Genomic DNA, 72,089 nt, shown 5'->3' on the forward strand with positions numbered 1-72,089 from the left:
GCACTGCCTGACAAATTCTGGTGACCAGTCTTGTTCCGCTAGAAGTATATCGTAACCCTTATAAAGTCGCTCCCAAAAGAGTGCTTTCACTTTTCTTGGTATGTCTCCCTCCATCCGAAGTTTTATTTACTATAACCTATGTGGAGAACTAACCCTGGTGTCTGCAGTTTCAACTTGAATGTCTTCATTCAAGTCCACTGTCTCCAGAAGTCCCTTCAGGTTCTGGCGAGCTATTGTTACTTCTGCTGTGCTGTCCAGCATTGTCTGAGCCCATTCTCCGTTCTTGAGTTTTGTCCTCAATTTCCTCGGCATGTCTGATTTTTAGATCTACTACCTTCTTTTTGGTGAATTGAGGTTTTAGTTTGCTATTCTGAACTTGTTGATCGTCTTTGGACTTCACGCATTCTTCCTTGTTGTCTGACCTTCCTCTTCTTTCGGATGTCTGTGATGATATCTGAAAGGTACAAGAGGAACGTGTAACAGTATCTTGATACCTGACAGGTTTTCTCAAATTATCCCTATTCCTGAGGTTATACCTCCTTTCAGAGGGCTCCTTTTGAGGAGACCTACCTTGGGAATGAGAATGCTTCTCTTTTCAAGGTTGTTTGCTATTTTCCCACTTCTTTTTAGAAGAGGTAGGAGTGTTTTTAGAAAAGACCTTTTCAGGACTTTCAGACAGTTGGGGTTTAACTGTATAATTCCATTAATCTTTGAATGTTACTAAGTAATTCATCGTCCAACATTGTTTCAATGTCAGGATCAGGTGTATAGCCGGCTAAAATTGGCCGTGTTGTTCCTGGTCTACGTAGTGGACCGAGCCTGGTAAAGTGATTAAAATGTTTTGGTCGCCTTTAAACCAGAGCTCATGCTATATAATGCCCCGTGTGCTTGTATCCTAGTGAAAGGTAGACTCTCTCAGAAAATATCAATTGCTAGGGGAACACAGCAAGGATGTCCATTATCACCACTGTTGTTTGATATATATAATTAAAGATTCCCTTGCTCTGCTATTTAGAGAAGATGACAGTATTGTCCCTTTCAGAAGTAGGGAACTCGTAAGTAAAATCGTACTGTACACAAGTGAGCTATATAAAACTTTCCCTCGAATGGAGCTATTGATAGAAATGTTTGGTGATCTGTTCAGCTATGCAAAAAATACTTGTAAAACTGAGATCATGGTGTGGAATATGCAGGGGGGCTAGGCAGAAAGCCTACAGGCTCAAACTATGGTCAGGTATTTAGAGAATAAGGTCATTCAGGAGATAGTGATTTCAAAAGTTAACATGAATAGAGTAGTGAATGAGATAAAGGTTCTGCTGTGAAAATGGAAGGATTTACATTTGCCAATTTATGGAAGGGTGCTTTTGGTTCAGATGGCTATTATGCCTACATTGATGTTCCTATTTGATAAAATGGCATTAATATTTACAAAAGAGTCAATATACAAGATACAAGGAAAGTTTGTATAATTCATCTGGGCATCAAGATGTCCTAGGTTAGCTTGGAGAAAGTTAAAGTGGAAATCGGAAAAGGGACTGTTGGCATTTCCCGATGTACTGATACGCTATCCAGTTTAAGAACTACAATTTGCTATTGGCAGATGAGGATGATATCTGGAGTGGGAGGTTATACAGGTCTATGATCTGTAAATTTAGGCAAGCATGTTTCTTACACAAATTTGGGACGTCCACATTTTTTATAATGGTTTATACGCAAGGACTATTGAAACTGAATTATTATACAGAGTTTTGTCCAATGTGGGAGTCACCTTGGACTCCCAGTATTCTATATGATAAATTATTTCTCCCAATTTTGAAACTAGGAATAAAATATTGGGGCCAGTGGAAAGATGGTTCCAAACTCACTACCTGGGAATCTTTAAGAGAAAAGACGTGTGCAAAAATATATCTAGTTTTAAGTACTGCCAGTTAAGCTCATGGTGGGAAGGTCAGCAGTGGCACGAGAAGGACTAATAGAAATATGAAGAAAGAGCACAAGACCCCGCCCCACCCCCTAAAGAAGTCTCTCTGTTGTTTTGGGAGCTGGTAGAAGTCGCTGATCTGAAAAAGATTATTTCAGTTCAATATTGGGGCAGACACTTGAAAGCATTGGAGTGGGAATATATATTGCAAGTATCTTTGAAATTTCCCCACACCACAGTAAATGCATTACAGACAAATCATCTCTATACTTTACATAGAATTACTGGACACCGGAAAAACTGGCACAAATTAGAAGAGAGCATGAAGCAAGATGCTGGAATTGTGGAGGAAACCGGGCTATTGATGTTCAAATGCTGGATAAGTGGCCCAAAACTTCAGGACCTCTAGATGGGGTAGGTGATGTGCTTTCTTTAATTACTACGCATGCGTTGAAACAACAAGGGGACCCAAAGGATGCAGCCATGGACCTTGGGAAAGTACTTTATCAACAACAGTGGTCCATTGCAAAAAGTAATTTTAGAGAGAAACAATAAAATATAGACACAGTCGTAACTATATTTAGTAAATAGACCGGCCCAGCCGGGCGAGGGTCTGTAGTGTATTGATATAAAAAAGTTTCTTGCGTGAGATAATGTTACAATATTACAAGGTGGGGCACAAGCCTGTGACCCACAGAGCACACTTACAAAATGACGTACAAACAGAACATACAGGGCTTTTTAGGCAACAAACAATTGGTTAGCGACACTTCCAATACAATTTTGTCAAAGTGTCACTGCAGAATAAACCATAACACCTTTACAGTCAAATTTCAGTTTTTTTGTAATAGTATAAGGTGTTAAAGGAGTGTCGACGGCGTTTCGATTCGCTATTTTAGATCACGCGAATCATCATCAGGACATGAATTTATGCCTAAGATAAGCCATAATAGCCCAGGAAAGGAAGGGAAAGGAAACGTAATTACTAGGAAGCCCTGGTATCAGACCACCTGTAGGGGAAAGGGAGAAATTATAAGGAATACATATAACATTTAGGATATGTCATGCTAACAGTGTGTTAATTCTGATAATTTGTGAGCATCCTATATGCAGTTAAAATGACTGCGTGGCTTATGGTTGTGTCACTAAGGAGCTGTGCCTAGAGGCATGATTCAAAATTTGACAGGGAACATAGGACTGCTGTGCCCAAAGAAAACATATATCCAGGTAGTGAATTCAGCGTAGGGGTTAACAGATGGGTTGTGCAGTGAAGAATGCTCGTGGTGTGAGGGGAAGTGGGGGGAAGTGTGACTACGTGGGTTGCACGTCGATAAGGTGAATATAAAATTGTAGTTGGTGCAACAGTGCCTGGTGACAGGATTAATAATTAAAAGGATCCCGTGATCGTGGAAGTGGGCCCCCGGCGATAGAAGTGCGTGTGAGAGAACTCCCACATGTGGTGACGGGTGCCTGTATTTACAATTGTAGCCGGGTGAGCAAGGTTTGTGACCCAACAAACAGCGTCGGTATGCATAAGGTATGCAAAGGCTTACCGAAGGACCGGAGATTGTCCACAGCACTAATGTGGCTGAGAGGGCAAGTCAAAACCTATGAAAATTAGACGGGTAGTGCAATTAACAATCAAGACCTCCGGGAATTAACTGGTCATTTACTAGGCTCCCCATGTAAAGTACAATCGGGGGGCATGCAGGACCCGGAGTGGCGCTTACCTCTAAATTAAGGCAAAACGATAAGGAATCTTGTGTACTGCTTCAGACGGTACCTATGGAAAAAGCGGAAGGCAGTTGCCGATTAGTATTGTAGTGCAAGTCGAGGTCCTTAATTACTAAGCATGAATTAGAGGTAAGCGAAAATGTGTATAATATATGATGCAGATAGTCAACTAAATAAAGTAATATCAGACAATATGAAACAACTTGTTTTCTTACCTAATATTTATTGCAAGAAGAGAAATCTATTGGCTGTTATCCGCACCTTCCTTGGTTCAGGAATGACTGTCCACCAAGGATAAAATATCTGCGCTAGAAAGAGAAAGTCAATAAGTGAAAGAGTCAAGTTGCTGGGGGCTGAATTCCAAAAATGGAGAAAATCGTGTCCAATGATTACAGTGGGTTAACATTTTTATTAAGCAACATCCACAGAACTAGTCGCAGATGAATGGTTGCCCAGAATCCTTTTTTTCATCTGACGATGAATAAGTACTAAAAAAAATCTAATTCGGTTATTTAAAATAGTTACAAACATAAATAAGTATAATAATATTCGTTTGAATAAATAACAATAATTTAGTGTTAAGAAAAATCTAAAAATAAAATTGATTTTAAGGTACTAATATTTTAACAACCTTTCTTGAATTTATGAATGTAAGTAACATTATTTTGTACATCATCTGTACATCACTCTTAATAATTATTAATGTGTAATACATTATCTATTTTGTTTTCACTTTAGTTGTGAATATTTTTTTTAATTTAAACATAAAATGTATTTTTCTTCAATTTATTATATTTAAATGAATTAAAGATTGTATTCAAAATTAAGTTAATAGGGTTGTAGCATTCTTTATGAATATATAAATTCCAGTTACATAAAATATTATGATTTATCATAATGTTTAAATTTCCCTACAGTTTACTAAATGGGGATCCCCACCTCGACTACAGAGTCTCCTCATAAGTAAAGTAAAGTGAAAAGTACCAAAAGTGTATTTTACCCACATAGAAATTAGTAAACATATTTTCATGTTAAGTATTAATGTAGTTTATTTTTATATATTTATTTTAGATGTAGAATAAAATACAACATTGCTATAGCACTATTACCTTCATTTTAAATGAAATGTTTAGTAAAGTCAAACTTATTCAATAAAACATATTTTTCTGGAGTTTAAATTACAAAAGAAACTGACATTGAAAGTAACAAATACATTTTTACTATGGATTATTAATTATTAAAAGTTATGTATAAAATTAATTAAAAGTAATTTAATTAAACATAGTATGATACTAATGTAAACATTCGATATATATTGAGAACCATTTTTTAAATAAACAATATGTATGTTTAATTTTCATCTTTTTTTAACATAAAATTATATTTATCCACATTTTTTGAGCTATTTTGAATAATTTATTTTAATTTAAAATGATTTCTTAAAGCAGATTTATTTTGAGCCACTTCCACCATTATTTTCTACAGGAAGGAATTTTGGTACCATTGGTTGGCCATGTGCGGTGCTGAACTTACTCCAGCTCGGGTTGGAGTAATATTCTACTTTTTTATGTCCCTATTTGGCTTTGGCAACTTTTGAAGTGCAGTTTGTGAACAGCAATGGTCTCACACTTTAGTGGGTGGTTACATGCCTCTCCCTAAATCCCTCCCTAATCCTCTTTAAAGCCCTCATGACTCCACCCAAAACCCCTCCCTGTTAGTAGGAAGTATGTCCTTTTTTCCTGCCTCTTCTGCTGGTCCCTCCCACATTGACTACTAATTATGAGTTTGGCGGATGGGATACTCTGTCACAATTGGATATCCTGTCCGCCAAATTACAAGTTCCATAGGATATATAAGAATTGAGATTGGGCAGACGGGATATCATCATGTTTGTGGTGGAGTTACCATGTCTGCCAAACTCTTAATCAGGTGCTAAGTAGTAATCTTACAAGTGTGATGACCTTCCCATAGAAAATACAGGAGAGGTAAAGGTGGAGATTTACACTCGTAGGTTTGTGAATAGCATTTTGTAGTACTTTTGTATTACTACTGAGGTACTACTAAGGGGCCAATTCTGATCTCGCTCGGAAGGGCACCAAACGCGATCTGGCCTTAAAAAGTATGAGCCGTACATGTGTTCTCCGCCCGACTCGTACAGCAAGTACGATGCGAGCAACGTGAAATTCACTGACCGAGTCGTTTCCGGGTCCGATACGCTCCCTACGTCTCGTCCGTAAGTGAACCGTGATGTGCAATGGATGCGATTTACGACCGAGCCAGTACGATGCATGCATCGGACAGCCGGTGGGAGCCGAAGTTTCTGGCTTGCAAAACATCCGGGAAATTGCCTTTGGGGGTCCGCGTCCGACCCCCTGTCACTCTCAGCCTTACAACTCGGACACAGGGGGAGACCCAAGGGTCTCCCCAACACAGGGATGTACGGTACGGATGTTGCCGATGCATACCCACTGTAGGGGGGGCCCTTGTAAAAGACGTACCAATTCAGTCAATGGGAGCCCATGTGTGCGTCATACGATCGGCTCCCATTGACTTCTTTGGGAGTCCGACTGAACCAAGTCTGGCAGGGTGCGACCACATCGTACTCGCTCAGTCGGACTACAGGACTCCGGCTCGGTGGGAAAGCAGTCCGGATCCGGCTCGGTCGGAGAGCTTTCCGACTCAGATCGGAATCTGCCCCTAAGTGTAGTGCAAAACCCAGCATGTGAATAGAGCACCTAATGTGTTTATGACTGTACCATTTATTAATGAATTCCCAATTTTCTTAGATGAAAGACTCCCAGATCTCAGTGAGGAGGGTTTTTAAATTCTAAACAGTTATGAGTAATGTTACTTTCCAGTGGACTTTAAAATCCAGAATGTGTTAGTTTGTCAACTACCCCTTCCATAAAGAGGTCCAAGAATAATATCTAATATCTTGCAAGGATTTTCAACATATTACAAAATACACTATCTACCACTAACCTTTTCCAAAACTCCTTTCTGGAGTATCCACCAAAACTGCCTAAGGTCCTCTTTAGATATTCGCAAGTATCCTATTTCCTTCTGAATTTCCTAGTTCATTTCCTGAGCAGGCCCTTAGGCTTTTACCAATGTTATTGCTCTGAAATGTAACATTTACCATTAAAGTTCTTAAAATTCCTAGTGGGAGAATTGCTTCCTTTCCTCCTCTAAAAATGGTATTCGGAAAGGCCACTTAGGAGTAGTAAAGTTAAGATTTTGTTTCAGTTAAACTTAAGTTTGTCTCAAGTTTAACTTAAGACCAAACCATAAGTTTAACTGAGACAATATCTACTTCTAAATGCCCGTTGTGAATACCAAAAGTCGTAACGTTAGGATTTTGTCTCAGATTACATTTGTGAATCGGGCCCTAAGTATCTTTAACTTGTTCATATTTTGGATAAGGAACTTAAATATATTTCAGCTTAGATGTGTAATGTTTTTCTTTGGGTTTGTGTCACGTTTCTGAAACAGGCCCATTGCAAAATCATTTTGGGTATTTACAAAGCCACACAAATGTCAATTTGTGTGGCTTGGTAAAAGAAAGTAACACAATGCAGCTCATTGCACTGCCTTGTGTTACTTTGCCTCAGGTAGGCAGTCCATGTGTGGTGCATGTGCATTCACCTATAGATTTTGACTCAAACCCATATTTACAAATAACTGTAGACATGGATTTGTGCCAAAATGGTGTGCCTCTCTAGGGTTGGCTTAACGAGGAGAAATAAAGATCTTTATTTCTCCTGGTTATTTTCTCATTGCATGAGTGTTGCATTCTGCAAGTCACTGTTGCTCTCATTTCCTCGAGACTTGATTATTGCAATGCAGTTTACTCAGGCATAAATAAGAACCTTATTCAGCGCTTACAGACTGTCCAAAATGCGGCGGCCAGAATGGTTCTTAATCTCCCCAGATTCTCCTCAGCCTCCTCAGCCAGAAAGAGCCTACAATGGCTTCCTATCCAGTTCAGGATCTCGGTTAAGATCCTGTGTCTCGCCCACGGGGCTCTGTATGGGTCAGGATCTGAGGGCATTAGGTCCCTTTTACAGGCTTACTCTCCCTGTAGAAGTCTCTGATCTTCCAGTAAAAACCTTCTGGCAATCCCTCGATTTCGCAAAGTGAGGTGGGGAGGCGCCTAGGTTGTGGAATACTCTTCCACCTGATTTGTCCGAACAACCCTCTATTACACTTTTTCGCAAAGCACTTAAAACCTGGCTCTTTGTAGAGGCGTTCCTGTAATTCCTGCTCTAGAAAAATTTACCAGCTGTCCTATCTTTCAGGCGCCTTGATGCCCCTGGGCTAAGTTGCGCATTATAAGACCCCCATTCATTCATTCATTCACATGCAAAGAGAAAAAAGCCTCCAAGTGTAGTTTTTGTGCAGTAAGAAACTCCTTCCTGCACAAAAACATTACTGTCCATAACAAAGACACCCTTGCACTATGGTGCAAGGGGACCTGCATTGGCACTAATCAGCCAAAAATGTGCCAGTGCATGAAGGAAGCAGAACTGCACAATTTCCTTGAAGATATGGCACAGTTCTGCGCTCTACAGGTGATGCGACACAACTTAATATGCTTGTTGGTGACTTGTTTTCCAAAAAGTATCAAATCTTCACTTATTGAAGTATTCTTTGAATGGGTGCAAATTGACTACTTTTTGTAAGTCACAAATATTGACAGCACTAGGCTTGGAAAGCTACATCAGTCTCAGGTTTCCAGGCATACTACTGGCAATCAAACACATAAAAGTGATGGAACAAAAACGTGGACATCGTCTAACCACAGGCAATTCCTCTGGGTAGCATTTTAAAGCACTGTTTTTCACCTATTGTCCCTTGTTGTAAATATTCTAAGACAGAAGACCTGATAAAGGATATAGCAGGCAGAGTAAAGGCAGACAGGGTGGCGAAGGACCTTACTGCCTTTACTCCACCCGCCAAATTAAAAGATGTCTGCCAGCCCAGCGGACAACTTTATAAATTGGCAAAATCCTCCATCATGGCTGTTCCTATCAATGCAGGATAAGTTTAACAGACAGCTCTGTCAAATGTGATGGCTGGTTTCAAACTTTTCCAAAGTTTTACATTTTTCAGAAACAAACTCCCAAAGCGTGAGCTTGTTTTTGAAAAAAAAACTACTGACCCCCATACCCATGTTCTCCCATGGTGTGGGGGTAATTTTTCTATTATTACTGTCACTCACTGCCAGGATACACCTGGATGTAAAAGACACTAAAAAACATCTAGCTATTAACTGTAAATAGGGCAGACAGTGGGATTGCTAACTTCTGATGGCATCTACTTCATTGGGCTGTTGAAGGAAGTTCTACAATGAGAAAGTAGATTTTACTCTATCGGCATCAAACTTGCCATCCATCCAACTCTAAATTGGTGAGGAGGACCTTGAGTTTGTCAACATTGCTGTAGTAAAGGGGTAGGCTAAATGACTGAGGCAGGAAACAGATGTGATAAGGTAAAGTAGTTAATCCAAACATCCAATAATAGAGACCAAAGGCTAAGGACTGGCTGCTCAGGCGAAAGACCAGTAGTAACTGACCCTCACCTGGCAACCAGCAGTGGTATAGTTCTACAAAGAATACAGAACCATCAGTGACGCAACAACCATTCTAAGACCCTAATAAAGAAAAAAGCTAAGCACACTTCAATTGCAGCAGAGTACATGTCCACCAAACTCTAAATCAGCCCCAGAGGCCCATCTAATCCAAATAAATACTGACCCTGCTCCATATGGGAAAATCTATCCCAAGCCTTGGTCACCTCACTTATTCACCCTGTGGCCCACTGCTTTTTAATTGGAAATTTTAGATTCACCCCTTCATATCTTACTGACTAAGCTACACTGTTTATTCCTACTATCTTAAAATCTTTTGTGATAATGCTGTTACCCAAGAACCATTCCATGGATTACACTGACCGGTATAACATTCAAACTGTTTCCCTGCTTCCATCTCTAAACAAGCTCATAGACCAGGCAGCAGATTCACAACTTCAACACTTTGCCTGCCACATGATGTTCTAGACTGTTTTAAGCCTGGCTATTGATGGTTATGACTGCATTCCTCTCTGTAATGAACTATCTAAGAATGGAGGTGACTGACAGCGATGTTAGGCACTCTCCACTAGACTTGACTGCTGCTATCATCAAGGAAACAGTTTTTGATTCAATCCTTCCTCAGCAATCATTCCAAAACGATGTAAATTTCCCCTTTTCATTACATACTCAATTTGACAACCAGTAAGTGTCATAGGAGCCAGAAAACCACAAATGTGTCTGCTTTTGCGGGCTAGAAGTGGGCGAGCCACTGAAAACCTTAGCTCTGTTCAAGCCTGATGCCTGGCTCTGGCTCAGCTCAAGGTCCCATTGAAACTTTGAACTCATAGCAAGATATGCTATCTCATAGCTTCTGACTGTCACTTGTTGCGGCCAGTGCTTAATTTGTGCTGGTGCTTTCCGGGGCTTAGCACCGGCACTTATTTCCTAGGGCCGGGTATACACAGATTTCAATTTGTGTGTAAAATATTTAAATTTGGAGCCCGCGGCCGCCTGCCTTTAACTGCCTGGGTGAGGTCCCTATCTCAAGCCTTACAAACAGCAATATTAGTAGCGTTGGTGCTGTATCAATGACAGGATTAACCCAACCCGTCTGTTCCTCTTGACCTTGGAGCTGAGTGGTCAGTTTCCCCTCGAGCCGGACCGATGCAGATTAGAACAGTGTTTTCACTTTTTGCCCGTCATACCGTTCTTCACAGCTGCAGCACCGCGAGTCATTAGAATGGGTTGAGTTATCTCATCTTAGAAAGAGAAAGCAAGCAGCGTGTGTCCCGAAGATCCGAGCAGCAGCAGACCTCTAATTAAATCCAAAAGGCAAAGTAAGTAATTATTTCATTTTAGCATGCGCTAGCGCTAGTAGTACTGTAGCGTGAGTGAAGTGAGCAAGAATGTTGTTTTAATGGCTGAGGTACGTGCCCTGAAAAGTGCACCTCATTTAGCTCAATGTCTTTATATAAATGACCTCTCCATGACCTGTCATACAATCCCGATTGCCGTCATTATATGGTTTGAGTGGACAGGGCGGGAGACTGCATCCCAGCTCTGTTCTTTTTTTTTTTTCTTCTTTTTTTTCAGTAAATTTTTGTTGAAAATTATATTTACATGGGAAGTGACATATACATGGGAAGTAATTTGAGTAACAGACAGATGGAAAAAGAAGACGCGGGGGGGGGGGGCGGGGGGATCACAAGAAAGTAACATAAGTCCATCATCTTCGCATTTAATTTTCTGACTGTGGCTGCTCAGTTCTGGCAGTGTGTTCGTGCTCTCTTATGGGTAGCCTTTCGGTTTTTTCCCCGTACCCCCCTGATTTCTGTTTGATTGTCTCTCGCGCGGTTGTTGATTCCCAACTCCCACAGTGGCTAAGAAAGAGAGAAAGTGGAGAAGCACAGGGTGGGAGGAATAGGCAGAGTGCTGTTCAGATGCCGTATCTTGTTATCATCTGAAGGGAAAGGCGGCGTGCTGTGCACCCAAGGAGAAGTGTATACTGCAGTGATGGGAACCAGATCAAACCCACAGTCACCATCACACCATCCCAACAGGCTGGCAGTCACTGGCATTCCTCCCTACCAACACAACAGCACTCACACATACACCATCGATCTATGATACGAACTACAAACAAACAATAGAGAGTACAATTAATTGCCATGGTGAGATTCACAATGGTCCAGATTCATGAATAAAAAGTTGTTAGTGCCTTCCTGAACTGTGAAAGGTTTGACTTTAGCTTCGTATCCTCCGGTAATGAGCCTCTTATTCAAGGGCCTATAACTGAAAATCGTCGATTGCCCTTGTTCCAGTGCAACTCTGTACTTAGAAATTCCTAGAGCATCTGACTGACATCATGGTCCGCCCTGGAATTTATCAATATTTTATATACATGTAAAAACATTATACTAGCTACAACCACTTTCACATCACAACACAAACATACACCGTTTCAGTATCCTACACTCACTTACAGATGCACAAACACACCATCAATTCATATTATCTCAGCACCACACCCCACCACACAATCTCAGTCACACCCTAACATACACTGAGGCCAGCTCTGACAATTGGTGCCCTTACTGTGTGTATGTAGAAATGTCCACTGCTATAGCTGGTTCGGTATCTTGCATTTATGCAGGAAAAGCTTGCATTGGTGCTGGACACTTTACTATATGTATTTGAAGAAGTGGTCACTGTTGCAGTCTGTGTTTTAACAGCTTTGTTTGTGGCAGAAAAGCCTGCACTGCTGTTGGACCTATAGCTTTGTGTGTGGGTGAAGACATGTGCACTGTTGTATCAGGTGCTGGAACTGCTCTTGTTATGGGGGATAAGCATGTACTGCTGTTCTGCGTGTTTTCTGTGTGTGAGGAAGTGTGCACTATTTTGTCTGTGTATCGGAGAGAAGGTCGCATTGCTGCTGCAGTGTGTGTGTGTGCTATATTTACCCACACTCTGTTGACTAGACCAGCCATGACAGTGTTGTGCATTAAGCTTGGAAAAAAACCTGTCTATACAACAGCCAAATGCATTGTTCATTGCCGGAGCACATACCTTTGCTCACGTAGTCATGTAGCCTCCACGTGTAGTTTTTGTCATTTTTGTGAGCCAACTGCAAGGGGATATTTATGGAAGCATAGAGGAAATTTGCGTCCTTGTTTAGTATCCAAGGTATCCTGTTATGAGTGCCTGCTTCCTGTTAGAGTGTAGGATGATGGGAGTTTGTGGAAGAGCCTTTCTTTGTTGTGCTCTAAAGGAGAATGGGTTTCTTCCATGAAAATCAGCACTGCCTCATCATTCAGCATTGAAACTGGAGCCTCACTGCTCCCCTTTAAGACATTAAGGTGGTGGTCAGCTCTGTGTTTTTTGAAGCATTGTCAGAAATGAATATCGACCCTTAGGACTGCAATAAAAACTCAAGTGGGAGGCTGTATGGCAGACTCATATTTTCTGAAAGTCCATTTAGTTAATTGTTTTCATATATTCATTGGTTAGGGACCCCATCTGAGAAAAAGGCCTGATATTCTGAGTTCAAATGTGGAAAAAGGTAGGGCCGATGTCGATCGAGAACCTTTTTCAGTATTGCCCGGCGCTAACCGCCTCTCATACCACTCGAATCTTTCAAACAAAGAGGCAGGCGCTGGAGACTGGAAGGCAGGAAACAGAAGTTAAATTCCGACGGAGCAGAACACGTCAACTCAGAAAACTGGGTATCTTCTCGAGGTGCTCTAACCGCATCTCTGAGGCCTGGCCTCTTATACACAAGTTTATTGCTTTATTGCATAAAACACATCTTTGTCAACACTTTGATGTATGGAAAGACATCCTCGGAATCCCAGCTTCAAGCCCGTTCCCACACACATGTACAGTAGAAGTCCCCACCCCGGTCACAACAGGTGACGATTGTCGCGAAGCTGGGCATTCCGCCGATTCCCGGAATGCATGTGGTCGCTTGGATCTCATGGGGTGGGGGCTTTGATCAGTTGTGGATCCTTTGATGGGGGAAGCTTCTTACTGTATGGGGGCAATAAACAGCATCCGCAGGGCCAGGTGGCGACCTGGGAATGAGCAGGACAATCGGGCACAGAGGAAAAACAGGGTTTATCAAAGGATACGGGATCATGAAAGGAATGGAGGGAGGTGTTGAGCTGGGAACAGGATGGGGTTCCGAGGCAGAGTTGCGCTGGAGAGGGGTTTATGGCCCAAGCATGTGAGAGCGGGGGCTGTCAGCACGTGGGGTATGCCTACGAGGTTAGGGGAGAGAGAGACGTGCTGGCTATCGGCAGTGGGCAGAGAGGCCATGGCATTCAAAATGGCTGCCACTTACGTGCACGAATGGGCCTAAAAAGGGACAAGATGGCGCCGATAATGTTGATGTCGCAAACTAGATTTTAACAGTCCTCCCTTTTCAACATATCTAGCCAGCTTGTCTAATCGATATCTATCTTCATCAAGTTCCTAACTTCGACGTCGTACAATGCTCTCATGCGTTCTTTTTCGAAGTCCAAAGTCTTAGGGCAGATACAGTTTGCACATAGTGAACACAGAGGTGGCAGGCATTGGATCCCTAGGCAAAACCCACATATCACAACAACAGGAATCAGTATAATCGTAAATAACCTCCACCCCCAGTTCTTTACTGTACTCCAGAACCAACCACCAAGCGACAATTCTTCTTGTTCCTGGTGAACTTCTGAGGAAAGTCTGTGGAGGTGTTCGATGGCCTTGTATACTGAGGGTGAATTGTCCAGTATATATGTGCAGCAGCTGGACCCAATGATGCGGCATGCTCCTCCACGATCCGCTAGAACCACATCTAGAACAAGGCGGTTCTGGAGAGCCACCAGGCGGACCACTTGAAGTTCGGCTGTATTGTTCGTGAGGATGCCAGCTGTAATGTTCATCGTTGTTTCAACTGCCTGGGTCAAATGTCGGATGGCACAGCTGTTCGCCATCGGGCCCCAGAGTGGAACAAGTCCCTTCATTGCATCGAGGAACTGTGCTTCGGTGGAGTCGGCTTGCTCAATGTCCTTGGCTCGTTTTTGTCTGTGATGATTCGCTGGAGCCACATAGGTCGGAGGAAGGATGAAGGCAATGTAACAGGTGCCCCCGCAGCCTTTGGGGAGCCAGGTGTAAGCCTTTGTACCACAAACAAAGTACATGTTTGGAGAGGAGACAAAAGAGGGTGGATCAGTGGAGTCCAAAGTTCTGGTGATGCGGCAAGCGCTGCGGCCGACCAACTGTGCCCCAAGCCCTTCGATGCACATAAGGCCTGTGACGTTGATGACGGATAGGGCCACAGTCAGGGTGGCAGCTGTTTGTTTCCGGAGGTAGGAGAAGGTGGGTCTGGTCGGATTGTTAAACACCTGCATTTCAATCCGTTCTTTGACGGGGATGTCCATGTGGACAGAATCGTTGGATGTCTGTGGGCAGAAGTGTGCAGCAGTTTTCTTCGTTTTGTTCTGCCAGACCCCATGAAAGAAATGTGTCATAGTTCTGCTGGAAGTGGCATTATCCCTGTAGCTTTCTTGCAAGAGGATCAGCCAGGCAAGGCAGGAGCCGTGAACTGAGAAGGGTGAAGGGATGAAGGGTATAGAGTGTCCAGTGGCGTGGGGTAGCAACCCACAGATCCAGCAGTTGGTGGCATTGGTAGCAAGATTGTGCTGGTGCAGCAGTTGCACGAAGGAGTTGTTCCAAAACTCCTTTCGCCTTTCTCGAAGTTGGGGTGAAAGAGAAATCAGATTATGTTCTTTCATTGTGGTGGCATGTGCAGTGGTCAGGAATGTCTCATGAGCTGGTGTGCTCTCTTCCACAATCCAGAGGGTGGTCATGAGGAGGAGGCAAAAGAGAAGGGCGATAAAAAGAGCAATAGTCTTTGAACTGTGGATTTTGTCAGTCTTTGCGTTTCTGTAGCGAATTTTCGGGTGTCCGTTTGCTTCCATCATCTTCGTGCCGGGTGCTTCCATCATCTTCTTATCGGGCGCTTCCATCACCTTCAAGGGGGCTCGGTAGCGGGCAGAACCACAAACCTCGTCTGGCTTCTCTCCTGACAGCCTTAGTAGTGTTAGGCCACCGCTCTGAGAATTATGACTTAGTCAGTGGTCTGCTTAGCCGAAGCTCCCTCCTTTCGTCGCAGGTTATACCCTTCTCTGGATCGCACATTGGGATCGGGAAATTTTGCTAATTCAAGTGTCTCTGTATCAGGATAGCAGTCCAGAGATGGCCGGTCTTTGTTCAGGAGCTCTTCCTGGATAGTTACGTCTTCTGTCGTCGTCAGAGTTGAGGAGATCTTCTTACAGTGGTGTGCATGCACCTAGTTGCGCTTCCCTTCCACTCGAAGATCTGTTCGGGTGGTGATCAAGACTTGCCAGGGGCCCGTCCACCGGGGTTCCAGACTCTTTGCACACTGGAAGTTTCGAATCAATACAAAATCCCCGGGTTGGATGGCGTGTCCTGGAAGCATCGGGAATGGCATGCAGCACCTGTTGGTGGATAACAGACAATGTCTTAGTCAATTTGTACAAGTAATCAGACAATAGGACGTCCGGGACGTCATGAATAGAAGTCGGTTTTGGTGCCGACCAGATGCTCATGGGCCGGCCGAAAACGACCTCGTAAGGTGTCAAGTGGTGTTTGGTGGGGGCGGAACGCATTGAGAGCAATGCCAGTGGGAGAGCGTCTGGCCATTTCAGTCCTGTGGTAGCCACTATTTTAGCTAACTTGAGTTTCAAGGTGGCGTTATGTCGTTCAACTAGTCCAGCAGATTGGGGGTGGAAGACTGCGTGGAACTTTTGTTTTACACCCAACCCCTTCAAAATGAGTTGGATAACTTCGGCTACGAAGTGGGGGCCATTGTCGCTCCACAAAATTCAACAAAGGCCGTAGCGAGGGAAGAATTCCTTTAGTAGTACCTTTGCAGTGGCCATGGCAGTGTTGTCACGGGTTGGATAGGCTTCCACCCACTTGCTAAATGCACACACTACAACAAGTACATACTTCAGGCCTTGGCATCTTTCTAGCTGGATGTAGTCCATCTGCAGGACTTCAAATGGATGATTGGGGACCCCAAACCCTCCCCGGGGTACTATAGTTCCTTTCCCAGGGTTGTGTTGCAGGCATATCAAACATTGTTGGACCAAACGTTTGGCGGAGTCTGCGATCTTATCATTGTGCCAAACTTTGGAAACGAGCTCGGTCATAGGGGCAGATCCTATGTGTGCAGGGGAGTGTGCCATGGTCAGTATGGGGTTCAGGTATGAATCGGGTAGTAACCACTTGTTCGTGTCCTTTGTCCGCCAGCAGCCTTCATCGTCTTTCAGTCCCACCCGTGCCCATTCAGTCAATTTGTGTTGTGAGCTGGCCATTTGGATGTCCCTAATAGTTTCCCTAGCGTCCGTCCATTTCTCTGCTTGTGACCTGGTCACGTACATGCGTGTCGTCGTCCTATTCTCAGCTGTTGTTCGGGCAGTGATGTCAGCCAGTGCATTCCCCTGCCCAATGATGTCTGTCACCTTTTTGTGCACTTGGCATTTTATTACTGCAAGTTGTTTGGGAAGAAGGACTGCTTCAGTTAGGGCGGAGACTAAGTCTCCGTGTAAGATGGGGGTGCCATGTGAGGTCAGGAATCCCCTCTCCTTCCAAAGGAGCCCAAAATGGTGAACCACCCCGAAGGCGTACTGTTTGTCGGTGTAAATGTTTGCTGTGGTTCCTGCTGCCAGGATACATGCTCGTGTGAGGGCAATCAGTTCTGCTGCCTGTGCAGATCGTTGTGTGATGCGGGCTGTCTCCACTACAGTTCGGGCTGTGGTAACTGCATAAGCAGCTGGGGTGGTGCCATCGGAGAGTTTGATGCAAGAGCCGTCCACCCATAGCTCTCCGTCAGGGTTTGGGAAGGCTGTGTCTCTGAGGTCAACCCTACTCCTAGTCTGTTCGTCCGTGAGGGTCACACAGTCATGTACAGGGGGCACATTGGGATCGTTCTCTGGTAGGGGTAACAAAGTCGCTGGGTTCAGTGTGGTGCATCTTTTCAGGGTGATGTGGGGTGCAAACAGAGTCAGCTCGTATCCGGCCAGTCGTGCACTTGTCAGGTGTTGCGTCTTAGTCTGGTTCAGGAGGGTGTCAACCGCATGGAGTACTAACACCATGAGGGAGTTCGAGAGTACGATCCTCTCACTTTGTTGGATAGAGATAGTAGCTGCAGCTACAGCTCGAAGGCAGGCAGGCAAAGCTCTGGCTACGGGGTCAAGAGTGGCAGAGAAGTAAGCGCATGGGCGTTGCTTTGGGCCAATGGACTGGGTCAAGACAGACAAAGCACATCCCTCCCTTTCGTGAGTGTAGAGTGAGAAGGGCTTCGTGTAGTCGGGGGTTCCTAGGACAGGGGCTTAGCAGAGGGCATCTCTTAGTTCTACGAAGGAGGATTGGCATTCAGGAGTCCAAGGGAGTGGGAAGGGAACATCTTTAGCTAGCAGAGAAAACAGTGGTTTCACAATGAGGCTGAAATTTGGCAACCACTGTTGGCAGAAGGAAGTGAGGCCTAGCAGGGAGCGGACTTGTTTCTGGGTCTTAGGGACTGGGGTCTCTAGAATGGTTTGGATTCGGTCGGGAGTAAGTTTCCTTCCGTCTTTGGACAAAAGGTGGCCTAGGTAAGTGACCTGGGGTTGGCAGAATTGCAGCTTCTTTTTGGAGACCTTGTGGCCATTTTCCGCAAGGAAGTGTAGGAGTTGGATGGTGGCTGTGACTGCAAGTGGAATGGTATCGGCCGCCAAGAGGATGTCATCGACGTACTGTATCAACACCACTCCATCCGGTAACTGGACTGCGTCCAGTTGTCTCTTGAGGGCCTGACTGTAGATGCTGGGGCTTTCAGTGTAGCCTTGGGGTGCTCGACAGAATCTGTATGATGCGGCTTTTAGGGTGAAGCCAAAGAGGTATCGGCTATCTGGGTGGATGGGGATAGAGAAGAAAGCGTTCTTTAGATCAATGACAGTGAAGGTGGTGGCAGTGGAAGGAATCAGGGTCAGAATAGTGGTGATGTCTGAGACCACGGGGTACTGAGGTACAACTACTTTGTTAACCTCTCGTAGGTCGATGATGAAGCGGTACACTTTCTCATCTCCCTCTCCTTGCTTCTTTATGATGGGTAGGATAGGGCTGTTGCAAACATTGCTTACTACTTCCTCTACCACTCCTGCGTCTATCAGGGACTGAATAATCTTTACCAATGCCTTCTCGCCCTCGGGCGATATCCGATATTGTGGAAGTTTCGGGAGTATTGCGTCCTTTTGAATGGTTATGTGCACTGGGTCAATCATCATGCGTCCTATGTCCGAGTCAGTTTTGGCCCACAGATACGGAGACAGAGTGTCAAGTAGGGACGAGTCAGCGTCAGAAATGGAAAACATGCGTCGGGAAGGACAACGTCTGAGCAGAGCCGGGTTATCGTACAGAAAGACCCGAACTCCATCTTGTGAACACCTAATAGTAGCTCGGAAATGTTTCAGCAAGTCAAGTCCCATGATGGCGTCAGGGGTATTTGAAGAAAGCAAAAACGTCATGTCAGTGATTTTATTCTCTAAGTGAAAGGAGATCGGTGAGGACAAAGGGTTAGTGGAGGGCATTCCATCGAAACCTATCGATGTTACAAGTGAGCCAGACAAGGGTGCCCTTGGAATCAGTCGTTAAGATAACGCACTACGTGTCGCTCCAGTGTCTACCAGAAATGGAGACTTCGTACCCAGGACCTTAGCGGTGACATAAGGACCTTGCTGGTCAACATAGAGCTCAACTGGATCCCTCCCTTGCCCTAGGCAGGCCTATGCGAAGTCGTGGGTGTCGTCACAGTCAGACTGTTGGTACTGGTTCTGTCGGGGACGGTCAAATGTATTCGGTCTGCCTGATCTGTCGTTATTCGTATCATTCGTGGACCCTCGTCCCTGTCCTCTATTTCTCGGTTTACCCGCTATGTCTTTAGGGTCCCTATTCTTGTTCATCTCCAACAGAACCGGACACTGGGATTTCCAGTGGCCGAATCCCTTGCAGAATGCACACAGGTATTCGCTAATATCTTTACGTCCAACATAGGGTGCGGGAGTACGGTCTTTAGGGGGTGGATTCCTAGGGGCATTCGTCTGGTAATTCCCCTTGTAGTGCTCTCGACCTACAGTCACCCCTTGCAACTGTGCAATCATCACCCTCTCCTTCAAGTCCTTTTTCTTTTTCTCAGTCGCCCTGTCGTTTTTGTTTTTCTGATGTTCATAATATTGAGCCATCTGGAGGATAGCCGCAGGTTTGGAGGCTGCCCAACTACTCTCGCTGGCCTGCAGTTTCTGAGAGACCTCCTACGACAGACCCTTGACATAATTCTGGACAAACAGATGGTGTCCGGTTGCAGTGGTCATGTCCTGGCCACTGTAATCGGAGAACACCATTTCAAACCGGGAGAAGTATTCTGATACATCTTCCTGGGGTTTCTGGCGACAGGCCGTCACTATCGACCAGTCTACCTTCTTTTCTGGGATCAAGATTTTCAGTTTCTGAACAATTTTGTCCGGGAGTTCTAAAATTGATTTCAAAGGCTTCTGTCCAGGCTCTCGTTGTCTATCTATGCTATCGAGTTGTGACCAGGTATGTCCGAACAGCTCAAGGTGGTCGACTTTCCGGATTTGCTTCCACACATCAGCTGGCAGACATAACCCGAAAAACAAATCGATGTCAGCTAGGGTCATAATCGTTGAACCTAGGGCTGTACCTAGTTCAGTATAGAAGGCAGTGGGGTTTTTACGTAAATCGGGCAGAGATTTCTGGAACGTCAGTATATCTTGCCGATCCCATGGTTGGTAGACCCAGTTATACACTACCCTCCCTCTTGCATCTTGGTGGTTGACGTCATCGTGTGTTCCCTGACCTCGTGGGGGAACCCAGTAGGGGGCAGCCTCTCTTATTGGCATCATGGTGCTAGCTTGTTCTATTCGTGGTTCGGTCGCTACAGGTGTCGTAGGTTTAGCTTCCAACCCTTGTTCAGTGAGGTGGCGGAAAACCTCAAGCGTACGCATAAGGAGGTCCGTCACGTCACACTCGCCCTCATACCCGATATCGACCTTTCTATACAAAGTCGTTAGGCTCTCGGGACCTTTGTCTCGGTATTGGTCCTCATACGCATTTAGGGCATGATAACATAATCGTACAACAAAGTGCCGTCGGTGGCTCCCAGCATATGAGTTGAACATATCTATGACATGTTCTTCACCCTCCTTTCGTTCCACTAGTGTCCTTACTACCTTGTCAATCCCTGCTCGCTCATCTTTGCTTAACCTGTTCGTTCTTGTGGAATCTGTCTTTCGGGCCTCAGGGTCATCTAACATCGCTGCTTGTGCTGTATCTAGTACAAGGGGTTCGGCCGGCGCGGAGGCCATGGGGACCGAGGCCCTGGTACTACTCTTGCCTGTGCTTGGGGGCAGCGGGTGCTGCGCTAAAGGTTGGGAAGGGGCATATAGAGGGGGCATGTAGATGATCGGAGGGCCTAATAAAAGATCATCGTTGGCTCGCTGTTTCGAGGGTAATTCAGGGTAGAGCGTAGAGGGTGTTCTAACAGGACACTGACTCGATGTTTCGGACTCTTGTTTCCGTTTGGCTTCCTCTCTCTCCTTCATTTCTTCTTATAATTTTCTAGCAGCTAGGTGAGCTGCTTTCCGTAGCTCTTTCTCTAATCTAATCTTGTTTCTCTTTTTACGTTGTTCTGTTTCTTTACGCCACATGCCGAGACTATCAAGCATAGTGGGCGTTGTCTTATTGTTACAAAGGGCTGTTTCTAGTGCGCTTATTTTATCTTCATTGAAGGATCCTATCAGTGGCCACTGACTTTTCTGATCCTTTTTCGTATATTTATGCCATAGTCTGTTATAGGCTATGGCGATTAATCCATGCTTCATGAACATGTCCTTATTAGGGGTGCCTTCCAGTGGAGCTGGATGGTTCATCTCTAATAAGCGGTCCGGGCTGAACCAACTACCAATCAGTGGAGAGAAGATAGGCATGACAGATTACAACGGGGGACAAAGGTCCGCACTACCTATCCTTTCACTACTTGCAAAGACTAGACAGAATATTTCTATTCTTCGTTATTTGCAAGCAGAGAATATCTCAAAGAACCAATATCGAACAGTCAATGTTCGGACAATCAAACAATCAGTGGGGAGAAAAAATAGGCACGACGGATTACAATGGGGACAAAAGTCTGCGTTACCTACCCCTCACTATCTGCAAAGGAAGAGAGAATATTTCTATTCTTCCTCGTTTGTAGACAGAGAGAATCTCAAAAGAACAATCCTCGAACAAACAATGTTCGGGCAAACAATCAATCAGTGGGGGAGAAAAATAGGCACGACGGGTTACAACAGGGGACAAACGTCCGCGTTACCTACCCTTCACTACCTGCAAAGGAAGAGAGAATCTTTCTATTCTTCTACGTTTGCAGACAGAGAATCTCCAAAAAGAACAAACAATTCGAAGAGTAATACTAGTATTTTCCAAACAATCAAACAATCATTTCCCAATTTGTTGTGTTACACGACCTTACCCGGACCGCATGGACAGTTTCTTGTCTTCCGAATCCAGCGCCCGATCGTCCTCTATTCTCCGTGACTGTGGCGGCACTCCTGATGGTTCCCAGTCAGGACCGTAGATCACCCGTGAGAGGTCTGTTCGAAACCAGTGAAGTTCGGATGATCGGCTTTCAGACGAGAGTCTATCGGACAGGAGCTCTCCCGATCTTTGCAGTCGTTCACTCTGTCGTCAGGACCTCTCCCACTGGATCCACGTGTCACTGATGGGCCCCACGCTTGGGACGCCAATTGTGGAAAAAGGTAGGGCCGATGTCGATTGAGAACCGTTTTCAGTATTGCCCGTCGCTAACCGCCTCTCATACCACTCGAATCTTTCAAACAAAGAGGCAGACGCTGGAGACTGGAAGGCAGGAAACAGAGATTTTATTCCGACGGAGCAGAACACGTCAACTCAGACAACAGGGTATCTTCTCGAGGTGCTCTAACCGAATCTCTGAGGCCTGGCCTCTTATACACAAGTTTATTGCATTATTGCATAAAACACATCTTTGTCAACACTTTGATGTACGGAAAGACATCCTCGGAATCCCCGCTTCAAGCCCGTTCCCACACACATTTACAGTAGAAGTCCCCACCCCGGTCACAACAGGTGACGATTGTCGCGCAGCTGGGCATTCCGCCGATTCCCGGAATGCATGTGGTCGATCGGATCTCATGGGGTGGGGGCTTTGATCAGTTGTGGATCCTTTGATGGGGGAAGCTTCTTACTGTATGGGGGCAATAAACAGCATCCGCAGGGCCAGGTGGCGACCTGGGAACGAGCAGGACAATCGGGCACAGAGGAAAAAGGGGGTTTATCAAAGGATACGGGATCATGAAAGGAATGGAGGGAGGTGTTGAGCTGGGAACAGGATGGGGTTCCGAGGCAGAGTTGCGCTGGAGAGGGGTTTATGGCCCAAGCATGTGAGAGCGGGGGCTGTCAGCGCGTGGGGGATGCCTGCGAGGTTAGGGGAGAGAGAGACGCGCTGGCTATCGGCAGTGGGCATAGAGGCCATGGCATTCAAAATGGCTGCCACTTACGCGCACGAATGGGCCTAAAAAGGGACAAGATGGCGCCGATAATGTTGATGTCGCAAACTAGATTTTAACACAAATACTTCTAGTCTGTGGTAGCAGTATACACCTGTATAGATTCATTAAAGGTAGCTCACAGCATTTCAAATGCATACTTTCTTGTTTTGGCAGAAAAAAAACCTACAGGTTTCAAAGTATCAAAGTAACTGTCTCCTAGGACAAGAACCCAAAGACATTTCTTCAGGAAGTCCCCTAAGCCAACCTCTTGAAAGAGCCTTGGAGGCTCCAGTCACTCTGGCCAGCTTCTGTTTTATTACATAGTCCTGATTTTGAGGCTGTTCTTTTCATTGGTTGGTATTTCCACTCATTCGAGAGCCTCTCAGCCCCTGACTGCCTCAGATAGGTATTAAGTGCACTTGGACCATCAATTGTGAACATTTACTCCTTTCTGTCCGGCTATTGTCAAAACCCAGGTTGTCGTTTTTGTTATCGAAATTGCATGTTCCAGCCAGGGCGAGGTCACAGCGGTTGGAAGCTGTGAAAGAAATACGTAATTGTCCTAGGGTGTGGCATTGATCCAGCTGATCCTCGTACTGACCCTGAGTAACCCGAATAACATCAAATGTATTCATATGCATGCCAGTGATCATATTGCTGCCTCATGGGGCCCTCAATACTTTATTGGCACTCACAGTGGTCATCCGAGCAACTGTGTCTTAATCAGAAGACGGATACAGAGGTCTTGCTCACCAAATAGAAACATAGGGTCAGTTACCACAGAAGATGCAAGTATGGTCCACTTCGAAGTAGAAAGGAAAGGGTTAACTGCCTGACTAGCCTGTGGCTATGGGTCAACCACAGATAGGCTTCTAGTTGAATAAGGTAGCTTGTCAGAACAAGGCAAGAGGTTGGAAACTCAGGCCACCAGGGTTTCAAAATATATTAACAGGGATTAACACAAAACTGGAATCCGCCTCTTTGTTGCCATCCAACCCACAGGAGATTAGCAGCTCCTCTTTTAGGGAATGGGGGCATGCCGCCCGTCCGTTCCTCCTTGGCGTTGAATCGTCTTTCCTTTCGAGAAGTCGGACCAATGCAGATCAGACCAGTGTCCCCACTTTTCACCCACCACAGCATACCGCACAGCTGCAGCACTGATAGTCAGTCATATTGACTCAAGAAGCAAGCAGTGTGTGTCACGTTGACTCTGGCAGCAACAGGCCTCTAATTAAAACCAAAAGGCAAAGTAAGTAATGAATTCATTTTAACATGCGCTACTACTGTAGTGCGAAGCAAGTATGTTGTTTAATGGTTGAGGTACGTGCCAGGAAAAGTGCACTTCCTATTTATTGCCTGCGTTTGTTTTTACGTAAATGACCTGCCGAACAATTCTGATTGCTGGGCTACACGAGAAATATTAATGTGTCTCTGATGAACTGAAGAAGTGGGTGGAGCCGGGGAAGTGGGTGTGGCCTCCTACAAAAATCTGAGCACCTGGCCTTAATATTTTACAAATTAAGCACTGGTTGCAGCGCAAGTATGGTAAAGAATTTCTGTACTCTTATTATCCTTACTAATCAAACCGTATTGGGCCCTTTACAGTTAGACAACCTGCAGTATTACAGTTTACCACAGAGGCAATGATCCTCTGATAAATCTTTGTCCGCTGATAGGAGGGGTGGCAATTAGGGTGGCCAAACACCACGTCAGCTGTCCATTGATGACCATGAATTGACAGCTAACTAACAAACTTGAAATGAGATTTAAGTACACCACTTTCAAGACCATGCTGTAAAAATAAAACATTGCAATAGGAAGACCTGGTCACAGTGAAGGTGCACTGTCAGGTCACAGTGAAGGTGCACTGTCATCTGAATAGAGGAAGGAAGATGGCGTCCATGTGAGCGGTTGCAGTGGCTGTGCTCGGCGGTCTGGGGATTTGTGATCTCAAATACCTTCTACCTTCTACAGTCCTACGGAGGATGAATTTGAAGAACCAGAACCAGAACTCGGCGGAAATCAGTTTACTATCCTGAGTTCTCAGAGTTGTCAAGCGAGAAAGAAGAAAGAAATTACTCTGACTGTTCTGACTCTTGTTTCCATTTCTGCTGCCTGCTATCAGATTTCACTGCCTCTAATTCAACAGCGCCTCGTGGGGTAAGGCACATTACATCCTATTTAATTTTGTTATCGTGACACCATGATGCCGAGGCAGTAGTGGAGACGAGGGGGGGGCCGTGTCCTGTGTCACGGTGGCTCTGATCTGCTTTGATTAGCCTTAGCCCTCGCCTCAGCGTTTCATCTTTACTTCTGGATCTAGCCTCTGCCTAGAGAGCTCACAGAGAGAGCTCACACCTCGTTCATTTCGTCATCCCTGGCAGCTGTTATTTACTGCTTACTGCCTACTGCTTACTGCTTGCCTGATTGTGAACAATCAATAATCCCTGTTTGTACGGGCAACGACTGCTCCAACATGCTGGCTCCCGTCTCTCCTACTCTCCTTGCACACCTTGCGCTCACCTGCTCTCCAGCCTTTCCGATTCCCCAGCCTCCTGACTCTCGAGCGTCAAAAACGTCATCTGCGGACTCGAAGGAGGGGGTTTAAAAGTGCTGCATGTCCTTCATCTGCCTTTGTTGTCACGGGAGACGGCCAGGGCAGGACTGGAGACGGCCAGGCTTCTGATAACCAATCGGCGCAGGGGGGGGGAGTGTTTATTGGAATGAACGGCTGTAAGAGACAATACTGAGAGGATTTAATAAAAATAAAAAAAGAGAGCTTAAGTTGGAAACCTAAAATTGTCGAAAATGACAAAAATGTTAACAAATGCTACCAGATAAATCAATCTTAAAGTGGAAAGCACACATTTATATCTTGAATAGTCAAACTTCCAAAACTGAATGCCATCTAGATTTAAATGGAAGAAATGGGGATGCAGCTTTAGCAGACTTAAAAATCGGATCTTCACTGAAGGTTTGTTTTCCTTTGTACGATTAAACTCTGCTATTAAAAACACATTAATTGCTTTATGTGCTGATAAATTGGTAAAAGTACAAATCCATGAGCTCTCTCTAGCTGATTTAACGCATACCGTCTTAGAAAACTATTCGAGAAAGCTTGACAGCAAATCTGGAGCAGAGGATTCAAAGGGTGATAAAAACGCATTGAAGAGACATTCTCTCTGTAGTAAGAGACCCCTAGAAGGATATCATTGGAAAGTGTCACTAACATTCCCAAATTCTTGGACAGCGAGCACGGACGCAGACACGGGCATGGATAAAGACAAAAACAAAGATAGAACTTCCGAAATGGAATGTACAGACGGAGCGTTTAGGGATGGAGAAAAGCCCGTAGAGAAAGAACAAAGGAAGCAGAAAGAACAAAAAAATCAGTCAATACAGGAATCGCAGACCTCAATAAATTAACCCCAAACCAACAATATGGCCCTTAATAAGGGGCAAATCGCAGGGACTGAAGATGTTGCTATCTCCTCACTAGAAGAAAGACCTTGTATAGATGATCAAAACCCGATAAATAAAGAGATCGAAGAGGAAGGGGCTGAGGTCGAGGATCAGACCAAAACTATCAAGCATAAGGGTCCTGAAACAAGAGGAGCTCGGGCAAAGGAGAGAGTCATAACTAAAAATGAACCTCAAGAGAAAGAAAAAGAAAAAGAGAAAGCAAAGACTGAAAACAAAAACTTCGAAAAAAAGTTGGAAAGGGAAAGAGAAAAGATAAGGCGCAAGGAGAGGGAGAAGGAGAAAGAAAGAGAAAGAGAAAAAGGCAAAGAAATGAAATTGAAGACAGGAGATAAAAGTGAGGCAGTGGAAGATAAAGAGGAAGACGAAGAGAGCGCCAAACGGGAGCTCCTAGCAAAGAAAGTACAAAGATTACAAATGATAAAAAACTTAAAAGCTACAGCTAAGAATACCGGTCTTACAGGGACATCCCAGCCACGAATATCGAATATCTTCAGCCCCCTACCAGAGGAGCCTCTAAGCGATGCAACAATAAATGAAAAACTACTGGATCTACCACAGATTTCAGTTCACACCAAAGACCTTAGAAAGCCAGATGATGACAATTGTACTCAAAATAACCCTTCAAATGCAAGTATCTCTAGCATAAACAGCAATGTCATCACAGGAGAAGGAAATTCACCTGAAGATCCAAGCACTGGGAGCGAAGAGACAAGGCTACCACCAGGAGTTGACAAAAAAATAATCAATCAAGGAGATCTGCCTGATCAAAAAAAGTCAATTCAGAAAACAGAACTTTTAGAACCTACTAGCAACATACAATCATTAATCCACTCGTGAACCCCCTGTTGAACTGTTCTCTTACACAGGGTGTGGTTCCCCAGTCCTGGAAGCAGGCAATGATTATTCCCCTGCTTAAAAAGCCTGGTCTGGATGTGGAGGTGTTGGCGAATTATAGACCTATCTCGCTCCTGCCGGCTTTTGCGAAGGTCATTGAAAAGCATGTGCATAAGGTGCTTGCCGATTACTTGGAGTCCCACGACCTACTGCACCCCACCCAGTCGGGTTTCCGTGCCAATCTTAGCACCGAAACGGCTCTCCTGGAAGTCTCGGAGGCGATAAAGGAGGTGCTGGATTCGGGCGGGAGAGCGATGCTGGTGATGTTAGATCTGTCGGCGGCCTTTGACACCGTCCCCCATGAGGGTCTTCTTGCAAGACTCTCAGAGATTGGTCTCCGGGGGACGGTGCTCCAGTGGTTTCGATCATTTCTGGCAGGCCGTCGACAAACGGTCTGGGCTTCTGCTTGCTCCGCCGAGATGTCGCCATTGGGTGTCGGAGTTCCTCAGGGCTCAGTACTGAGCCCAACTCTATTTAACATCTTCATGACCCCTCTGGCGGCACTGGCGGAGTCTTTCGGGGCTCAGATCGTTTCCTACGCCGATGACACCCAGCTCCTCTTCACCTGTGAGAGGGGTGCGGACTTCGATGGAGGTAGGATCCAGGGTTGCCTTGAGGCTGTGTTTCAGTGGTTCCAACATAACAGCCTCAAGTGCAATTCGGATAAATCCGAGGTCCTCTTTTTTGGGTGCAGTTCGGACCCGGACTGGAAATTGTGGTGGCCTGAGAACATGTTTCCACCAGCAAGTTCGTCCCAGGTGGCAAAAAACCTTGGGATTAAGATCGACAATGGCCTCACACTACGCTCACAGGTAATCGGTCTCACTGGCACCTGCTTTGGCCTGCTCCGGATGCTACGCAAGTTTCTTCCCCTGTTATCGGAGGAACACAGGAAGATCACGGTGCAGGCGATTATAGGCTCGAGAATTGACTACTCCAACGTCCTCTATCTCGGCCTGCCAGAATACCTGCTCCAACGGTTACAGGTTGTCCAGAACTCGGCAGCACGTGCCATCTTTGGACTATCTCGCCGTGCCAGAGCCTCGGGTCTCCTGGAGGCTCTGCACTGGCTTCCTGTCCGGAAGCGGATAATTTTTAAGACTCTTACTCTGGCACACAAAGCCTTGCACGCCTCCGGAGCTAAATACCTTCAGAAAAGGCTGACCTTTTACCATCCTGCCAGGTCGCTCAGGTCAGAAGCCTTGTTTCTTGCTGCGGTTCCTCGTGTGAAGAGAGCTCGCATCGGAGGTCGCTCTTTTAAATTACTAGCGCCTCAGTTGTGGAATAAACTGCCTGTGCCCCTGCGCAGCACTCCTAACTTGTTGGCTTTTAGGAAGGTGCTCAAAACCTGGCTTTTTACCTCTTAGTTTCTGGCCCTATTAGGTTTCCTTCTCTCTGTCTCTTTTTACTTTCCCTGTTGTGTTATGAGATTAGTGTGCAATTCAAAGCGTCGGGACACTCTTTCGAGTAGCCGCACGCTATATAAAACCCCGGTATAACATAACATAACATAACAATCTACTCTAATAGGGAAAAATTTGCACTTAAATCTATCAATCACCAACGAGGATTCTGAATCTGAAATATATCAAACTGGCATATCTATCTCGAGCAACCCCAGTGATTCAAGCGAATTAAGTGACTCAAGTGAATCAAGTCTCGATATACAAAGAGATACAGTACCTCTAGAAATTACTGGTTTCAGTGAGTCAAGATTATCCACGGAGAATAGTTTCTTGGGGAAAAAAGAAATGGGAGTGGAAAAAGACGGATAAAACATAAAAGGAGTGAAAAAATCTGATAAATGAAGAAACTACAGATCCCGATAACAATACGGACTACGAGAAAATCAGATCCAATCCTACGAGAAAAAACCCAATGAATAAATCACCTGCTGAAGCAAAGGACCCCTCACTGAGCGAGGTGCTCATATCCATAAAGAATCTCCATGAGGATGTTAAAAAAGACAGTCTAAAAAATCGCAAGGCCATTGAGAAGTTACAAGGGGCTGTGAAAAAAGTTGCCAATATCTGCTCAGAAATGTCGGATAGAATGGTTATGGTTGAAACTCGCACTGAGAACCTTGAGACTGATGTTATGAAACTTCAAAAAAATGAAAAAGAGCAAGATGAAATAATAAAGGACTTAATGGCTAAGGTAGAAGATCATGAAAATAGATCTAGAAGGAACAACCTAAGGTTCCTTGGAATTCCAGAGAAATTTGAGGGAGATGATGCAAGAGGTGCAATGATCAACATCCTAAAAGAATCATTCCCGGAACTGGAAGCCTGGGATATGGCAAGGGAGATACAACGGGCCCATCGCTTCCCCTTGACCCTTTCAAAACATCCCAAAAAGCAGAATCAATATCCCAGAGCAATGTTGGTCTACTTTGGAAACGTTGTTCTCCGCGAAGCAATGTATGATCTTGCAAGACCAACAACACAAAGAGAACACAAGGGATTTACATTTTTTGCGAGACCGGACTTTGCTCACTCTACCGTAGAGCGCAGATGGAAAATGCGCCAACTATTTGATCCATTTGAAAAACTCGGAGCGAAAGTATTTTTGCAAAATCCGTCATGCCTGAAAATCATATACAAGGGCACAACAAGAACATTTAATAGCGAAATACAAGCGCAGGATTATTTACATGAAATTACAGAGACTATTCCACGAAACTCTAGGAAATGATTTCAGGATATGTTAGAGGATAAGAGAAGTCAAATCAATTATCTCACCTCTTATTCATGCATAAAACTTAATGGTATATTTTGAAGATTTGTTTATCGGTTGAATAAGCTGGAAGACAATCCTATCAAACCGATAAAAAAAAAAATGAAACGTTAATTGAAGAAATGAGGCCTTAGTTTATTTGAGTTAAGATAAATATGTAATATACATCTATAAACCAGCCCAGCCCGCCGGGCTCGCTTACATTGATGTCACACCCCTGGTCGCAACGAGACCAGCTAACCTTCAAAAGTGGTGGTGGGTGGGGGGTGGGTAAGAGGGGGGGTGGTCGGGCAGATCAGATAGATTATCGAAAAAAATTTCAACAAACTGAAAGAAATGCATTACTATATAGTCACAAAAACCAGGATTGATAGATGGGTCCATTAAAAATATTGTCAGTTAATATATGTGGCTTAAATGACATCAAGAAGAGGCAAATGGTAGCAGTTGGCCTACAGAATATTGGCGCCAATATCGTATGCTTACAGGAAACCCATATTGAAGGGTCACAATTACAATTATTAAATTCATTTGGATACAATCTGATTGGCGCAACTACACAGGGTATGCGGGTAAGAGGGGTAGCACTTTTGGCTAGAGGTAGAGGGTTTAAATTAAATAAAACTAAATCCGATAAATTAGGAAGATGGGTGATCTCAGAAGTTCATACTGGGCAATCGTCTTCAATGACCATCTGCACAATTTATGGATGCAATAATGATGATCCTATGGTAATTAATAATGTCTCCAATGAACTTACCAATTGGCCACTACCACTTATAATTTGTGGCGATCTCAATATAAATCTCTCACATGATTGGTCCACAAAAGACAATTGGCATTACCATGGTCGCAAATCAAAAGTCTTTAATGCAATAAAGGAACTATGCATTACCCATGGGCTAATTGATGCGTGGCAAATTTTAAATAACAATTCCGATGATCCAGGGTATACATATTATTCAAATCCACATCATACACATGCTAGACTCGATTACTTTTTGATATCTAGTTCAATTAAAACTCATTCAAAAATAGAAAAATGACCCCAAATCATGTCGGATCATAATCCCTTAATACTAACACTTGAGATAACATCTTTGATACAGACGCCACAAACTTGGACCTTTGAAAGGTCTTTGCTCCTTGAGAGTGAATACTGTAAACATATGAGATGCTGGATTTCAAATTTTTTGTTGGTTAATAATGGCAGTACAACGGTAAATTTTGTTTGGGACGCTTTAAAAGCAGGCATTAGGGGTGAAACTATACAATATTCATTCCGGAGCAACAAATGTGCAAAAGAATTATTAAGACTCTCACAAGAAACTTTAAAAAGGTTGGAGGAAGAGCTTATAAGGGTTACAAGAAACTCTTCTACTACAGAAGAGATAAGTAATGCACAAACTCAGGTTGCTATAGCTAAGGCATCAATTACAAATATATACATCAATAAAGCTATTAACAAAGCTACTGCTCACCGGGAAAAAATATATGAAGTTAGTGAGTCGGTTGGCCAACAATTAGCAATTCGGATGAGACAGCAGACTACACAAAATCTAATACAAGAAATTCAAGATCCAATAATTGGTAGGGTAACTGACTCAGAGAAGATCCGAGAAGCATTTTGGCATTTTTATAGTGTTCTGTATACAGAAGAGGGAGAAATAGATCAAAAGAAAGTTGCTGATTATCTAGATAGAAATACCTGTGACAATCTTAACATTGAAGACCAGCTAATTCTGGAAAACGCCCCAGACATCGAGGAAATAAGAAAAACTGTGAAAGATCTTTCCTGCGGGAAAGCAACTGGATTAGATGCCATCCCACTTGAATTTTACATAACATTTCTGGATCAACTCCAAGAAATCTTGTTGAGCCTATGTTCACACTTATTTAGAGGAGGTCAACCCCCCAACTCATGGTCTACAGCTAAAATTGTGATATTCCCTAAGAAAAATAAACCTCCCGACCAGATGGGTTCGTATCGACCAATCACCTTAATAAATGTAGATTCTAAAATCTACTCTAAACTACTCGCTAACCGTATCTCGTCAGTAATTCATAAAGTTACATCAAAAGTACAACACGGCTTTATCCCTGGGAGAGACACTACCGACCACACACGGAGAGTAATTAGCCCGTTTGACTACACCCAGGTGGCAGGAGACCCGATGGCACTTTTTTTACTTGATGCCGAGAAAGCCTTTGACCGGGTCTCCTGGCCATTCTTGTGGCAGGCAATGTCCAGGGTCGGCTTCAATCACACATTTATACAAGCAATACAAAAACTTTATATTAATCCTCAAGCGATGGTGATGGTTAATGGAGGGAATTCAAAAGTACTAAAAATCTCGAGAGGAACACGGCAGGGATGCCCTTGCTCCCCGCTGCTATTTGCTCTCTATATTGATCCCTTTATTAGGAGATTACAAAATATTAGTACTATAACTCCCATCCGGATAAATGAATACTCAACAAAAACTTCTCGCTTATGCAGACGACATTGCCATTGTCACTGCTAATCCAAACTTGGCTATGCCAATTATTGAACAGGAGGCACAAATATTTGGCACTATTTCAGGATATGCTTTAAATCGAGGGAAAACCCAAATAATTATTAATAACAAATGTGCTATGACAGACTCACGTATAACAAATTCAGCCACGTACCTAGGGGTTACAATAACTTCTGAGCTAGAGAATTTAGTCGACCTGAACCTTAAACCTATCTCAAATAAAATACAAAAAGACCTTCGCCGTATCAATAATTTACATCTTTCTTTGATAGGCGGACAAATGCCCTAAAAATGGTCTATTTTCCAAAACTTTTGTTTTTATTTAGAGCGATCAATCTGGAAATTTCAGATCATTGGTTTAAAACAATGGAACGTATCTTTACGGATTTTATTTGGGCATATACTCAACCCCGCCGTGCCTATAAACTTCTCACACTTCCCAAAGAAAGAGGAGGGTTAAGTCTCCCAAACCTCAGGCTATATTATTGGACAACAGTCCTACTATATAATCATGAGCTTTTTTTTCTTGATGGAACAGGGATATCTCGGGATAAAGATGCACCGACTATTCATCAAATAATATTAGATGATAGAAGTATCGGCTATCTTTGGAAATATATCTTTGATAGCTATCATAAAAAAGTTAAATTAAAAACACTCATAGCTGTGTTTAAAGTCTGGAAATCTGTGAGGAAAATGATAGGTCTGGGACGGTTAATTGTCTATACTCCAATACAAAATAATCCCCTTCTACCAGACATTTTCAAAGATTCCTATATTGATAGATGGATCATAGCTGGAATTACTAATATAGGTTGCTTCTTCTCCGCAGAAGGGATATATTCTTTTGAATTTTCTTGAATGGAGAGATTTTTTTAAATATCTCCAAATTAGAGATTTTTTAATACGACGAGTGAGGAGAGAAGACAATATGCCTAAAAACATCATAGCTGAATCTCTTAGCCATCATCAGGAAAAAATACAGATTGGGGGATTTTATCAACTATTACTTACATATTTACCTGATGATAGGCAGAAGATTATTCAGAAATGGCAATAGAAATTTATAATTTCAACTGATGAATTTGAGTATGTAAATGAGCTATCACAAACTGTACTCATGTCAACCAAATTACAGACACAATTTTATAAAATATGCTTCTTCATGTACTATACTCCAGATAGAATTGCCAAATGGGGTAATGGGAGAGGAACATGTTGTTTTCGCTGTAACTTGCAAGATGCGGATTGTATACATATCTTTTCATCTTGTCCCATTTTAACCTCTCTCGAATCAAAAATTGAACATTTCCTCTCATTAATCCTTAAAACTGTGGTCAATCTATCTGATCAAACAGTTCTATTAGGCTTAGTAAACAGTACTAATTTGAATACTGGTCACGAACTGATTTTTATCTCGATGGCCGTTCTAAGAATCTGTATAGCATCGGCTTGGCTAGATCCTATTGCCCCCTCATATCAACAGTGGTTTTCAAGACTGTTAGCAATTTTTAATTTAGAAATGGCAATATATAAAACTAAAGGTAGGAAACATAGAATAAAAGGCTTAAAAATATGGTCTCCTTTAATAGAATGGTCTGAACTTTAGACAATCATTTAACAATAATATGGCTAAAACTGTTTAGATGTAATGTATACCCATCTATCCTAATGTATATCTGTATCTTGATGATTCATCTGTTAATTCAAATTTTCAATTTTATGTACTATTATTATTTATAAGCTCTTGAAATTCTTTTTGTTCGACATTCAATCTGCCCGATAAGAGTGGGGGGGGGGCTGGGGGTTGTCTATGTGTTGTATTGTCTTTTCGTTGTATAAAATCCAATAAAAAGAGTTTTAAAAAAAAAGCAATAGGAAGACCTAACCTTGTAAAAATGTTAAGTCGGACAATAAGTATGCAAACCAAATCTTCTGCTATGGCGACACAGAATAAAAGAAGCAGAACTTGATATTCCATAAGAGCTCGCTGATTCTCTCTACAACACATTTAAATCAATGGAAAAAAATCCCAGTTCAATGGAAGAACCAACAAGACTAAATAATGGTCTCAGACAGATATTTAATTCATTTGGGTATTGTATTAGAGATTCAAAATTCATGGCAATTAGCAGTCTTTTGAGTAATCCGGTTAAAAGTATCACATAAATCAATTTACAGAGTTACAGAGTCCCAATACCATAAAAGACAGATGGGAAGTTAATTTATCATGCAGCTCATTGTCCTATAGAAAAAGGGGAAAGGTTCAAATTTGAAGTGCACTAACTGTGAGTCCATTAGTGTGAGAAAAAAGAAATAAGTAACTATGAAATGGTTTGGCAAAGAGGAGTTTGGCCCATCAGCTACCAGTAGTAGTCCAAAGTAAAGGATGGAACTAAAAAATCATTAGAAATAAATCAACCCTCTCGCAAAGGAAAGTATGGGGATCAGTTGCCCCTCCTTTCTGGTTTCTTCTTTTAAAAAGTATCTGTAACAGTCCTAGAGATGTAGCATCACACCCCTGTCAGAAGATTATCATGTGCTCAGATTCACATGATGTCAGCTAGGACATTTGGAACTACAAGATGGTTCCCCATGCTAGTCATAAGAAGCAAGAAATGTAAACTTTAAGAGCATTAGAGAAAGAGCACATTAAAAAAGAAAAAGCTTCAGTTGCTCCGCCGGGGGCGTTTCTTCACTCCGCATGTCCTCTTCTCTGTGCACTTCTGCTCCTTCTCGCAGGGCTCTTTTCTTCTGAGCAGCCGATTTTAACCCCCGATTCACTTTTGGAGCCATCGCCTTCTTCCTCACCCACCTCCTCTGTCGAGGTGAGCTCATGGCTTATTGTCAGTTACTGCCACGGATGAGCTTTGCTCCGAGCTCCGCTCTACTCCGCCGACTTCGTACCTGGCTCCTCCCACCTAGACCAGTGAATCGATTCCGGCTGGGGGAGAGAGTTTCCAGTGCTTACACCAGCACCCGGAGAAGTTGCTTGGCTGACCCACGGCAGGTAAGCACCGTCAGCATCCCTCCGGTCTTCTCCTAAAAATCGTTTCCACCTCTCCTTCTTCCCGTATTGTGTCGGGAGGCACCCGGCTGTAATGTTATACCGCCATCGGGCTCCTACTCCTTCGCGTCCTCACCGCGGCACTGCATTGACCACACTAAGCGGCCGCCATCTTGCTTTGCCCATCTGCAATGTTCAGGGCGCTCCGAGGACTCGCCTGGTTACAGCCTCAATAGTGGATTTTTTCTCCAAAGTGGGTAAGGAGAAGGAAAAGGAGGCTAAAGATCTGGGGGGGATTGTTTCAATTGTGCCAGCTGTGCGTGAACTGACTACATTAGGCGAAGCACCCCCTAACTTAACCTCATCTTCGGTACAAGCTATTCCGGTGTGTGAAGGAAAAACTCCGGACGAAGCTATGTGCCTAACTGAGGTAATGACTCCAGGACTAGAAATTCTAAGTACGGAAAAAATGGTGAGGTTAATGCTGGGTACTCAGTAATGGAACAGAGAGCAGATGGGGCTCAACCGGTGTCACAGGTTCTTAAAGATGTCAAAACGGTGGAGCCGTCAGTTGTAGAGGCCCCGGACACTATGGAGTCCCTGGTTTTAGGGATCGGGTTGGAAGAGGGCGGAGCAGCCGGAATGGAAAAAGAGAGTGTTTCGAGTGAGGCCTTTTTCTCGGTCTCAGATGGGGTCGGGTGGTCAGAAGATGAGGAGGAAAGTAGTTCTTATTTGGGCTCTGAGAGTGACCCCGAGCTCGATCATCCAGCGACCGTGTTAAAGTCTTTAGCAGTAGCTAGGGGTCAAGTGCCTCACCAACGCGAATTGAACTGGGACCATTCATCCCCATGCCCTTGCAGGGTAGTCTATGTGTGGAACTCGCACAAATGTCCCTGTTGGAGACAATTCACCAAGAAATAATTGCGCATAGAGAGGAAACACGCCAAGACAATCGTAAATCTCAGGCTGCAATGAGGAAGATGCAGGGCGTGGTGAGGAAGTTATCCAAGGCGTGTGCTAATACTGGGGACATAGTTTCAAATTTGGAAGAGTGGGTTTTGGCAACTGAAGCCGAGGTGGCCGAAGCTGTCACCAAGGTCGATGCCCACTGCTCCCAGGTGGTGGACATACAGTGGAAGCTGGAGGAGATGGAAAATAGACTTCGCCGGAACAACTTGAGGGTCCTTGGAATCCCGGAGGGGGTTGAGGGTTCGGATATTAGGGCGTATATTATTAAACTCTTCCAGCAAGCCTTCCCTGAATTATCCAGCTGGAACTGGTCGAATGAGCAACAGAGAGTGCATCGTACCGATTATAAAATACGAAGGAATGCTAAGGAAGGAAACAAACCCAGGGCAGTGCTAATTTTCCTGGGAAATTTTATCCTCAGGCAGGCTATCGCAGAAAAGGCCAGGCCAGATGCCAGAAGAAGCTGTGATGGGATTTCATTCTTTGTCTGCCCGGACTTCTGTCACACGACTGTAGAGAGGCGATGGGGTCTCAGGGGTATTATCAAGTCTTTTCAGGACAAAAAACTTCAAGCCTTCTTAATAAATCATTAATGATGGGAGGACAGTTTATTTTTCTTCAGAAATTAAGGCCAAAGATTATCTTGACACTCTGGGCAAATAGGTTGGGCCAAGTTTAAGATGATGTTTGTACAGTGTCGTCAATTGCTTCTGGTTGGGAATTTGGGTATGATTTTCATTGGTGTCTGGGCTCCATGGTCTGGTATTTGTTTTTGTTATTGCATTGTCCTCACTTCTAACACTGCATGTCCATCACATGCACAGACCAAGTCTGTACACTTCACTGAGTGGGGTAGGGGGGGATTTCAGGGGGTGTTGGGTCGAAGGCGGGTGAGGTGGGGGGGACCGAGGGGGGGAGGGGGTGGGAGGGAGGTGAGGGGGCGCTCACGGGGAAAACAAGAAAATGGAAGAAAAAGGTGCTTTTTTGATGTTTTTTTAGACCAAGGGTTTGTTTCACAAATGACAGATGGAACGAGGTTCAGGCTCTTATGATTGGTCGAGTTAAATGCCGGTATGGCGAACATCAGAATAGGCACTATGAATGTGGGAGGATTGAATGATTGGAGGAAACGTCAAAGATTAGCATATTTTGTGAAATTTAACAGAATTGACGTTCTTTGCCTCCAAGAGACGCATCTTCCATGGGCAAAGAGGAATCTCTTGTTCTTGAATGGGTTTGAGCTGGTAGCTTGCTCATCGGAATCCTCGACATTTAGGGGGGTGGCAATTTTAGCTAGGAAGTCTCTGAGAGGTGTTAAAATGGTTAAAGGAGATAGTTGTGGTAGATGGGTAATAGCAGAGATGGAAATGGGCTATACACTGTGTGTAGTCTATGGCTCTAACGAAGATGACCCAGAGATCTACGATTTTCTAGAAGTTGAATTAGCTGGTTGGCCTACCCCCATAATATTGTGTGGAGACTTAAATATTTTGGCGGATTGGGATGATAGGGTAATCTATGTGGGGTGGAAACCTAGAGTTTTTAGGGCAATAAAGGCCCTAATGGGGTCGCTGGGTTTGATAGACATATGGGGGTCTAAAGAGCCCAAAAACCCTGGGTTTACTTACTTTTCAAACCCTTTTCATAAGTATACTAAATTAGACAACTTCTTTATCTCATCTCCCAACATTAGTAAAATAGGTATAATTAAATTGCCGAGGACAATCTCCGACCATAATCCATTGGTAGTATCATATGAAATGGATCTGGTGGAAAGGAAAAGGACATCTTGGACATTTGAAAGAAGATTGTTGGTCGATAATAGATTTGTTGAGCATCTTACGAAGTGGACTGGTGAATTTTTTTGCAGCTAATAGATATAGCTCCTCACAAAACGTTGTCTGGGAGTCTTTTAAAGCAGCTTTAAGGGGCGAGTCGATAAGTTTTTCAGCTAGGCTGAGCAAATATGATAGGAGGGAGGTGGAGCGACTATTGGAGAAATTAGCCGTCGCGGAAGAACAACATATAAAGGTTATTGCCCTTGGAAGGGATGGTAGCGACGGCCAAAAGTCAATCCTGACTATTAAGGCAGAGTTGCAGAACGTGATAATGCAGAAGGCGATTGGGGAGTTTCAAGAAACTAGGGCTAAGCGGTATGAAACAGAAGAACATGCTGGTAGAGCCCTTGCACTTCGGTTAAGACAGGAAAAATCTAAAAATGTTATCACCAAGATAGTTGAGAATGATAAGGAGTATGCCGAGGCCAATGAGATTTTACAGGTGTTTAAGAATTTCTACCAAAAATTGTATGATGAGGAAGAGAGGGATGAAGGTCATCGGGATAATGGCCCGGGATTAGATGATTTAACAAGAGAAGAATTGGATAAGGATATTACGGGGAAGGAGGTCACGGCCGCAATTCAGGAGCTAGCCTCGGGCAAGGCGTCTGGCCCAGATGGAATCCCCTTGGAGGTGTATAAATCCATTGAATCCGAGATCAACCCGCTTCTTGTGGATCTTTTTAATAGGATACTATGTTGAGGGGTGATCCCGGATTCTTGGAGTGAAACCAACAGAATAATCTTACATAAGAAGGGGAAACCAAGTGAGAACCCAGGGTCATACGCGGATACCAAGCTATATTCTAAGATCTGGGCTAGAAGGTTGGGCAGGATCATCGGCGGTCTTGTCTCCCCTTGGCTGCATGGGTTTGTTCCTGGGCGTGGTACGACGGACCATACAAGAAGAGCTATAGCCTTGTTTGATGCCCATGCTGCCACGGGGGGGGATGGCCATGATCCTGCTCGAAGCAGAGAAGGCTTTCGACCATGTGGTCTGGAGCTTTCTCTGGGGTATCCTGGCAGGGAGAGGTTTCGGGGACAAAGCCATCAGAGCCCTTAAAGCTATGCATTCAGATCCTGTAGCGAGAGTGGTGGTTATGGGTGAAAGGTCTAAAATAATAGCTATAAGGAGAGGAACACGCCAAGGGTGCCCGTGCTCCCCGATTCTTTTCTCTCTCTATATTGACCCACTTATTCAGGAAATTTTAGGGTGCCCTAGGATTAGTCCCGTGGGCTTTAATGGCTACGAAAATAAAATTTTGGCCTACGCGGATGATCTCACGGTTTTTTCGACCGATCCTCAGCAGGCGATGTTTGTTTTGGCCGAACTTGCAAAGGGATCCGGTCGGCAATCTGGGTACTTACTAAACGAATCCAAAACACAGATAATCTGCACTAAAAATATCGTTAAAACGGATTCTAGATTTGTGGATGCATTTATTTATTTAGGTGTGAAAATGAATGCCTCAGTGGATAAAATAATAGAAGAAAACTATATCCCGCTCATTAATTCTATAGAGGCAGATTTGCGAAGAGTTGATGTGCTACATCTATCACTGATAGGGAGGGTAAACGCACTAAAAATGACTATGTTCCCCAAAGTGCTATACCTCTTCCGGGCCATACCATTAAATCTTAAATCCGTTTTCATCAGATTTAACTGGCAGTACGGGAAGGTTAGGCGCTCTACTAACTTGTTGTCACTCCGTAGGGAAAGGGGTGGGCTGGCTTTACCAAATTTAAGATTATACCACTGGACCGGTCCTTTGGCACAAATGTCGGTTCATTTTCATTCTAAGGCAAGCCCTGCTGTTGGAAGCCACGTTCAGAAGCCCCGCTCTATTTTTGAGTTGCTGTTAGGGAGAAAGGCTTTTGGCTTACTGTTGTGTGAGGTAGGTCGGAGATTCTATAAGAAGGCTCTACTTAAGATTTTGGACGGGGCTTGGCGAGTTTGGATGTCTAGTTTAAAAGTTTTTAACGTATCAAAGATCAAATAATATTTACATATATGTAACTCAAGCCTCTTCTCACAGTTGGGTGTCGATAGGACCCTGCAGGATTGGAGGGGGTTGGGGATTAAGACATTGGGGGACATTATGGAAGGAGACGGGGAAGTGGGCTTTGGTGTCCTGCAAAGTAGGTTTGGAATTCCATCAAACCATTGGCTTTTGTACGGTCAAATTATATGATCGCTGAAGGCACTTAGACCCAAACCGCCGCCTCCGGTAAATATCCCCTTGCTGGATTTATTGACTAGGGGTTGCAAGAAGATTAGGATAATATATCATCTCTTTCTAACAGGAATACAAGATGACTTGGAAAAGATAGAATCTGCCTGGGCTATGAAATTGGGGAATCCCGATGTTGATCTCGCCCTTTACTTGAATAAAAAGGTATTTCGGGCCTCAAATTTGCGGGCCCAGCATTACAAGACAGTTTTTAACCTCTATAATACACCGGCAAAACTATTTGCCTGGGGGGTTAGGGAAGATGAATGATGTCCCAGATGCAGTGTCGGACAAGCAGACTTATTGCATATGTTCTGTAACTGTAGTTTGTTAGCCCCAGTCAGGTCTGATATGGAGAAATTCTGGGAGGGGCTGCTAGGTCATAAGATCGATCTATCCCCTACTCTGATGTTAATGGGTACCGATTTAAACTTGAAGCTGGGAAAAGAAGAGGAGGCCTTGGTTTTTATTTCAGTGGCGGTACTGTGGAATTTTAGTTTGCGATCTGAACATCATCTGCGCCAGCTTGTCACCTATGTACTACGTGCACGGCAGCCATTCTAGGTCACCTATGTACTACGTGCACGGCAACCATTTTAGATATCATGGTCTCCCTGTCCACGATCGATCGCCAGCGCGCCCCTCTGACCCAGCAAGCATCCTCCGCGCACCCTGGCTCCCCCTCCCTCCTCCTTATGAGCATGACCCTTCTGCATGACCCTGTCCTTGGGAGTCACGCCAGCGCCTGACCAACACCTCCTCTCCTCCCATGAATGCCCCTCTGTTGATAAACCTCCCCTCTGCGCCGGATTGTCCACGCAGCATGAATACCACTCCATTGATGGCCCCTCACCCCGTGTCCGACTGTCCACACAGGTCCGAGGCCACTGCCTAAGCCGGGAGATATCATTTACTGCCCCTTATTGTATGAGGTCGCTCTCCTTCAAAGGACCCTCTATTGATCCAGGCCTCCCCACCCCCTGTGATATGATCAGGCGCACACATCCTAAGACTCGACGGAACACTCAGCTGCGTGATGACCCCCTCCTCTTATCAGCAGGTTGAGGACCTCTATTGTGAAGGTATATGGGGGTGGGATTAACACGAGGATTACGGGGATGTCTTTTTCTTGCTTTACAAAGTTCTGATTGTAATAAAGGAAGGTCACATGCCATAAACCAGTGTATAAGAGGCCAGGCCTCCGAGAGGCTGTTAGAGCACCTCGAGACGATACCTTGTTGTCTGATCTGATGTGTTCTGCTCCGTCGGAATAAACTTTTGTTTCCTGCCTTCTGGTCTCCGGCGCCTGCCTCATTGCTTGGTAAACTTGAATGGTACATGGGCGGTTAGCGCCGGGCAAATCTTGAGAAAGGTCCTAGCCCTACCTTTTTCCACAATTGGCGTCCCAAAGCGTGGGGCCCATCAGCGACACGTGGATCCAGTGGGAGAGGTCCCGATGACAGAGTGAACGACTGCAGCGATCGGGAAGAGCTCATGTCCGATAGACCCTCGTCTGACAGCCGATCATCCGACCTTCACTAGTTCTGAACAGACCTCTCTCGAGTGATCTACGGTCCTGACTAGGAACCATCAGGAGTGCCGCGAACATCACGAAGGAGAGAGGACGATCGGGCGCTGGATCCAGAGGACAGGAAACCGTCCATGCGGTCCGGGTAAGGTCGTGTAAACACGACGAATTGAGGAAAATTGTTTTGTTTGGATAATACTAGTATTACGCTTTGTTGAAACCTCTGGAGATTCGCTGTCTGCAAACGGAGAAAAACAACAGGCTCTCTCTTTGCAAACAAGTGAAGGATAGGTAACGCAGACTTTTGTCCCCATTGTAATCCGTCGTGCCTATCTTCCTCCCCCACTGTTTCCCGAACTGTCGTTCGTGGATTATTGTCTGGAGATTCTTTTTCTGCAAACAGGGAAGAACAAGGTCTCTCTTTGCAGGGAGAGAAAGAGTAGGTAACGATAACTTTTCGTGCCCACTTATTCTCCCCACTGAATTGTTTTGATTGACCGATTGTTCGGTATTGGTTCGTTTGAGGTATTCACTGCCGGCAAACAACGGAGAATAGAAATATTCTGTCTAGTCTTTGCCCGCTGTGATAAGATAGGTAGTGCAGACTTTTGTCCCCGTTGTAATCCGTCATGCCTGTCTTCTCCCCACTGGTTGGTAGCCTGTTTAGCCCAGACCGCTTATTAGAGATGAACCATCCAGCTCCACTGGAGGGCACCCCTAATAAGGACATGTTCACTAAGTATGGACTAGTCGCTATAGCTTACACTAGACTATGGCATAAATATACGAAAAAGAACCCTGAAAGTCAGTGGCCACTGATAGGTTCCTTTAGTGAAAATAAAATAAAAACATTAGAAATAGCGCTCCAGAAGAATAAGACCACGCCCACTATGCTCGACAGTATCGGCATGTGGCGCAAGGAAACGGAACAACGAAAGAAAAGAGAAGAAGCAAAAATAGGGAAAGAATTACGAAAGGCAGCCCACCTAGCCGCAAAACAACTAGAAGAAGAAATAAAAGAAAGAAAAGAAGCTACACAAAACCAAGAATCAGGGTCAACAGGCCAATGTCCTGTTAGGACCCCCTCTGCGCTCTACCCTGAACTACCCTCCAAACAACGGGCAAACGATGAGTTACTGCTAGGTCCCCCAATCATCTACATGCCCCCTCCATATGCTCCCAGCCAACAAAACCTGCAAGCCCCGAGTGTGAGTGAAAGTGACCCTAGTGCTAGTGCACCGGCCCTCACGGCCTCCGCACCAACCATATTAACAACTTCGTCAGACGACCCCGAGGCTAGCAAACAATCATCAGCCAGGTTAAGTAGGTTAAGCAAAGATGAGCGGGATGGGATCAACGAAATAGCAAAGACATTGGTAGAACGAAGGGAGAGCGAAGAATACACAATGAGCGTATATAATTCACATGCCGACAGCCACAGACGGCATTTCATTTTGCGATTCAGCTACCACACCCTGAACGCGTATGAAGATAGGTATCAGAGTAAGGGTCCCGCTAAACTAACAACACTGTATAGGAAGATTGATGTTGGAGATGGGACTGAACGTGAGGCGACGGAGCTCTTCATGCAAATGCTTGAGGTCTTCCGCCACCTCGCGGAACAGAAACCAGAAGCCAAGGTTACGGTCCCTGAAACAACCTCGGCAGAAGTAGCCAATACTATGATGCCTATCAGAGAAGCGGCTCCTTACTGGATCCCGCCACGGGGCCAGGGAACAAGCGATGATATTAATAATGAAAATGCAAAGGGGAGGGTTGTGTACAATTGGGTTTACCAACCGTGGGACCGACAAGACATCCTAACCTTTAAGCAAACCCTGCCCGACTTAAGAAAGAACCCGACGGCATTTTATACCGAATTAGGCACAGCCTTGGGTTCGACAATAATGACTTTAGCAGATATTGACTTGTTCTTCGGGTTATGCCTACCAGCTGATGTGTGGAAGCAAATCCGGAAGGCTGACCACACGGATCTGTTTGGACATACCTGGGACCAACTCGGTAAACTAGATAGACAGCGAGAGCCGGGGAGTAAACCAGTGAAGGACATACTGGAACTCCCAGACAAACTGGTCCAGAAGTTAAAAACCCTGGTCCTGGAAAAGAAAGTAGACTGGTCGATAGTCACGGCCTGTCGACAGAAACCCCAGGAAGATGTGTCAGAATACTTCTCCCGATTTGAGACAGTGTTCTCCGACTACAGTGGCCAAGACATGACCACCGCAACCGGACAGCACCTGTTTGTGCAAAATTATGTAAAGGGACTAACACAAGAAGTCTCCCAAAAACTGCAGACGAGTGAGAGTAGTTGGGGGGCCTCCAAACCCGCAGCTATCCTTCAGATGGCTCAGTATTACGAGCACCAAAAGAATGAGAATGATAGGGCGTCCGAGAAAAAGAAGAAAGATTTGAAGGAAAGGGTAATGATAGCCCAGATACAGGGTATAGCGCTAGGACGGGAACACCAAAGGGGGAACTACCAATCAACCACCCCCAGAGATCTACCTCCTAAAGATCACACCCCAACATCCCACACTGGACGGAGAGACATTAGCACTGACCAAAGCGCCTTCTGCAAAGGGCTCGGCCATTGGAAATTCCAGTGTCCGGTTCTGCTAGAAATGAATAGAAATAGGGATTCCAGGGATGTGGCAGGTGGCCCGAGAAATAGAGTACAAGGACGAGGGAGCACCAACGACACCAGCAATGACAGATCAGGGAGACTGAACACGTTTGACCGTCCCCGACAGAACCAATATCAGCTGTCCGAAGGTGAACATGCCCCCGACTTTGCATAGGGCTGCCAGGGGCAAGGGAGGGATCCAGTCGAGCTCTGTGTTGACCAGCAAGGTCCTTATGTCACCGCTAAGGTCTTGGGTACAGAGTCTCCATTCTTGGTAGACACTGGGGCGACACGTAGTGTGTTATCAAAACGACTGATTCCAAGGGCACCCTTGTCTGGCTCACACATAACGTCGATAGGTTTCGATGGGACGCCCTCCACTAACCCCCTGTCCGTACCTATTTCCTTTGACCTAGAAAACAACACTACTGACGCGACATTTCTACTCTCCTCCAACTCCCCTGACGCCATTATGGGTATTGACTTACTGAAACATTTTCGAGCTACCATTAGGTGTTCCCCAGATGGAATACGAGTCATCCTGTACGACAACCGAGACATGCCCAGATCCCCTCCCCCACGACACATGTGCTCCATAACTGACGCTGACCTGTCCCTGCTTGACACCCTGCCTCCGTAACTGTGGGCCAAAAATGACTCTGATGTGGGGCGAATGATGATTGATCCTATTCACATAACTGTACGACAGGACGCTATGCTCCCGAAACTCCCGCAATATCGGATATCGCCAGAGGGTGAGAAGGCACTGGTAGCGATCATTCAGTCTCTGGTAGATGCAGGAGTGGTTGAAGAGGTGGTTAGCAACGTCTGCAACAGCCCAATCCTACCTATTGTTAAGAAGCAAGGTGAAGGAGATGAGAAAGCGTACCGCTTCATCATCGACTTGCGAGAGATTAACAAAGTGGTTGTACCCCAATATCCTGTGGTCTCTGATATCACCACCATTCTGACCCTCATCCCGTCCACTGCCACCACCTTCTCTGTTATCGACCTTAAAAACGCGTTTTTCTCTATCCCCATTCATCCAGACAGCCGTTATCTCTTCGGCTTCACCTTAAAATCCCGCTCGTACCGATTCTGTAGAGCTCCCCAGGGGTACACTGAAAGTCCCAGCATTTACAGCCAGGCCCTCAAAAGACAGCTGGATGCCTTCCAGCTACCAGAGGGAGTGGTGTTGATCCAATATGTTGACGATATCCTGTTGGCGGCTGACACCACCCCGCTTGCAACGACAGCCACCGTCCAACTCCTACACTTTCTTGCAGAAAATGGCCATAAAGTCTCCAAAAAGAAGTTACAGTTCTGTCAGCCACAGGTGACTTACCTAGGCCATCTTCTGTCCAAAGAAGGGAGGAAACTTACACCCGACCGAATCCAAACCATCCTAGACACCCCCATCCCAAAAACACAAAAGCAGGTCCGCTCTTTGGTTGGCCTAACCTCTTTTTGCAGACAGTGGTTGCCTAATTACAGTCTCATTGTAAAAACCATTACTTGCCCTACTGACCAAAGATGTCCCCTCCCCGCTTCCTTGGACCACTGAGTGTCAAGCCTCCTTTAAGGAATTACGGGATGCACTCTGCTCAGCACCCGTCCTCGGAACCCCGGATTACTCCAAACCCTTCTCCCTCTTCACCCACGAAAGGGAGGGATGCGCATTGTCTGTCCTAACCCAATCAATTGGTCCTAAGCAGCGCCCTTGTGCCTACTTCTCCGCCACTCTTGATCCTGTAGCCAGAGCTTTGCCTGCCTGCCTTCGAGCAGTAGCCGCCGCTGCTGTCTCTATCCGTCAGAGCGAGGGAATTGTACTTTCCAACTCCCTCACAGTGCTAGTACCCCATGCAGTCGACACCCTCTTGAACCAGACCAAAACCCAGCACCTGACTAGCGCACGACTGACAGGGTACGAGTTGACTCTGCTTGCACCCCACATCACACTAAAGAGATGCACGACTTTGAATCCTGCCACATTGTTACCCCTGCCTGAAAATGACCCCGACATTCCTCCCATCCACGACTGTGTGACCCTCACGGACGAACAAACTAGGAGTAGGGTTGACCTCCGAGACACTGCTTTTCCTGACCCCGATGGAGAGCTATGGGTAGACGGCTCATGCATCAAACTCCCAGATGGCACCACCTCAGCTGCCTATGCAGTAACGACAGCCCGAACAATAGTTGAGACAGCCTGCATCACACAACGATCTGCCCAGGCAGCAGAGCTGATAGCCCTCACCCGAGCATGCATCATAGCCGCAGGGACCACCACGAACGTATATACGGACAGCCAGTATGCCTTCGGAGTGGTCCACCATTTTGGGCTCCTGTGGAGGGAGAGGGGATTCCTGACATCCCACGGCACCCCGATCCTCCACGGAGATCTAGTCTCCGCTCTGATTGAAGCAGTTCTCCTCCCCAAACGATTAGCGGTAATCAAATGTCAGGCACACAAAAGGGTGACAGACTTAGTTGGACAAGGGAATGCGTTGGCCGACATCACTGCACGAACCACAGCTGAGAATAGGACGGTGACACGCATGTACGTGACCAGGTCACAAGCAGAAACATGGAGTGACACAAGGATAATGATCAGAGACATACAATCGGCCAGCACCCCTCACGAGCTGACTAAGTGGGCAAGGGTGGGTTTGAAGGATGAGGAGGGCTGTTGGCGAACGAAGGATGCCAGCAAATGGTTGCTGCCCGACTCATATCTGATTCCCATACTGACAATGGCTCACTCCCCCGCACACATAGGATCTGCACCCATGATCGAACTCATTTCCAAAGTCTGGCATAACGACAAAATCCCTGACTCAGCCAGACGTCTAGTTCAGCAGTGCCTTATCTGCCTGCAACACAACCCCGGGAAAGGAACTGTAGTGCCCCGGGGAGGGTTTGGGACCCCCAATCACCCCTTTGAGGTCCTTCAGATGGATTACATCCAACTAGAGAGATGCCAAAACCTGAAGTATGTACTAGTCATTGTATGTGCCTTCAGTAAATGGGTAGAGGCCTATCCAACCCGTGACAACACTGCCATGACTACTGCCAAAGTACTACTGAAAGAATTCTTCCCTCGGTATGGCCTTTGCCGAATTTTATGGAGCGACAATGGCCCCCACTTCATAGCTGAGGTTATCCAACTAATCCTAAAGGGGTTGGGGGTGAAGCAACGATTCCATGCGGTCTTCCACCCCCAATCCGCTGGTCTAGTGGAACGCCATAATGCCACACTGAAGCTGAAACTGGCAAAAATAGTGGCCACCACTGGACTTAACTGGCCGGATGCCCTCCCACTGGCCTTGTTATCGATGCGCTCCACTCCCACCAAGCACCATCTGACCCCCTACGAGGTCGTGTTTGGGCGACCGATGAATCTCTGGACTGCTCCCAAACCGACCTCCATTCATGACGTCCCGGACGTCCTACTGTCTGATTATTTGTGCAAGTTAACTAAAACGTTGTCTGTCATTCATCAACAGGTGCAGCAGGCCATCCCCGATGCTTCCAGGGGCCCCGGCCACGATATCCAACCGGGAGATTTCGTATTGATACGAAATTTCCAGCGAACCAAGAGTCTGGAACCTCGGTGGACGGGCCCCTGGCAAGTGCTGATCACCACCCGAACGGCACTCCGGGTGGAGGGGAAGAAGCACTGGCTGCACGCGCATCATTGCCGAAAGGTCTCTGCAAACCTGGCCACGACAGAAAACGTCAGCACCCAAGAAGAGCTCCTGAGCAAAGACCGACCGATATTGGACTGTTATCCCAATACTGAGGCACTCGAACTTGCAAAATTCTCTGATCCCACTGTGCCATCCAGAGAAGGGTATTTCCTGCGTCGAAAGGAGGGAGCTTCGGCTAAGTAGGCCACGGACTAAGTTAAATCTCAGAACGGTGACCTACACACAATCAAGGGTCGCCGGGAGAGAAGCTAAACGAAGTCTGTGGTTCTGCCCACTACCGAGCCCCTTGAAGGTGATGGAAGCGCCAAATAAGAAGATGATGGAAGCGCCAGATAAGAAGATGATGGAAGCAACGGGAAATACCCAGTATAGAAATCCAAAGACTGACAACCTGCACAAATCAAAGACAATTGCACTCTTCATTGTCTTCCTCTTCTGCCTCCTCCTCATGACCTCCTTCTGGATTCTGGAGGAAAGCACACCGGCTCATGAGGCATTGCTACCTACTGCACAGCCAACACCCCTGAAAGAGCATCACCTAATCTCTCTGTCGCCTCAGCTCCGAGAAAGGCGCAGGGAATTCTGGAACAATTCCTTTGTGCAACTGTTGCACCAACACAACCTTGCTGCAAATGCTACGAACTGTTGGATCTGCGGGTTGCTCCCGCATGCCACTGGACACTCCATCCCCTTCATCCCTTCACCCTTCTCAGTTCACGGCTCTTGCCTCGCCTGGTTGATCCTCATGCAAGAGAGCCACAGAGACAACGCCACCTCCAGCCGGACAGTGTCACACTTCTACTCTGGGTTCTGGCTGAACAAAACAGGAAAGACCCCAGCTGCCCTGTGTCCTGCGCTCGCAGGCGCCACCTTCATCAAAGACATTCCAGCCAAAGAACGAGTCGAAGTACAGGTGCTCCACAATCCGGCCAGAACCACCTTCACTCATCTGCAAAAACAAACTACCGCCACTTTAACTGTGGCCCTGTCTGTTATCAATGTCACAGGTCTCGTGTGTCTCGAAGGCCAGGGAACGCAGCTGGTGGGTTACAGCGCCTGCCGAATCACCAGAACATTGGACTCAGCTGAACCCCCTTCTTTTGTTGCTTCTCCGAATATGTACTTTGTGTGTGGCACCAAGGCTTACACCTGGCTCCCGAGAGGTTGGAAGGGCACCTGTTATATTGCCTTCGTTCTTCCACCCACATATGTAGCCCCTGCCAACCACCACCGGCAGAGGCGTGCAGACGACCTTGGACAAGCCGACTCCACCGGAGCACAGTTCCTGGATGCAGCAAAGGGACTTGTTCCTCTGTGGGGCCCAATGGCAAACAGCCGTGCTATCCGACACCTGACCCAGGCAGTAGAAACAACGATCAACATCACGGCTGGTATCCTCGCCAACAACACTGCGGAGCTTCAGGCGGTCCGCCTCGTGACCCTTCAAAATCGTCTTGTCTTAGACGTGGTCCTAGCCGACAGAGGAGGAGCATGCCGCATCATCGGATCCAGCTGCTGCACCTACGTGCCAGACAACTCGCCTTCAGTCTACAAAGCCATTGAACACCTCCACAGACTGTCCTCAGAGGTTCACCAAGAACAGGAAGGATGGTCGCTTGGGAGCTGGTTTTGGGACACTTTGAAGAATTGGGGTTGGAAGTTGTTTTCCTTCGTGCTGGTACCTGTTGTGATATTATGTGGGTGTTGCCTAGGTATCCAATGTCTGCCACCTTTGTTCGGCCTTGTTTCTAACTGTATGTGCCCAAAGACTTTGGACTTCCGAAATGAGCACATGAGCCCCCTCTATGAAGTAGAAATACGTGGCCTTATGGGGATAAATCCGAACTGACAAGTTGGCGAGACATGTTAAAAGGGAGGACTGTGGAATTTTAGTTTGCGATCTGAACATCATCTGCGCCAGCTTGTCACCTATGTACTACGTGCACGGCAGCCATTCTAGGTCACCTATGTACTACGTGCACGGCAACCATTTTAGATATCATGGTCTCCCTGTCCACGATCGATCGCCAGCGCGCCCCTCTGACCCAGCAAGCATCCTCCGCGCACCCTGGCTCCCCCTCCCTCCTCCTTATGAGCATGACCCTTCTGCATGACCCTGTCCTTGGGAGTCACGCCAGCGCCTGACCAACACCTCCTCTCCTCCCATGAATGCCCCTCTGTTGATAAACCTCCCCTCTGCGCCGGATTGTCCACGCAGCATGAATACCACTCCATTGATGGCCCCTCACCCCGTGTCCGACTGTCCACACAGGTCCGAGGCCACTGCCTAAGCCGGGAGATATCATTTACTGCCCCTTATTGTATGAGGTCGCTCTCCTTCAAAGGACCCTCTATTGATCCAGGCCTCCCCACCCCCTGTGATATGATCAGGCGCACACATCCTAAGACTCGACGGAACACTCAGCTGCGTGATGACCCCCTCCTCTTATCAGCAGGTTGAGGACCTCTATTGTGAAGGTATATGGGGGTGGGATTAACACGAGGATTACGGGGATGTCTTTTTCTTGCTTTACAAAGTTCTGATTGTAATAAAGGAAGGTCACATGCCATAAACCAGTGTATAAGAGGCCAGGCCTCCGAGAGGCTGTTAGAGCACCTCGAGACGATACCTTGTTGTCTGATCTGATGTGTTCTGCTCCGTCGGAATAAACTTCTGTTTCCTGCCTTCTGGTCTCCTGTGCCTGCCTCATTGCTTGGTAAACTTGAATGGTACATGGGCGGTTAGCGCCGGGCAAATCTTGAGAAAGGTCCTAGCCCTACCTTTTTCCACAGTACTCCGTATTTTAATATCGGCGGGTTGGAAAGATGCTGTGGCTCCCTCTTTTCAAATGTGGCTCTCCAGATTTCTCGGAATACATAATATAGAGTCCTGTTTATATGAGCAGAAGGGCGTGAAAACTAGGGATATCGGAAGTGGTATCTGGGCCCCCATTACAAAATGGAGGCAGGCAAGGCTGTAAGCTCTTAACGTTGTTTGCTACGCTTTTATTTGTAAATTCAGCTAGTAATGGGTTTTAAAATGTCCCTTTGTATTATTAATCCTTTTCTTCTTTTTACATGAATTATGCTGTCCCTAAATATCTACTAATGTTTTTATTATTAATTGTATTTATTCTGCCTGATACCTCAGCTCTGTATATAATGTTTTGGTTTAAATGAATTTTTCAATGTCTTTTTGTAATGCAAGTTTAATTCCCAATTAAAAAAAAAAAGAAAAAGCTTAAGCTTGGCCTACCAATTCTAAAGTAAATACGCTCTAAATAAATATCAAATATAATGCAATAAAATAATTTCATATAGAAAATAAATTAGAACTTTCATCAAGTAGTATCATATGAAATTGACTAAGGTTAGAAATAGCCTACTACCACACTTGTTCTTAATTTTCACCTGAGTATATCATTTTCTACGTTCATGTAAAAAATCATTTTGAACTTTTTATAAATGATATCATCTCTAAAATTATCGGTTTAAATTTCAAATTCCTAACTAGTAGTTTCACAGTTTTGCACCGACTTTTCTACATGGTGCATTCAAATAGAAAGTAATAGAAACACTAGGCCACTTTATTAAAAACACATTATTTTATCAACAAATGCCAATAAACTCAGAAGTATTCTAATTAGTGCAACTCATTTAAATCCTCCAGTAGTATTGTTTTGTGTATATGTTTCTTCATCTTTCATTTCAAAGCACGCTTTTACGGTGCTTGTAGTACACTTGTCTCAGTTTCCTATGTTACTTTGTCTAACCTTTACAAGGTACACTTTTAGCTTTTCATGTCTAAAATCAGTAAATATGTCATGTATTATGATTTTTGAAATCTTGCCTCATCAAGCCCTTGCTCTACCTTCATGCACAAAGATGTAAAAACAAAGCATTAACATCTGAGGTAAAGAGGAGACACAAACAAATACCTATTTAGGGGCTAATTAGTAGAAACTGACACCAGAATACGGGGGTTAATCAAAGCTTTCCTCTTAACTAAATTGTGTGATCTAAGACAAATATTTTGTTTTACCAATTCTCCTTTTTCTTCACTATCGCATATGAAGAAACCTTCAACTATGAGAGTTCAGCATACCAGCTGTACAAAAACCTGGGTTGCTCTAGCTATAACAATCTTGGTCCAATACGGGGATCACATGACAACTGTCTTGCCTCTTAGTTCACTAATGGCACTGTCACAAGTATGAGCGAAGGAATGGTTCTAAGTTCATGTTTAAAAACTGTTACTTTTTTAAAGTTCTCAGTGCAGTGCTATGATGTGACGTATTAATGTCAAAGCTTCCCATGTTAAATAAAAACACATTTACATGATTTTTGCAGAATGAGTTACTTGGCAACCATTTTCCGAGCTCAGCTTATGCACAGGCTCAAAGAGTCAAGCTAGACCCTTGCCTCGGCTCTGGCTGGCACGCCCTGTTAATTTGTTGGCTCACCCACCTCTATTGTAGGCATACCAAAAAGGTGTAGTCAGGATTGGCAGCTGTTACACTGTTTTACTAATAACTAATTATGTATAATATCCTGAATTTTATTCGATTTGGTTTTAAAGACTAAGGTCTAAATAAACAGAGTTTTCTCTCTCGCTCGGCTTGGGGTTTGTCTCGCCTTTCAATGAAACACTGCCTCAGCTTGTCTGTATATTGGCCTAGGTCGACCTGAGCCTGAACCCAAAAACTTAGGGGCTTATTTGCAAGCCCCTTGCGCCACGTTTGCATCATTTTTAGCATGAGAAAAATTACACAAAAGTGGCGCAAGGGGGTTGTAAATAAGCCCCTTACAGTTTAACAATCCTATCCGTATTATCCCAGACTGCTAAGCCACACTCTTCATTTTGTTCCCTTTTTGTCATCAGGTTAACACAGCATTTTATATGTTTGTATCCTCCTATTTTAATTAAGGATATATCATATATGTCGGTTTACCAGTCAGTCGTCACATTGACAGAGTACTGAATTTGGCAGTAGGAACAGTGCTCCAACGTATTGGTTGGTCTTTAGTTCCTGCGCTAGCACACGGTGGAGAAATACAAGAGGTTTCAATAATGTGTTTGATCCATAGAGTCGTCTATGATTTAAATACCCTTTTCAGATCTTAGGGGCATATTATCAAGAACTTCGATAAAATGATCGCCGCTTTAGCGGCAGGAAACAGCCGCTAAAACGGCAATAATGGGCTTGATAATATGTCCTTGTGAATTCCCATAGGAGCCCAGGTTCTGGTGTTAACCTGGGCTGCTATGGGAATTCACAAGAGCATATTACCAAGCCCATAATAGCCGTTTTAGTGGCAGTTATTCTGATCGCAGTTCTTGATAATATGCCCCTTAGTTTCATAAGTACAGCATTGACAAGATGATTCTTCACTCGTTGCATATGGTAATTTGGTGCATCTCAGCGGCAGGGACTTCAAAGAGCAGACTTTTCATTAATAGAACACTTTACCCAAGTCACTCCATTTAGTACAAGCCCATCTCAGACTATTAAAAGTCCTCAAGACCCCTCCTTTTCGCTCAGTAAATTCTTCACAGGTACCTGTTACTCTGTCTCATGCTCCCAACAGTGCCAAGAAACTCCCGCAGTAGCATTTACTTGCACTTCATAAGCTTTTTGTGACATAACCTTTCTTTTATTAATCACACTCCCGAATGAGAAAGCAACCCATCCGTCATTTATTTTTGGCTACCTAAGGTTTTTAAAACTTCACCTACTGATGCCTCACAAAAAGTACTTCAGTCTGAGATAGCTCCCAAATGGTTCACTTTCTTTTTATACATTTAGAAATGCAACTCAGATGAATTTGTATATTTGGAGACTTGAAAACAGATCCATGCCTCAAGCTTGAAGCTGCTAAAGTTAACACAAATCGAACTTTTTGCCTTGGGTTTGGCTCCTATCATTCAAACCATTACACGTTTTCCGAGACCTTTAGTGGGGGTGCCGGGCACTTGACTGCTCTGGAATGCTGCTCCGAGCAGTGGCCCTGTTGTTGTTCTGCTTGTTTTTATTTGCAGTGCTGTCTTGGAAAGGGAGAGAGATGTGCGTCTACCGGCGGTGAATCCACCCAGTCCTTAAACAGTGGCTTTCCTTCTCTTGTCCCGTGGGCGTCGAGCTGTGTATTTCTATGTGGTCTCATTGCTAATGTCTGCTTCAGAGCGCTTTTTTCTGTTCCTACAGGAAATATATCAAAGCGTGGGGTTCCTTGCCTGTTTGAGGGCGTAATTCACCTCAACCATGGATAAGGTAGGCAGGAGACAGTGATGTTTCTGTATAGATTCATATATTTTTGTCTTGTCGACTATTTCTTTTGCTTGTACACTACTGAAGCTTCTAGAAGGTTTCATTAGCATAGGCGTTTCAATAAATTAATACTTTCATTCATTCATTCAAAACCATACGTGAAACTATCTATCTTTTTGGCTACGTATGTATCAGAAACATTACACCATACAGTTGGTTGATATAAATAGGAAAGAAGTGCTGCTTAATGTGTTCACATCACAAGCTAAATTCTTAACCAAAAACAATGCCAGAAGAAAATGGATTTGATTTGACCAGTTATCCTGTGCAGAGCTGATGAACAATATCAAACCAGAACTGTGCTAAAAACTCCAAGGTAGGAACTTCCGCTGCAGGGCAGAATTTAACCTCTTTAGAGCAGGGGGTGTGAACTCTTTGTCTGCCGAATTACCATTCAAGTGCGGTGAATGTAGAAGTCCCGTCTTCTCATGGAGGCAGTGGCGTCACTAGGGTTGGTGTCACCCAGTGCGGGTAACTCATGGTGTCACCCCCTCACGACTTACCCCATGAATCCATGATGTCCCCAGATACCCTTACATGGCCCCCACATCTGCCTCGTCAGAGCTGAATGCTCAAGTTTACCAGTTCAATGTGTGAAGGTCATTCAGTCCAGGTGCATTCTGGTACTTGTAATCACGTGTTTATAACAGAATGAAGAAGACTGCAAGAACAAGAATGCAAAACAAAAGCTCAGATTTTGGGGAATTCTCAGGTTTGCATCAGATCGCACACAACCTAAGTAACCTGGGGAGAAGTGAATTTGCAGTTACAGAGACTTGGCAGGGCCACTGGAATTATCTGATTTCTGTGTAAATGTGGGTTTACCGCACTTGCCACATAATTCACTGCCGGATGCATTAAATGCATATTTCACCAAGAAATGTGCTTCTAGTTCACATGGATCAAACTTCACTACAGGAGAGTGACACACATGCTGCTACACAGTGGAGGCTGCATACAAAGGCGCACTGGTCTCCTTTTAGTTGCAAATTGCTCTGTTCATGTGCTAAACTGGTAATTTTGAGGTGAGACGCCTACGTGGCCGTACAGTGTGTGTCGCTCTTGGCCACTATTAGGCCGAATGTCCCTTTTCTTGCTGCATAATTCAGTTGGCGTTCCTATGGGGACAGAGGAGATTTCACGACAGGATGCCGGGGCAGTGCCAGCCATGTCAGGCGTGACATGCGACCTCTTCTACCCAGTCTCTGGCGTGCTGCCGGGGGAACCAGTCTGCTGGGAAGCCGCGCCGTTCCCCTGGGGTCACCAGGCCAGCCCCTGGTTCCATCTTTCCAAGGCCCTGGCGCGTCTCCCTGCGTCTGAGAGGGGGACTAGAAGGAGGCGCTGGTCGCTCCAGGGTCCTTCGATGGGTCCAGGGAGCCCCTCTAGCGCCCACTCGCAGGGGCTATCTTGCCAAAGCTCTAGCACCAAACACTCTTCCCTTCCTCTCCCGTCTCCTACTTTTATTACCAATTGCTTCCCTCTACTCTCTTTCTTTGTACTCCACTAAATCTTTCTTCCTTCGCTCTCCGTACCTCTCCATTTCATTATTTTGCGTTTTCACTCCAGGTCTCTTTTACTTGCTTTGCCATCTACCCTCTCCTATGTTCAATTTAGTTCCTTTCGAACCCTTCTCTTCCAGTCTTCCTCATCGCTGGGTCTTACTTTCCTTTGCTTTCCTTGTTCCTTTCTCCTTTCCCTTCCTTCTCTCCCTCATCAATCTTTTCCCCTTCCCCTCAGCTTTCTAGAATACTGTTGGCATCAACTCTTTTTTAATGCATTTTTGACCCCCACCCCCCTTGCCTGTGCGCGCGGATGAAGGCTCTGCGCCAAAAAGTGACTTCTCATTGCAAATGCATAATTCAATTTAACTCTTCACCGTCTCCTCCTGTGAGCTGATATTTCTACTTCTCTTGTCTTGCCATCTCTCTGTGAGTCTGTCCCCCCCCCCCACTTGGCTGTACCCTTCGCCCCCCTCCGGTCCCACGTTCTATCCTTCAACACTCTTGCACCGCTGCCATGCGCCTCAGATGTCCCAACCCATACAAGTTACACACGCATTTTTGTACACGTAACGTTTGTTTCGAACTCTGAATGTCAAGAACAGGGTGCATGGTTCAACATCACAAGGGTGAAACGCCAAGTCAGTCCCGCTGGATTTTAAACATGCCACTTAGACACTCTGGACATTGGTGCCACAATTGCATTAACCCACTGCGCCACGTTACCACGAGGGTTGCAGCATTGGGCTGAGGTGCTTATGGAACACAATGATATTGGGTATGCAATAGTGGAACTATTGTGGATAATTTCAGTACAGGTAATGAGCCTGTCTGTGGGAGCAAGAGGCGAGAAAGAGAGACAACCCTCTTCTATAATAAAGAAAACAAGGGAAGCCTCAGGCTCTCTGTGGCCATAACAAACGCCCAGCATTAACCCACTCCTACCCAGCAAGAAGGGGAGGATGGGCAAAGATGAGGCGAAAACACGGAAGAAAAAAAGTAACTTACAGGCTGGGGCATTCTCTCCTGGACCCCAGATGTGACGGAAAGTCGCGCAGCAGCAGTCAGCTCTGGAAGGAATTATTCCTGGGAGCCCATGCCTCCACTCGGCCACTTGCTTTCACTTTGTGTTGGAGGGCAGGGGCCGCCCCTCCAGCATGGGGCTTCTAGCCGCTCAGCTTTTTCCACGTAGGGCCAGTGCCTTCACAACACGCTCTCCTCCCTCAGGGAGGGGGGCCGGGGCAGAGACAGCAGGAGTGTCAGGCCTTGGCGCATGGTTGAAACACCACCAGCACCCCAGCGGTCTCATGCAGGCATGCAAGGGGGAGGCTGTCTCGTGCTGTAATGCAAGGGGGGCTGTCTCGTGCAGGCACTCGAGGGGGGGCTGTCTCATACAGGCACTCAAGGGGGAGGCTGTCTCATGCAGGCACTGTAGTGGGAGGCTGTGCAGTGCCAGGTGCACGCTTGTCTTCCTCTTCAAAACCCCAGGAGCAGTGCTGAAAACGGCGGGCTCGGGAGCAATGTCACGTGAGTGACGTTTCGAACGTCGCTGATGTCGTAGCCTAATTGGACAATAATCTTGGCCGGCGGCCGGGTAAGGTTCGAAAGACTAATAATATTTTGCATTTTGGTGTCATGGACTCCGTGACACCAAAATGCAAAATAATAGTACTGTCTGTCGAACCTTACCCAGCCGCCGGCCAAGATTATTGTCCACACAGACCACGGTGTCACCCCATGTCATTGGTGTCACCCGGTGCGGTCCGCACCCCCCGCACCCCCCTAGTGACGCCACTGCATGGAGGTGCTGTGGAGACTCTGGTGAAGGCATTTCTATACTCCCCAGACATCTATATGTTAAAAAACCCTAGAAATTTACTGGAAAAAACCCCAAATATTAAAGTTACGATATACTTAGATGTTATACAAAACGATTAAAAAAAAAGTTGTACTTAGTAGATTCTCTTGAATACTTCACAGTGTATTTCTCATTAGAGTTTCAGTGTTTGCAAACAGAGTGGTATAGACTGAGCCCTCTTCATAGAGTAAACACTGTTTACAGTAATCAGTTCTCTACTGATAACTTCATTCCTTAATGTAGGTTAAGTAAGTGTCAGGGGATTGATACAGAAAAAAGTTGTCCATCGTAGGACATTTGTTTTGGAATTGACATTCGCTATTTTGGCGTTCTTTGAACAGTTATATACATATTGAACATCGCACTCAATGAGGACTTCCCATATATCTGTGGTTGATTGATAATTTAAACTATGATACCTGTAAAGTGTTAGAGGCGGCAGACTCGAGAGCAGAGGACGGCCCGGGACCAGGGTTCGATTCCCGGCGCGGCAGGTTTCTGGACCAGGGTCAGCGGACTCGATAATTCTCTCGCCTCGGTGCCCACTCTGATCAGCGATCACACTCGGCAACTCTGGGCATTAGCTTGCCTCATCTTCACTAACGGCCCCACCAGACCGCCGGGGATGCCTGGCCTCACCCTGGAGATATCCATTAAGGGACCATCTCTCAGGGAAGCCAGGAAGGGTTTCGCAGCTGTCGAAGCGCCTTGGGACCCTCCGGGTAAGTAGTGCGCTATATAAATGCCTATACATTTACATACATAGATACATACATAAATGTTACACAAAATACTTGTTTTCAACACCTAAGGAAGTGGTTTCTGTGTTGTTAATAATGATGCCTGATCTTCTCCTGAGCTATTATGTGCTTACTGTCAGTTTCTAAGACCACAGTAATTTATACAGAAATGTGCAGGAAAACTAAGCTTACATGATGTCATCAGTGATGTCATCAATAATGTCATTCGAGATGTCCTCAGTGGTGTCATAAATGATGTCAAAGAACATGCCATGAGTGATGTCATATGTGAGGTTATAAGCAGTGCATAGCGGGGGCACAAGTGAATTTCTGTGTTTTTGTAAACTACAAAATGTTAATGTTATTACTGACAAATTCACCTAACTATAACAATATATGATCCAATATCCCGGCACTCAGTTGTAAAAATTTTAGTTCCTTATGTATTAAGAATTAAGACTTGTTCTATGCATAAATCTTAAGTACTTCATCCACAAGTGACAATTTTGGTTCTTTTTAGTAATCAGAATTTATTAACACACATTGGTGAGCATAATCAAAAAGATATATGTACATCAGACAAAGGATAATACAAAAGCTGGTCAGGAAAAGATGGTAAACAAAGTATACAGGACAATTGGTATTTTGTATGTCCTCCTTTTCCTGATCCACAAAAAACAACAGCCGACACGTGTTTCGTCACGTCATGTGACTTCCTCAAGGCTGCAAAGATAATAATTTATTTTATTTAAAAGATCTTATAAATATACATCATATAAAATTCAATTTTACAATTGAACGCTTCTGTCCTTGACTGCAGGAAGATAACAAATGAGCACTAAAATGAAAGAGAAAGAGCTCTCAAGAAGGAATCAGAGATTATTACACCCTAAAAGTGGTAAGAACGTTGAGAATACCTATGTGCTTCTTGGTGTAAAAAAGTGCAAGTAACCATCACCCAGATTAAAGTTCTGAAAGGGGCTAACCTTCAGAATATTTATAAAACGAAGTTAGATGTATATGTCTTTATTCTTCCCGATGAGTTCCAAGATGTAAATGTTCTTATAATGAATAACCTATTTCGTGGATATACGAGAGACACATGGTTTTACTGTTTTGTTCTACCATTACTAAATTCCACTATGATATTGCAAGATGATAGCACTCACTTTGTCCAAGAGTTTGTAATGCTCCTAATTACTGAAGTGTGTAATCCCGGCCAATACTCTACGTATTGTTAATCTCAATGGCACGAATCCAAAATGGCGCACAGCGTTCTGTGATGCGGAAGAAATTTGGTAATAGTAAGTATTACATTGAAATAAAATTAGTTAAGAAAGTATATTATAATCTTGTATAAAGCACTCACATGTTAGTATTTTTCAGAGTGCGTAAATAAGACCACTGTACAATATAGACAAATTGAGTGCAAGTAAAATGTATCCCTCTGAGTTCGTTATCCTGAAAAGATAATGATAGGGACATATAGTATAGTCACACTAAAATCACATATTTATAGTGCGATCAATATTAACCAGTTATAAAAAGTGGCAAAGCCTTACCCATGAAAAACTCTAGTTTTAATTTAATTTAGTCCTTAATTTCTCTTTTCTTTGGTGCATAGGATGACGACCTCGAACTCGTTTTCCAGTTATGGGCTTGTATATTCCTTAACTATTTACTCATAAGAACATTGACATCTTGGAACTCATCGGGAAGAATAAAGACATATACATCTAACTTCGTCTTATATATATTCAGAAGGTTAGCCCCTTTCAGAACTTTAATCTGGGTGATGGTTAATTGCACTTTTTTACACCAAGAAGCACATAGGGAATTCTCAACGTTCTTACCACTTATAGGGTGTAATAATCTCTGATTCCTTCTTGAGAGCTCTTTCTCTTTCATTTTAATGCTCATTTGTTATCTTCCTGCAGTTAAGGACAGAAGCGTTCAATTGTAAAATAGAATTTTATATGATGTATATTTATAAGATCTTTTAAATAAAATAAATTATTATCTTTGCAGCCTTGAGGAAGTCACATGACGTGACGAAACACGTGTCGGCTTTGTCTTTTGTGGATCAGGAAAAGGAGGACATACAAAATACCAACTGTCCTGTATACTTTGTTTACCATCTTTTCCTGACCAGCTTTTGTATTATCCTTTGTCTGATGTACATATATCTTTTTGATTATGCTCACCAATGTGTGTTAATAAATTCTGATTACTAAAAAGAACCAAAATTGTCACTTGTGGATGAAATACTTAAGATTTATGCATAGAACAAGTCTTAATTCTTAATACATAAGGAACTAAAATTGTTACAACTGAGTGCCGGGATATTGGATCATATAGTTTGATTTACTTAGGGACTATCTTTGTTATCCCTCTGTATATGTGCACCTAGGTAGTAGGGTGTTTTTTCCAGAGAGCCACCAACCCCAAATAAAATTTTGTTGATGATATATACTTTTCAATCCTTAAATATATGGCCCAATCTGATTATACTGTCAAATGAGGTGCGCCCCAGTAGCATTACTGCCAGTGAAAGTACATAACTATAACATTACTTGAACCTTTGTTTTTTTTCAGTGAAAAAAATAATACAATATACATTTATATATACATATATACATGTATATCACCTACTGGCAGTTGCCAGTTGGCGGTTACAGATAAAACCTAGGGGCATATTATCAAGGGGGGTTATCTCCACTTTTTTGGCTTTATAAGCCAAGAAAGCAGAGATAAAATGATCTTCCTATTAGATAGCTGTCGCTAACACCAGTTAGCGACAGCTAGTAGGAGATAGCGGCCATCTTGGGCCCCGCTTTGCATGTCAGTGATATTTATCACTAATGACATGCAAAGTGGGCGTGCCAAGATGTTAGCGACTGAAAACAGTCGCTAACATCGCTATTTCCTATTACCAACTTTTGGAGATATTCGCGCTAAGCGCGATTAGCTCCAAAAGCTAACACCTGCCCTGAGCAGTTCTTAGCCATGTTATCCAATGGGAGGTGGATAACATGGCTAAGAGCATTAGCTCGGTAATGCCTGAATATCGCTGAATTTTCAGAAATATTCATGCATTGTGGCCGATTTTTATCGCATTTGCGATAAACCTTGGTAATACCAAGGTTTATCTGTGATAAAAATCGCCGCAGGTCGGCGATGCATTTTTGTCTCTAACCAAGCAATAGCGATAATTATCGCTATTGCTTGGTAATATGCCCCCTAGTTTCCATAGGAAAATCATTTTTTGACTTGCTTATTACTTTGGTGCCTTTTGACGGATCATTACAAAATGTTAAAAAACTATTACAACCCGAACTGCTAGACGGAATTACACTGAATTTGGCAGAGAGGTATCCCTTGGTCCAGAAGGAGCCCTTTTTGTGATTTGGTGTAAATAGGTTTAGGAGTTTTTTAGATATTAAAGGAAAACCAAATTTTTATAGCCGTCAACGTGGACCCTCCACGAATCCAACCGTGCAGAGATCTGATTAGCTGCCAGAACTTCAACCAGGAAGTGTTGGCAGCCATTTCGGATCTTGGACTCAACCGAGTCCCAACAAAATGGTAAAAAAAAGAAGGAGGAAGGGTAGGAATACCCTGAGCGCCTAGACCTGTTGCTGGTGTGTTTGTTTAATTTTCATGGCAGAAATCACAAAGATTCGTGAATCGCCGTGAATTGTTTTTAAAAACATAAGCGTGGTCTCCAGGTCTTGTTTAAATTCATCCCAGGACCTGGCAATTTGTAATTAATAATTCGCTTTTTTGTGAAAAAATTCTTGTCATTGTATCTTTCATATATCTTTTAAAAGCATTTAAAATCTAGTCGGGGCTCCACCATTTTACCCTGGAGCTCAGTATCAATGTTTCAGACAGAATTTTATTATAACAGGCAACTGTAACACAAGAGTAGTACAAGGAAAAATACTCTATGGTGTATGTGTGTGGGGGCACAGGGGCATATTTATATATGTTACAGACAGCATTTTATTTTAACACGAGCCCTCTAAAACCAGAGCTGTACATGGATCAGTACACTATGGTGTATGTGTGTGGAGGCACAGGGGCCGTGTTCACATTTTCATGAGCTCCTTGCATGAAGCGCAAAGACTCGCTTAAATAAATCTTGCAAACTCTCCTTCCAATCCTCTGTGGGATGTCTGTCCTCAACGGCTGAGTTGTCTGTTTTTTATCAGTAAGTTTAATTTCTCTCATCACTCAAAAAACCTTTCATGTTGCTGGTCAGACATGATGACACAGAAAAAAACTAAAAGTCAACTCTTGGACTTAAAGTAGTCTCTAAATCCGAATGAGCATTGAAATACCACACAAAAATGTTACATTAAAACTTTGCATTCCTCAATAGACTTTACAATGCAGGACACATTGTACAGAAAACAATAATTAATAATTAGGAAAATATGCATTGTACTTAAAACACTTTTCTGCTTTTAGTTGTAAAAATGGAAATCCAGGTTATCGTTGTTGTTTTGTTAACTATCCTCAAAAAAAATATTTCCCATATTTGCCAACCATTCAGGGCCCCAGGTCTGAGTGCCATCTATTTCTGCAGGTGACTTGCGTATTCCGACTTGATAATAAATTCCATAGAGTGCCCAAACCAGGGACGGATGTTATTTCTGTTGTGAAACGATAGCAAACACCTCTGTTGTGTGCTTTGCCCCAAGGGCACCCACAGAAACATGTATCTAGTGCAATGCCATTCTGTGTGAATTCATTCACAAACTTGTGCACACACACGTACATACTAAAGAGGTAATAATATCAAAGGAAAGCGTGTAGTATGATCTCCAATAGAGTCAGGCAATGGCAAAGAGTGTTCTCAAACTCACCCCAAAAACAATGGTGATTTAATTTCAATGGAAGTCGTCTTAAATCTTTTTGCTTGATTTTGATTGATTTTAGGAAGTATTATTCTAAGTGACCCATTCCAGATCAATGTACATTCCACAGACACCAGTATCCAACAATGCAGATGCATTACCATTTTACCAGAAGATGATTGGGTTCTTCCTACTTTTTTTTAGGTTTCTAAGGATAGATTTGAATCAGATGTTTAGCCTCACCATAACATAGACAAAACAGAGCTTTTATGCCGAACTTCTTTTTAATTTTCTATAAATGGCCCCCTAGCTGTCCCAACTTACATAGGTTCTTCTTGAGTCAATGGTGGTACTGGAACATCTGGTTGACCCAACATAGAAACTCTAGTAAAATTGAACAACTTTCTTGGGACTTCCATCTTTCTTTTCATCTTTCCTTTAACCAATTTTCAGTAGAATGTTGCAGACAATCCTACTTATCCTTAAGCTCTTCTTTCAAGTTTAATTGAAAAAGAGAAATTTGAGTTTGTTAAACTCAAGTAGTTTCAGTTGCTAAATCATTAATTAAGTTACATACATTAAAATCCATTTAATCTAGTTCCATCTAGCTGCGGGGAATGCTCCAAATCAGTACATTAAAGCATATTTTTAAAAGTAGGCAAAAATAAGTAGGCAATCAAGGTCCTGAAAGGTATTCAAGTCACTTTTCTCAGTATGATTCAATTAGACAGGACAGAAAGCAAAATGCGTCTTAGGAGAGAAAAAATATTTTCTTGACTTCACTTAATTCCCAGAAAATTCAGTGGCACTTGAAGTAACAACTGCGATATTTGTAGACCTATAAACCAAGGCCTGCCGTACTGCCAAATTATCAAAGTATAACTGTTGTAACTATTGTATTGATTCCTGAGCATGAATCATAGCATAAGCAAACCTATGGGGTCATTGATGTTCAATCTATCAAGGACTGGGAGCTGTGAAGGTCTGCCAATTTTCCTTCTTGATTACCCAGAAATGGGACAATTCCTCCCGTAGCCTTCAAGCTACCTTGCACTTAATAGCATACTTGAAGGTCTGTCAGGCATTGCCTTAAGAGAATCTCAATCAAAAGGAAAAAAGCCACAAAAGCATAAAACCTCCTTGGCTATTTTGGAGCTCTTGATTGAATGTGAAATTTAAGGCAAAAATGGAGATACTTGACCTGAAATCAGAGCACAGGTAGGAGTAAAGCCAGGGCATCGAGTAGAAGGAATAAAGTTAATTCTGGGTGCAAGAAGCAGAGATCAGGGGCACAAGTACTAGCAAGTGGACTAGAAAACACAATGACAAATGAGGAAATGAATGTATTGTGACATCGTCATCACTCAGTAATGCACTGTTATACTGTACTTTAAATAGGAACTGACATCACAGGAAAATATTAAATGCTATCATATTGACTATTAAACTTGCACAGTAACCCCTGAATAGTCCACCATATTGAAAAGGGTATTTCATAATTCTTAGTCATACCACTTTCTTCCACACATGGCAGCAGTGAGGCACCATGATGAAGCAGACCAAGTTTGACTTATTTTGTCCAATGCTGAACTCTGTGTTCCAACCATTGATTTTTACACCCAATTCTCCTCTCATAAGAAGGGGCAGCGTTACCAGTCACTATGACTGTGGAAATGCCAGTGTGTTGTAGGCTGCAAGAGTGCCCAGCCATTCACTCTGCATGGAGTCCTGTGATGCATTGCCTGGCCATGTGAGGAGTCTACCCTCTTGCCCTACATGCTAGCAGCCTCAGGTAGCCTATCATTACAGATGTAACAGTAAGGGATAAACATTCAGCGATAGTTAAAAAACAAACATATTCACCTCGAATGGGCCTGTGAACAGGTGAGTAGTATTCACCCAGCATCTGAAATGGCTCAAGCTCTAGTCGAGAACTGATGGTCATTGGGGAATACATACTCCCAGCATACAGCTAACCCATCATCCAGTCACATGATGGGTTGTGTTCTTTGGCAAACTCCATGCCAGGATAGGGTGATCTGTGTTGGTGGGACAGGAGGTTGCCAATCCAAGTATGTTTAAAAGCTCCCAGGAGGCAAAAGTATCAATCCTGAATCATCAGACTCCAACCAGTCAGGCCATGAGTGTCCTTACTCTCTCTGGTCATTACCTCCAGGTACAGGGAAGTCAGCTGTATCATGGCAGGACTGCTGAGACAATAGATAGGATAGTATCCTGTTTTGAGCCGCCATTATCTCGCAAGCACAGGGAAGAAGGCTGAGACTTGGCTCTCTAAGTGAGGTGAATAAAAACTCAGGGAGCCAATAAGGAATGTGGTTACCCATGGGAAGAAAGAAGTATGGTTCGGTCAGGAGGCTGGTATCAAATTGAGGGTGGGGTTAAGCTCTCTACAAGCACAATTTAAGTCTCCTCCTTCAGTCTGCTCTTTTTATTTCCACAGGCAAGGCCTAGGGTAGCATACAACAGAGGGCGTCACAGGGAGTAGGCTGGGAAGGTATACAAGGGGTCATGCTGGTAACAAGGATTGAGTCCTAGTGCCTCCTACTTCTATTTTCAAGGCTCAAGGACACTAAAGCCAAAAGTTTGTGACTGAATGCCTGGGTAAGAAGGGAAGGTAAGAAATCCCTGTGTTGGCTTATAGGCCCTTAAAGACCGGTAAAAGGATAGCCCGCTTCACATGCTAGGATTCTGAAGATACCCAAATTGAACTTTAGGGGAAAAAGTTTCTTGTAAAGCAAAAAGTAATGCCAGAGTCTAAACCAGCGACTAGAAGACTGTGAACTGCTTTTGAAGATTATGACCTGATGGGAAATAATGCACTTAATAAAGAAAAGTAGTAATTTGAACCTTATTCTTTTGCCCATATACCTGTCCATCATGGACAGGTCTGATTAATGTTGTATTGCAAATAAATAGTGGCAAATTGCACAGCACAAAATTTGCAAATGCATGGACTTAAAAAAATAGTAGGTAAGCATTTACAGCTGAATATGTTTTGACCATCAAAAATAGGGACTCATATGCAATTTGTGCATAATTCTATCCATGTTTAATTATGCAAATTGCCATTTAGTGCGTGCTTGCAGCAAGTATTTCCTGCTGCAAATGCGGGGGCAAGCATCTGTGTTGGATACAATTTGCATCTGAATTGTAATCTCTGTGTTACTTTTTTCTACATGCTCTGCATAAATAGGAAAATCTTTGACCTACTTCTTGCTACCTTTCGAAAATAGTAGTGCAGGCACTTTTTATCTCAGTACTGGGCTACTGTAATTCTTATTAGTATCCTTGACTACCTCATCAACAGAGTATAGAATTTACACTGAGGTGAGGCTCACCTAATCCTTGGTCAAAGCTGAGAAACTCTTCTGTTTTCCCCTTTTTACAATCATTGCCAAAAGTCTATGTACTAGTCACAAGGCACTGTATGAGACTTCATCCATATATGTCTGCAAGATCATCCCTCGTTAGGGCCCAGGAAGGTTCCTCTGCTCTACATAGTCAAATATTGTGCCTTTTCCTGGTTTCCAACAAGTTCACAAAGGAAGGAAATCTCATCGAGGGCTCATAATTCAGGCCTACAAATGATGTCTGCCATCTCAAAACGTTTTGGAAAAATCTTAAACTTAATCTCTTCAGGAACCTTGTTCAGTGTTCAGGTCAGGAATATTGCTCTTGTAAAGGTGTCCCTTTCTGCACATAAGCAATCACTAATGGTGATTAGTTACCTCCATGTGTGGTGCACAATCATCAGCAGGGCCCACTTCAGATATAGTTGCTACAGATCAGTTGGACATCTCAGGAAAAGGTCTTGTGCAGCTTGTTGCACCCCTGAAGCCAGGCAGGAGGTCAGCCCAGTGGGCCTCGAAGCCAACTTCTTAGTCCAGGGTACAGGTGGGAGCAGCTCCAGCCCTTCAGGTCTCCACACCGGTCTCAAACAGCAGGCCCAGTCCTTTTTAGTTCTTCCACAGGCCCAGTAAGTGTTCAGATGATCTGTGGGTGAGGTGGCAGTTTTGTAGGTTTCACCAACCAGTGGGTGGGGGTGACCCATGGACTGTCCCTAACCAAAAGAAGACAAGCATTTGCAATGCAATAGATTTTCCATTTGTGAGAATTAGAGTTATTGGCCTTGTAAAGGACACTATCTTTTACCAATGTGTTTTGATTTTGAGTGTAGTGGAAGTTTGTGGTTTAACTTGGAATTGTGTGGGTTGTACTGGAATTTAGTTGTGGTATGATATGTAAATTTGTGGTGTGTTTTGGAGGCATGTGGTGCGTTGTGTAATTGTGTTGTCTATTTGAAATATGTGGTTTTGTGTGGAATTATGCAGTGTGTTTTGTAAATGTGTGGAGTTGAATTGTGTGGCCTTGAGCAAAATTATGCTTTTTGGAATTATGTGCTATGGTGTGGAGTGCATTTATGTGGATTGGGGGTATGTGGCATAACGTGCATTTATGTGGGGTGTATTTATCTTGTATTGAATAGAGTGTAATTATGTCTAGTGTAATTACGTGGGTCTGAGTGGTATTATGTGGAGTGTAATTATGTTGTGTGGTGCAGTACTGTCTGGCATTGAATTGTGTTATGTTGTGTGTAATTTCGTGACATTGTTTGTAGTGGTACTATGAGGCATGGTGTGTAGTATTTGATGGTGTATAATTATGTGGCATGTTGCAAAGTAGATTTTTTTTGTAGAGTGTAATTATGTGTTTTGGAATTGAGTGGATATATGTGTAGTGTAAAAATTTTTGAAATGTAGGTTGGAGTGTAATATTGTGTAGTAAAGTTATATGGAGTTCAATTGTGTTGTGTGGGGTGTAATTATATGGTTAGGAGTAGAGTGGAATTATGTGGAATTTATGTTTTGGTTTGTAATTCTGTGGCATGGAGTGGAAGGATGTAGTGTGGAAGTGTGTCGAGTTGAATTGTGTGTCATGTTACAAGATGTTAAAATGTTTTGCGAGTAGTAGATTTATGCGGAATGGATTCGAGGGTAAGGATGTATGTGTTATGTTTACCTATTTTTGCAGGGATGTTGCGTGGCCACGTATATGCACCATCCCGAAGCCAAGCCCACTAAATTGTTGATTAATGTTCCTGCTGGAAAGGAGTCTAGTCGCTCTTTACACTCATGCTAAAGTACCACAGAGGATTAAGATGCCTGCTGCAAAGAATATGTCAATATGTGTCTAGAGGTTTTCAGGCAATATTAAAAATGTAAAGGTAATTTTGGTGATTAATGCTCCTGCTGGAGAGAGATCAGAGTTTTATCTGGTGGCTATTTATACTCATGCTAAAGTAGTGCAGAGGATTAGGATGCCTGCTGCAAAGAACATTTCCTAGTGTGGCCATAGGTTGTAAGGCATGATTCAGAAAAGGGGGTGGTGATGAACAGAGTGTCTGAATTAAGCAGACCACTCTTACCCAGTCCAAAGATCAGGGCTTGATCCATCACCGTTTTTTAGCTCACTGTACCATCCCAGCTCAGAACTTGGCTATATGCAAATTAGTCTGACCCTGGCCCAGTGCATCATGGGAACAGGGCAGACCAAACTACCAAGCCAATTCTTATACTGGGAAGGAAACAAGCTTCCGGGGACCGGTTTCTGGCATTTCAGCCGTCTTCGGCCCGGCTTGCTTGAATCCTGATGGTGCAATGAGCAAGGGACTCACATCTGAGTATACCATTCCACGCTTGTGGTGGACAAAAATGATTCAGAAAAGGGGGTGGTGATGAACAGAGTGTCTGAATTAAGCAGACCACTCTTACCCAGTCCAAAGATCAGGGCTTGATCCATCACCATTTTTTAGCTCACTGCACCATCCCAGCTCAGAACTTGGCTATATGCAAATTAGTCTGACCCTGGCCCAGTGCATAATGGGAACAGGGCAGACCAAACTACCAAGCCAATTCTTATACTGGGAAGGAAACAAGCTTCTGGGGACCGGTTTCTGGCATTTCAGCCGTCTTCGGAAAAGGGGGTGGTGATGAACAGTGTCTAAATTAAGCAGACCACTCTTACCCAGTCCAAAGATCAGGGCTTGATCCATCACCGTTTTTTAGGTAGTAAGGCAACAACACAAAAGTATAGGTAAGTTTGGCAATTAATGTTCCTGCCGGAAAGAGAGAACAAAGCTTTATCTCATGGCTATTTCCACTCATGCTAAAGTAGTGTAGGGGATTGTGATGCCTGCTGAAAAGAAAATGTCCTTGTGTGTCCAGAAGTTTTCAGGCAACAATAAAAATGTACAGGTCACATTGGAGAGTAATATTACTGCTGGAGAGAGATTAGAGTTCTAGCTAGTGGCTATTTCCACTCATGTTAAAGTAGCATGCGGATTGTGATGCCTGCTGCAAAGAACATGGCATTGTGTGTCCAGAGGTTTTCAGGCAATATTAAAATGTAAAGGTAACTTTTGCAATTAATGCTCCTGCTGGAGAGAGATTGGAGTTTTATCCAGTGGCTGATTCTACTCACTATGAAGTAGCGCAGAGGATTAAGATGCCTGCTACAAATGGCATGTCCTTGTGTGTCCAGAGATTGTAAGGCAACAACAAAAATGTAAAGGTAACTTTGTCAATTAATGTTCCTGCAGAAGAGGGATCAGATTTTTATATAGGGGCTATTTCCCTCAGGCTAAAGTTCCGCAGAGGTTTAAGATGCCTGCTGCAAAGAACATGCCCTTGTGTGTCTAGAGGTTTTCAGGCAACAACAAAATTGTAAAGGTAACATTGGTGATTAATGTTCCTAAAGGAGAGGGATTGGAGTTGTATCTAGTGGCTGTTTCCACTCATTCTAAAGTAGTGCAGAGGATTAAGATGCCTGCCGCAAAGAACATGTCCTTGTGTGTTCAGAGGTTGTCATGCAACAATAAAAATGTTAAGGTAACTTTGGTGATTAATGTTCTTGCAGGAGAGAGAGTTGAGTTTTATCTAGTGGCTGTTTCCACTCATGCTAAAGTAGTGCAGAGTATTAATGCCTGCTGCAAAGAGCAGAGAGATTGACACCCTGCCTAGAATGAAAATAACACTGAGAAAGGACCATCAGTGAAAGCAGCAAGGAACAGGGTAGTAAGCAGGCATATTGCCCAACAGTGCTAGTGCTGTGAAGTTTGTTTAATGGCTCTCACCCTAAAAAGTGTACATACACATTCTCATCATTCTCTTCTCTCATGCTGTTGATTACCCTTCCCTTCTCTTCACCAGCATGTGTGGCAAGCACTTAACAAAGATCTTAATTATGATGATATGGCACTCCTACAGGTCCTTGGCTTGGGCACATCCTAAACATAGGATACACTGCTCCTAGAGAGTCAAGGCATCAATGTTGAGCTTGCATCTGTAGCTCGGGTGAGGGAAGATACACTGCCACTTATATATATATATATATATATATATATATATATATATATATATATATATATATATATATATATATATATATATCAAACCAACTTCTCAGTACATTTCTGTCGGTTCTTCTTTTATCCACTGACCAAGATCTGCTTTTTGCTATGTTTGTTAAACTTGGTTATCAAAAGTCAAAAACTGCATTGAACGTCTCATAATTCTGGGTGGGGTATCAGACGCTGCCAGCATTGGTTGCAGGTGGATGGTCTGGGGGGTCGCGAGGGGAGGGTCGGATGGGGGGATAAATTTAATAATTAAAAAAAATTACATGTCCACCTGCCGGGTCCCGCTTTTTCTTGGCTCCTGCTCCTGCTCGTCTGCCTCTGGCAGGAACAGGAAGCAGGCACACTCCCTCCCCTACTCTAAGCCATCCACAACGCTGCAACGGCAGCATTGTGAATGGTGGGGACGCCGCCCAGCTAGCGGCTTCCCGGGAGGATTTTTTCTCCATGAAAGCTGCATTGCAGCCTGCATGGAGAAAGGGCAGAGTGTGCATGACTGGTTTGGGTGGCCCCAGAGGGTCAACCAAACAGTCATTGTGACCTCAGGAGTGGGTACACCACTCCGCCCCTGGTCACAGAGCAGGACCGTCCACTCGCCCACCCACCTGCCTGCAACCTAACCCATTTTATGTTTGTCCTTCTTGCACTGCGAGAAAGTAGTGGGGGTAGGCTCGTCAACCCTAGTGACTTAGCCGCCCCAGTAGGGTATTAGGAGAAGGAGGAGAAGGGTATGGAGTTATTTCTTCTGACAGATGGAACAAGGCATCGCCTTGCCATGTCAATGACCCATTTATATTAGAAGAGGGAAAAGAAGATTGTTCATGTTGCAAGATAATCATTAACACATTTCATTTATTTAAAATATAAATTCTTGTAATCTGTGCAGACAAACACTGTCTCCAGGGTTCCTTTAAACAAAAGCAATTCATAAGCATGTATT

Source organism: Lissotriton vulgaris, chromosome 4_1 (assembly GCF_964263255.1).
Source record: "Lissotriton vulgaris chromosome 4_1, aLisVul1.2, whole genome shotgun sequence".
Taxonomy (NCBI): domain Eukaryota; kingdom Metazoa; phylum Chordata; class Amphibia; order Caudata; family Salamandridae; genus Lissotriton; species Lissotriton vulgaris.